Source organism: Sinohyriopsis cumingii, chromosome 19 (assembly GCF_028554795.1).
Source record: "Sinohyriopsis cumingii isolate HCF-2022 chromosome 19, ASM2855479v2, whole genome shotgun sequence".
Lineage (NCBI taxonomy): Eukaryota > Metazoa > Mollusca > Bivalvia > Unionida > Unionidae > Sinohyriopsis > Sinohyriopsis cumingii.
Genome location: NC_142979.1, coordinates 37,942,367 through 37,998,012, shown reverse-complemented (window position 1 = coordinate 37,998,012; position 55,646 = coordinate 37,942,367). Strand labels below are relative to the sequence as shown.

The 55,646-nt window shown below is 35.7% G+C and overlaps 4 protein-coding genes across 4 annotated transcripts; all 4 read left to right on the top strand.

The window, feature by feature from the left end:
* The first annotated feature begins 316 nt into the window (after positions 1 to 316).
* On the top strand, positions 317 to 3,101 carry LOC149775503 (uncharacterized). The gene is made up of 2 exons (XM_089943485.1): positions 317 to 751; positions 2,683 to 3,101. Exons 1-2 carry the CDS (start codon positions 595 to 597, stop codon positions 3,099 to 3,101), a joined length of 576 nt encoding a protein of 191 aa, XP_089799611.1. The 5' UTR covers positions 317 to 594.
* Positions 3,102 to 6,377: 3,276 nt separating this feature from the next.
* Positions 6,378 to 9,966, top strand: LOC149775502 (uncharacterized). Its single transcript, XM_089943873.1, has 2 exons — positions 6,378 to 7,408; positions 8,180 to 9,966. Exons 1-2 carry the CDS (start codon positions 6,531 to 6,533, stop codon positions 9,087 to 9,089), a joined length of 1,788 nt encoding a protein of 595 aa, XP_089799999.1. The 5' UTR covers positions 6,378 to 6,530; the 3' UTR covers positions 9,090 to 9,966.
* Positions 9,967 to 10,928: 962 nt separating this feature from the next.
* LOC149775501 (uncharacterized) lies at positions 10,929 to 16,740 on the top strand. Its single transcript, XM_089943484.1, has 3 exons — positions 10,929 to 12,395; positions 14,327 to 14,598; positions 16,591 to 16,740. Exons 1-3 carry the CDS (start codon positions 12,239 to 12,241, stop codon positions 16,738 to 16,740), a joined length of 579 nt encoding a protein of 192 aa, XP_089799610.1. The 5' UTR covers positions 10,929 to 12,238.
* An 874-nt stretch (positions 16,741 to 17,614) lies between these two features.
* On the top strand, positions 17,615 to 21,624 carry LOC149775500 (uncharacterized). Its single transcript, XM_089943777.1, has 2 exons — positions 17,615 to 19,066; positions 19,838 to 21,624. Exons 1-2 carry the CDS (start codon positions 18,189 to 18,191, stop codon positions 20,745 to 20,747), a joined length of 1,788 nt encoding a protein of 595 aa, XP_089799903.1. The 5' UTR covers positions 17,615 to 18,188; the 3' UTR covers positions 20,748 to 21,624.
* Positions 21,625 to 55,646: the final 34,022 nt, after the last annotated feature.

Below are 55,646 nucleotides of genomic sequence, written 5' to 3'. Positions count from 1 at the left end.
GTTAATATTGCTTTAACATCGATGCAATAATACCACCCAATATAGTGTAAATGGTGGTCTTACAGATGTGTAGCACTCGGTTATACAGTAAATGTTTTATGGACATTGTGCACACAGTTGGAAATTATGCTGAGTAATTAAAGGGTAATTCAAGAGTAATTGAGACTGATGTTCCATTCCAAATCAATGTGCATCATAAAAACACATAGGTTGGAATTTCTTTGCATCAGAAATGGATAAAATTCAAATTCCAGCATCAATACCTGAGAGTATGTATCTACTAAGAATCCTGTACAGGTATATGCTCTATGTTCCATCTAAAAATTGCAACATTTTTGTATTTAATTTGAAAATTGGTAGAAAATTTAGGAAACACTATAGATTTACATGTCCTTTCATTGAGTCATTTATATCATTCACTAGGCAGTTAGCAACTTAAAAAACAACCCAAACATACAGTTTATTATAACAATTATTTACCTAACGATGATTTGCTATATGAAGATATATTCAAGTCACATGTACATTTAACAATAGATACACATTATCTTTTTCAGGTTGATGTGGCAACAGATTTTATAGACTTTAACAACCATGGAAACCAAGGAAACAGAGCAATTTTTTTGCTGTGTATTTAACTTGCCAAAGAAATGCTATCCAAGATTCGATAAATTCCAGAAGCAGTTGCTTAGAATCAGCACAAGGTTTCAAGTGACACTAGAGAAGTTTAATAAACTGACCAAAACTGAAGGTTTATGTCATTTGTATCAACATATTAGCTGTAAAACATTAGGCAGTTATTGACTAAACTTTTCCTTTCATAATTTGATTTCATTAGTAAGTTTTTGAAGACAATTGGCATTACACTTATGTTCTCAAGAAAACATTTATTAGGAACTTTTTTCTGACCAATAATTTATCAGGTCAATCTAAGAAATTGTATCCTGCTAGAGGTTAATTGAAACAGCTTGTTGGCTATGAGGGAAGAATTGGCAACCCACTGGTTATAAATTAAATGTCCTCAGTTGTCCCACTCCTTGAAAATTACTGTTCTTATTTTAGGTAAACATATGAGTAAAATAATCTAATATTATAACTACTAATTGTGAATGATCTGTCAACAAGAGAAACTGCTATTTGCACCTTAACCATTCTTGAAAGGAAAATGTTTTGCCATTCAGGATTCAAATATGGCTGCCATGAGTAATTTTTTTATTATTTATAGTAATGATTGCAATAAATAATGAAGAAAATTAATCTGACATATTTTCAAATAACCATCAACAGCATTTAGCCAAATTTAGCAGTGTGCATGTTGATATCAATGTCTTTCAAGTTTTTACAAATGTACTTTATTTAAATGTGGCTGTTTTTTCAAAACCAAAAACCATAAGATAAATTTTCCTCAAAAACCCCACAGCAGAAATGAACCGAAATGTGAAAGAACATCTTAAAATTAGACCGTAGTTGTAAAATTGATTTGATTTCTGTAAAATATAAATTCAATAAACATTTAAATAAGCTTTCAAAAATTGAGTTGTCAGAATCAAATAAACTTTAGCCCAGGAACAGTGAAAACATTTAATTCTATACAAATTATATCAGTTTACCATCAGTTATTGTTGCATTCCTATAAATATGATTTCTTTTCTTGAAAAACTAAACGAAATTTAAAAGCAAATATTTAACCAAATAGCAGTGTTTATAAAAGGCAAATGTAAATACAAATCCTTGATGTTTGGGTACTTTATTCAGTAGAAATACAGATATTGTTCTTTAAACACGACATCTGCAATTTAATTCTCTAGAGGGAAAAAACTCCATCATCCTTGCAATCAACCTGCCTGGAGTTGGGTTTTCTTTATGTTGCTTGTTTGGATTTCATTGATAGTTTTGAAAAACAGAGCATTCTGGTTGAAATTAAAATTTGTAGTTTTGGTTGGGTTTAATCACACTTTTAACACATTATTGGCCATGCCATACCTAGAAAGTAGGATCTAAGTGCTTTTCCCAAGGTCACACTAATCCAACTGATGTAGGCTGGCCTGTGATGGTAAGATTACAAGATTAAAACTCTACCAAGTAAGCTACTGCAGTTTTGCCTAATAAAATAAGTGTTAAAGTAATATACATTATGTTAGTTAATGTTTAAAATGTTATTGATGAGTGAGAACCAAAACTGAACATGCCTGATAGGAATCATTAAAACAAGAGACTTTACTAAATCAAAATTAATAATGCAAGCAGTATCAAGGATGGTATTGCAACATTAACATCAGAAATCAACAGGTGCTTTTTGATGCTTTGTCTCAAACTGAATGCCTTCCCACTTGCTTCTACTGAATTAAAGTATATTGTTGTTATGGTGTATTTTTTCAAATGTATTTATGCACATTAAACTTTATTTCTTGCTAAGATAAATGTGTTAAATATGTGTGATGTGATGAATTTATCTCCCTTGATGATGTGGATGCATGCATAGCATATATATATATATATGAGTGTGTGTGTGTGTGTTATTTTCTAATTGTATATTACCAATCTCTTCTCAGGTAGGATGACTATTAATGCATATTACACTTTTGGGATATATATGTGACATAAGATTGGGTTACTGTTACTTTTCTCTTATTCAGTGCTGTTTCCTTTTATATAGGGATCATTTGTTATTTTTTCCTACAGGGACAGAAACTCTTCTGCAGATAAAACAAGCTGTTAAGAATTTGGCAGATGCACCAACTGTAAAGGTTGCCATTTTTGGAAATTTTCATGATGAACTGTCATCTTGTAACTTGGTTACTGCCAGAGACAGCAGACATCTTCCCAATGAATGTTTTCCTTCAAAGCTTAGAAGAAGTGAATGGATCAACAAGTATATGAAATGTGATGATGCTGAAGGAAAGCCATTGACTCATGTCTACATAATATGTGTGGACAAGAATGACAATTTGCAGGCAAGTGTTTTTTATCTCATGATATACCATCACATAGACATTATAAATTTCATGCTGAAGGTTCAATATTATGAGTTTATAATTATTATTTATGAAGAATCTTTGTATCATTCTATTTTTACAATCACCGTCAAGGAAAATTCATGATATTGTAGACAAGATGGGCTTCAGGGTGTGCCCTCCCATGTGTCCTACAAGGCTACTAATGGAGGCAGTAGTCACAACAGCACATTGGTTAGCATGCAGGAATTGCAATGGAGGATGCAGGTTAAAATCCTACAATCATAAATGTCTGGGTCAGTTGTCATGGTGCATCCTTGTACAAGTCACTTTACACCAATTGCCCAGGTATGAGATAACTTTACCCCAATCTGCCCTGGTACCATATAACTTTATACCAATTGCCCTGCCATGAGATAACTTGATTATGCTGCAAAAGAAACCTAACCAAGAAAACATAATTGCTGTGATAAGTAGATATTAAAAACTCTCTGCTATACCCTTATACAAACATTTGATCCATTTGAGACAAACTGCATCTTCTTTAGTATAATTAGTTTGGAAACAAAGAAAATTCAGACAAATATTTGATTTCACTTTTTTCATGGAGTACCAATTTTGGTGGACTTAATCATTGCTCTAGATCACATATTTGTAGACCTAACAAACCATGGTTCTTCTATGGAAACACAATGAAACATTATCCTACTGTGGAATACTTGGACTTACTCCCCCATACACAACTTTTTGTATTTGACAGAAATGTCATCATTCACAAAACTTTAAATAGGGGTACCCAGGAAGCAATACAAACTTGTTTCTTGGATCCATATCAATTCCAAAGAGGCATTTTCCAGTCAGTATTAAACAGAAAGAGGAAGTTAATATTAATCTTAAACAGGCTTAATGTGAAAATAGAGTACAATATGCGTTTGCAAATTTTAATTGGAAAAGTTACATTATCCTCCAAAGATGCACATTTGACACATACAGAGGAAACATTTAACACTGAACAAAGAGATTTGAAAATAGATTTGCTATAACATAACAGAGCCACAAAATGCTCAGCAATTAATATTCCTCACTGTTAAACATTTTTGACCTTTTTCTGAATAATTTCCCATTTTAGCTCAACTAGCAAGAACAATCTGTGTTTATGCTAGGGTCCTTTATTCATTGCCCCACTGTCATCCAGTATGGCCATCATGACTAAAAATAGAAAGCCTGTAAACAAATTCTTCTCAAAAACTGCTCAAGAGAATTTAATCAGATGTGATGAAATCATCCAAGCATGAAGCTTAGATTTTTATAAATGATGCAATCCAGAAAACAAATATATATACCTTTAAGTGGCTTCTTTTCATGCACTGCACTTATAGAATTTGACCAAATTTGATAAAAAGCATTATGATGTAGAGGGGTATCAGAGTTATGCAAATGATACCAATCCATCATCAACTATAGTGACTGCTGCTAATAATTGAAAACCTTCAGTAGCCTTCTTCTCAAAAACTGATCATCAATGGAATTTGATCAAATTTCATAGAAAGCATCCAGGCCTGCAATAATGTGTGTATGTGTGTGTGACTTCCATTACTTAAGATAGAAAAGCATTAAAAAATTTCAGATGCTGGACAGCAGAATTTATTCAACATTTAGAGGGTTCTATAAAAGGTGCAAATCTACCAGGAAATATCGATGCCAATACAAAGATTATAAAAATGTCAAACAAGTTCTCAGAAACTGTTCTGCAGAATTTGACCAGAATTGACAGTAGTAGGACAAAATAATGCTATATATTTGTAATCCAGTAATAAAACAACAGTGGAGGAGGGCATTACTATTGTTATGTTTTTATTTGTTTCTCTTTAAGTTTTGATATGTCAGCATCACAGTTTATATGCTGAAGTTACCAGTTCAGCTGTAAAAGATGGGCATGGTCAGTACTGATTTTGTTTTTGTTCCATATACGGTAAACTGTTACAGGGTTAGGGCTGTGATAAAATTGTGCAGGTTGGATTACCAGAATCAAATATACCTTTTGGCCCCAGGACAGTGATGCCCGGAAAATTGTACACAGATAATGCTGATTTGCCATCATACATGGCCATTAGTGTTAGCAATGGTAAATCCTTTAAATGATTTCTTCTCAGAAACACTCATCAGAATCTAACCAAATTTCACCGTTATGGCCTTGAGGGCTTTTAAGTTTGTATCAGTGGTGCCAATCTATGATGAAGTATGACTACTGTTACTTAAAATAGAAAAACTAACTTCTTTTAACAAATGCTTTAGTGAATTTGGCCAGATTTGACGAATATGTCCAACCTTTCATATTTCTGCAATTTTGCTGCTATTCCACCATTAAATATGGCCACCTTTATTAAAAGTAGATGAACATTTAGGCAGCTGTATCTAAATTAAACTGCTAAAAAATGTGACAAATTTTGAGATAATGGGCCATGGTGTAGGGTCCTGACCATATGGAACAAATGATGCTGAATGGCCATAATTATAGATGAGAGTATGAAATACAGAGAACCTTGAAACAGTTTTTTCATACCATATGCAATCAGCTGTACTGGAAGAAATCTCAACAGACAGCATCATATTTAGCAAGATTTCTTAGTTAACCTTTCTTGCATTTGGTCATTAGACAAATGGCATACAGACCAGTGATATCATGCTTATTAGACCTCTTTTTCTTATTATAACCAGTCTGGCAATTATAATTTCAGATGCAAGTTAGTTTTCATTTTTAAAGTTAATTCAGAACATAGTGCAGTTTAAATGGCATGCCCACCCATGTTGCCTAGACATGTGTCATATGTCAGGAATCAGAATCCCTTATGTGATGGAGACTTTTCTGAAAACCTTTTTATTCAATGTACAGTATAGTCTAGGATTTAAAGAACCATTTTATTATAGTCTTCTTCCCTGTCCCGTGTTCTTGTTGTCAAAATAACAAATCTGAGACAGTACCTAGGCACATCATCAGCATAATGGTAATTTCATCAGAAGTGAGTCTGTCCAGTCCTGATAAATGAAGTGGTGTTAATGATGGTGGAAAGAAACTTAATCCTTATTGGGAATGTGTAGAAACTACAGTAGGAGAGTATGTGATGTGTATAAGAGCATGCAGCAGTTATGTTACACTTTCATACTGAAAACACCCAAATCAGATATTATGTTGGGACTACATCTAAGACAGCAAAAGTTAACAATCTAACACAGGTGAATAAAATGTTGCAAGATCTCAGATTTTATCTTTGTTCTCAGAAACAAAATGTCAGATGTCAGAGCTTTCAGATTTTGATCCTGAGTATTGGTTCTTGCTCATAAAGTTTCAAGCATACATGAGTAGGACTAGAAACCTGATGTCCTAGAATTATGCGGCCTTACAAATTTAGATCTCTGCTTAATGACTATTTTTTCTTAACATAGGAATTGTCCCAGAAAATCCAGCAAGATATAAAGTCACTTGGGTTTTCATCCTTCAATGACTTTCTGTTACTGGTTGGGTTGGATCCTTCACTTCAAAGAGAGGATTCTTCCATTAAGAACTTTGAGAAGGCCATGAGAGATGCTTTCCATGACACTGTTGAAGAAGACTGTCAAGGAGAAAGAGTCTGTTTCAAGTCATCTACAGTACAAGATTTGATATCATCCAAAGGAGAGCTGCCTAAAATGATCCAGTGCCATCTAGAATGGAAGGTGATTCAGCCTTTGCTGGATATGAGAGAACTAATTGAATCAAATACCCACAAATACAAGAAGAATTTTGAGGAAAGCTTTCAGGGTCCAGTAGCTATTGAGGAATCCCTAAAAGATAGATTCTCTCAGACTTTCTTAAAGAAGTCTTTCTCAAGCATTCAGGGATATATTTTGGATGTGCTTCTTGGTAAATTATTCTTTCAGGAAGGAAAACTAGACCACAGCAATATGGCAGAAACACTACTGGAAAATTTTGCACGAGCTCTGCAATGCCTTATGGTTGATGTCCTGGCAAAAATCTATGGAATCAAAGAATATCATATTCTTGAAATATTAGAAGGGATGATATTTAAAGAATGCAGTAACACCATATGCAATTGCATAAAGGAAATATTGCTTCCTAAACTTTCTGAAGGCTTTCAAAATTATGAATGCAGAGATTTGCAAAATGAACCAGATAGAAAAACATTTTGTGGCCTTTTCTCTGCAACTCACTGCAAGTCATTTTTATATAAACTGAAGAAAATTGCAGACACTGGAATGATGATGAAAATTGCATACCGAGTTCATGAAGAGTTAGAAAAGAGAGTGATGCCAACTGATAGAAATCTGGCCATACAGCACAAGCTTAAGTATGAGATAGAGAGCATCCTGAAGCAGACAGTTGCCTCAAACTACATAACTTACCAGCTGTCTCCAAGCGATAGTCTTATTGCAGGACTGAAGGATGATCTGATAAGGTGACTAATATTAGCTTTTGCACTTGAGGAATTTTTCACAACATATCAAATAAGTCCATTTATTATTCCCATGTTCATTTTCTTTTTGAAAGATTCAGGGATATTAATTGCCACACTTGTCAACAGAGCATACAAAATATTGTGCTGGCACCATCTGTTGATGCATCCATTAGGGCACAAATTCATGAAACTTGGTACATTGGTTGCTCATGTGATGGAATTCGGTGAGAGGTGTACAGTTTTTAGTACCAGGTGGGTGGGAGGTATGGAGTCAGAGATCAGAATACACCCATAGGGAAATGTATATCAAGTCAGTGTACATACGTAAATATTAATTATGTACCGAAATAATGCTTCGTGCTAGCCTACTTAGAAGGCATCTCATGAGCATTCGAAAGATCTTTCTAATTAGAGCATGGAACAGGAGACAAGTTAGATTGTTTTGAGAGATTTATCCTGATTAGATGAGCTTTTTTGCAGTACAAAAATATCTGTCACCTTTTCAGCAAATTTGTGAAACTTCAGTTTCTACATGTAAGAATCCAATCAGCACAATATTTGTTCAAGGTTCCATGTTTTGGAGGCACATATAATGTTTTTACTGATTTAGTAAGGCACTGTAATGATTTGCCAATAAGTTTAAAAGATGAAATTATTTATGAATTATGTTTGATATGTATTTACATTTGATCCATTTAAATAAATCCCGATTACATTTTTGTTTGGAACAATTACATTGGAAACAGTTACATTGTTATGTTTCTTTATCAGGATTGAGGGCTTTGTAGGAGTGGCCATGGTTTGTGGAGAGCTTCAGGTCCATTGCACAACATATTCCTCTGAAAAGAAGAAGAAAGAAGTTCTGAAACAGATCGATAATGTTATTGCAAAACACAAATATGGGCAAAGCTACAAGATTGGCATCATCACAAAGAAACCTGAACTATTCTATTCCATTGGTTCGACCTTGCATTGCCCCGTGCTCAATAAACGCGGTACCCTTGGCGGGTTTGTGACTGATACAGATGGGCACTTGTATTGTCTTACATGTGCTCATGTTGTTCCAGATGATGCTGATGTCTATGTTGAGATCGGTGGACAACAAATTGGACCAATAATTATAGGAAGATCTGTAAACATGCAGGTTCCAGCAAAGTTGTCATGTCCGACAGTGGATTGTGCTGATATCATGGCTGTAAAGGTTAATGAGGACCAAAGACCCAGTTGCAATCCTTATTTCAAAACATCAGATGGAGAATCTGGGTCAAATGTTATGATTCAACCTTTTGATTACTCATTGAGAGAATGCCATGAAGTTTACAAATGGGGAGCAAAATCAAATCTTACACATGGACTTTTGCATACAGGAGACTATAGCAGAGAACTTTTTGATACTTTAAGTTTGAATGATAAGAAGTACCTATATGTTTTTGTTGAGCCTCCACCAGTTGATGATGACAGTTATGGGACCTTTGCATTACCAGGTGACAGCGGGGCCATCATTTGCTCAGAAACAGAAGACAATACTATAGAAACTGTTGCTATGATCCAAGGTGGAGATATGAATATTAGGACTGGTTCATTAATTGTGAATTACTCTCTTGGATTTTATCTGTGGTGTGGTCTTGATAAGTTGCTCACGAGGTTAGGTTTAGAATTAACTCCAGTGGAGTTCCACTAGCTGAATGAACGGATGCAAAATGATGAAGTTATATATACACGAATCCCGTAACAGTTATATCAGATTGTTTTGATGACAAAATATAATGATTTCCAGGAGATAAATACAAATTTTTTTTTAGTGTCTATATAGTTCCAAATAAAAATTATCCTTTGACTCCCTTAAGAGTTACTTAAAGTTCTTTTAGTGAAAAAATATAATGATTTCCAGGAGACAAATACAAATTTCAGTTTTGGTGTGTATATAGTTCCAAACAAAACTTCTCTTTTTCACTCATGTGATGTGACTGGTTTGGATTCATGTGTTGTTCTTCTTGGCACTTATGGACAATCAGCACCAGAAGAGATTGAGTGAGTTAGCATTATTGTTTTGTGAATTTTTCTTATTCATCTATTATCTTGAAGTAAGATGTTTTTTCACCTGGCATGTTAGTGAAGTTTTATTTTTGTATATACTGTTTTGTATCTTGTGAAATTTATTTTGAAATCATGAAATGCTATTTAACTTTACCCCGTGAATTTGTGTCTTCCTTTGTCAGCAGGAAATGTTTCTTATGTTAAATATAATCAGGTTATACCCATGTTGTAATAATCAGGTAAATAAGAAACTTCATTTTTATGTAATTTTGTATATAAAGTACACTATATTGTATGCTAGACTAGAAAAATATCAATCTGCATTACACAAAGAATTTGTTTTCAGACACAAATTTAGGGCAAGTGACTTTAAAAACAATGATATTCCCAACTCCAGTACCACTAGCCCTGATGCACATTCTCTGTGTCCAAAATGTGCCTATTTTTGTACTGTTATTTTCACACAATGTTGAAATTCCTGTGTTTTAAATATGAACAAAATAAACAAAATTCATATACAATAGACCTGTGTGTTTATTTACCTATCAAAATATTTCACCTAAAGCAGTGTTTTCCTCCAGGTTATGATATCAACCATTGTTCAATTGCCCCAGTGCTCAAATAATTTCTCAGACCAAGCTCAGGGCAAGTATCTTCAGCAAAATCATAATCACTTGCCCTACCATAATATTCACTTACCTTAGAAGGCCATATTTGTTTAATATTATTTTGATAACACCTGCCCTGTCCAGAAAAATTAATTGTTTGTCAATGATATTTGTGATATTGGTTACTGATCAGTGGTGAAGCAAGTGGTGTAGATTGTCTCTACTTTGTTATTTCCTGCTAATTAAATCCCAAGTGAACATTATCTATCCCTCTCTATCTATCCAAATGGGTCCTAATCAAAAATCAATCATGTCCCCAAACAAACAAGTTTAAACCATTGCTGTCTAGTGGTTTATCACAGGCCTAGCCCATACATCAAAGTTAATTGTTATGTGGCATGCTGACTGTGACAGAATGTGCTGCAAGAACATCTACAAATATTACAAGCTCAGAAGTGAGATCTTTATTGCACCAAGACTAAAGCTAACTCCCATGACACAGATGAGAGATCAAACTGAAGATGCAGAGCATGTGAAAGCTGCACTATATGTAATTGGCTATCCAGATTTGATATTTTCAAAATTCAAGAGAACAAAAAAAAACACCAAATAAAACCAGTAGTGGCCTAAATAAAACCAAATCAGTATGCCATACATGGTACATCAGAAGTCTAAGCTAGAGTATTCAGACAATACGGGATAATTTTTATCAGAAACCATGCAATTCTCTGAGAGAACAACTTTTTGGTAAGGACAAAACATTATTTGAAAAAAATGTGGTGTGGTGTTGAGAATGACTGCTGGTACAGTATATTGGTGAATCTGCAGTGTTAGAAACAAGGATTAAGCAAAACATAAGTAGAGAATCAGCTGTAATATATGAACATTGTAGCAATATGGGACATTCCATCATTCCCAATCAGACCAATGTCATCATGTCTAAGGACAACACGTGGAAAAGGAAGGTGAAAGAGGCAGTTCAAATATGACAGCAGAGCCCAACATTAAACAGGGATGAGCAGTTTGAATTACTACCCATATACACCTGTCTCTTCATATCATGTGAACATTATAAGTCATGTGATCACAGTAGCTGCTGATGAAGGCAATGTGATATTACCAAAAGCTTTGAACTCTAAGATATCTAAGATATTTTTGCTCTGAGTAAGGGAAAATTCTAATAATTAGTTCACAATTACATCTAATATAGCAAAATTATTAGATCACATTATTCAATCTTGAGTAGTTTTGAAAGCATGAAACAGATCGCTGAGTGTAAAATTCAGTACTTCTTACTGACTGATACATTAATTAAAATGCTAGAATTGTTAAATATTTTGCTGATTGAAGCAAATTAATTGTCAGTACAAAACATTAGAGATTGTCCACTAACCATAGACAGCTGGCTTCGGAATCTACCATATTGCTGAGTTGTATCTAATTGATTATAATTGGATGAACATACAACAGCTGATATTTGATCAGAAAATTAATCTGTACTGTAAATGTCAAAGATATTCTCAACACAGGCTAACTTTTATTTCAATATGTACACATCATTATGACATCAATAACCTTTTTATTGGACCTGGTTAATATTGATTTAACATCGATGCAATAATACCACCCAATATAGTGTAAATGGTGGTCTTACAGATGTGTAGCACTCGGTTATACAGTAAATGTTTTATGGACATTGTGCACACAGTTGGAAATTATGCTGAGTAATTAAAGGGTAATTCAAGAGTAATTAAGACTGATGTTCCATTCCAAATCAATGTGCATCATAAAAACACATAGGTTGGAATTTCTTTGCATCAGAAATGGATAAAATTCAAATTCCAGCATCAATACCTGAGAGTATGTATCTACTAAGAATCCTGTACAGGTATATGCTCTATGTTCCATCTAAAAATTGCAACATTTTTGTATTTAATTTGAAAATTGGTAGAAAATTTAGGAAACACTATAGATTTACATGTCCTTTCATTGAGTCATTTATATCATTCACTAGGCAGTTAGCAACTTAAAAAACAACCCAAACATACAGTTTATTATAACAATTATTTACCTAACGATGATTTGCTATATGAAGATATATTCAAGTCACATGTACATTTAACAATAGATACACATTATCTTTTTCAGGTTGATGTGGCAACAGATTTTATAGACTTTAACAACCATGGAAACCAAGGAAACAGAGCAATTTTTTTGCTGTGTATTTAACTTGCCAAAGAAATGCTATCCAAGATTCGATAAATTCCAGAAGCAGTTGCTTAGAATCAGCACAAGGTTTCAAGTGACACTAGAGAAGTTTAATAAACTGACCAAAACTGAAGGTTTATGTCATTTGTATCAACATATTAGCTGTAAAACATTAGGCAGTTATTGACTAAACTTTTCCTTTCATAATTTGATTTCATTAGTAAGTTTTTGAAGACAATTGGCATTACACTTATGTTCTCAAGAAAACATTTATTAGGAACTTTTTTCTGACCAATAATTTATCAGGTCAATCTAAGAAATTGTATCCTGCTAGAGGTTAATTGAAACAGCTTGTTGGCTATGAGGGAAGAATTGGCAACCCACTGGTTATAAATTAAATGTCCTCAGTTGTCCCACTCCTTGAAAATTACTGTTCTTATTTTAGGTAAACATATGAGTAAAATAATCTAATATTATAACTACTAATTGTGAATGATCTGTCAACAAGAGAAACTGCTATTTGCACCTTAACCATTCTTGAAAGGAAAATGTTTTGCCATTCAGGATTCAAATATGGCTGCCATGAGTAATTTTTTTATTATTTATAGTAATGATTGCAATAAATAATGAAGAAAATTAATCTGACATATTTTCAAATAACCATCAACAGCATTTAGCCAAATTTAGCAGTGTGCATGTTGACATCAATGTCTTTCAAGTTTTTACAAATGTACTTTATTTAAATGTGGCTGTTTTTTCAAAACCAAAAACCATAAGATAAATTTTCCTCAAAAACCCCACAGCAGAAATGAACCGAAATGTGAAAGAACATCTTAAAATTAGACCATAGTTGTAAAATTGATTTGATTTCTGTAAAATATAAATTCAATAAACATTTAAATAAGCTTTCAAAAATTGAGTTGTCAGAATCAAATAAACTTTAGCCCAGGAACAGTGAAAACATTTAATTCTATACAAATTATATCAGTTTACCATCAGTTATTGTTGCATTCCTATAAATATGATTTCTTTTCTTGAAAAACTAAACGAAATTTAAAAGCAAATATTTAACCAAATAGCAGTGTTTATAAAAGGCAAATGTAAATACAAATCCTTGATGTTTGGGTACTTTATTCAGTAGAAATACAGATATTGTTCTTTAAACACGACATCTGCAATTTAATTCTCTAGAGGGAAAAAACTCCATCATCCTTGCAATCAACCTGCCTAGAGTTGGGTTTTCTTTATGTTGCTTGTTTGGATTTCATTGATAGTTTTGAAAAACAGAGCATTCTGGTTGAAATTAAAATTTGTAGTTTTGGTTGGGTTTAATCACACTTTTAACACATTATTGGCCATGCCATACCTAGAAAGTAGGATCTAAGTGCTTTTCCCAAGGTCACACTAATCCAACTGATGTAGGCTGGCCTGTGATGGTGAGATTACAAGATTAAAACTCTACCAAGTAAGCTACTGCAGTTTTGCCTAATAAAATAAGTGTTAAAGTAATATACATTATGTTAGTTAATGTTTAAAATGTTATTGATGAGTGAGAACCAAAACTGAACATGCCTGATAGGAATCATTAAAACAAGAGACTTTACTAAATCAAAATTAATAATGCAAGCAGTATCAAGGATGGTATTGCAACATTAACATCAGAAATCAACAGGTGCTTTTTGATGCTTTGTCTCAAACTGAATGCCTTCCCACTTGCTTCTACTGAATTAAAGTATATTGTTGTTATGGTGTATTTTTTCAAATGTATTTATGCACATTAAACTTTATTTCTTGCTAAGATAAATGTGTTAAATATGTGTGATGTGATGAATTTATCTCCCTTGATGATGTGGATGCATGCATAGCATATATATATATATATGAGTGTGTGTGTGTGTGTTATTTTCTAATTGTATATTACCAATCTCTTCTCAGGTAGGATGACTATTAATGCATATTACACTTTTGGGATATATATGTGACATAAGATTGGGTTACTGTTACTTTTCTCTTATTCAGTGCTGTTTCCTTTTATATAGGGATCATTTGTTATTTTTTCCTACAGGGACAGAAACTCTTCTGCAGATAAAACAAGCTGTTAAGAATTTGGCAGATGCACCAACTGTAAAGGTTGCCATTTTTGGAAATTTTCATGATGAACTGTCATCTTGTAACTTGGTTACTGCCAGAGACAGCAGACATCTTCCCAATGAATGTTTTCCTTCAAAGCTTAGAAGAAGTGAATGGATCAACAAGTATATGAAATGTGATGATGCTGAAGGAAAGCCATTGACTCATGTCTACATAATATGTGTGGACAAGAATGACAATTTGCAGGCAAGTGTTTTTTATCTCATGATATACCATCACATAGACATTATAAATTTCATGCTGAAGGTTCAATATTATGAGTTTATAATTATTATTTATGAAGAATCTTTGTATCATTCTATTTTTACAATCACCGTCAAGGAAAATTCATGATATTGTAGACAAGATGGGCTTCAGGGTGTGCCCTCCCATGTGTCCTACAAGGCTACTAATGGAGGCAGTAGTCACAACAGCACATTGGTTAGCATGCAGGAATTGCAATGGAGGATGCAGGTTAAAATCCTACAATCATAAATGTCTGGGTCAGTTGTCATGGTGCATCCTTGTACAAGTCACTTTACACCAATTGCCCAGGTATGACATAACTTTACCCCAATCTGCCCTGGTACCATATAACTTTATACCAATTGCCCTGCCATGAGATAACTTGATTATGCTGCAAAAGAAACCTAACCAAGAAAACATAATTGCTGTGATAAGTAGATATTAAAAACTCTCTGATATACCCTTATACAAACATTTGATCCATTTGAGACAAACTGCATCTTCTTTAGTATAATTAGTTTGGAAACAAAGAAAATTCAGACAAATATTTGATTTCACTTTTTTCATGGAGTACCAATTTTGGTGGACTTAATCATTGCTCTAGATCACATATTTGTAGACCTAACAAACCATGGTTCTTCTATGGAAACACAATGAAACATTATCCTACTGTGGAATACTTGGACTTACTCCCCCATACACAACTTTTTGTATTTGACAGAAATGTCATCATTCACAAAACTTTAAATAGGGGTACCCAGGAAGCAATACAAACTTGTTTCTTGGATCCATATCAATTCCAAAGAGGCATTTTCCAGTCAGTATTAAACAGAAAGAGGAAGTTAATATTAATCTTAAACAGGCTTAATGTGAAAATAGAGTACAATATGCGTTTGCAAATTTTAATTGGAAAAGTTACATTATCCTCCAAAGATGCACATTTGACACATACAGAGGAAACATTTAACACTGAACAAAGAGATTTGAAAATAGATTTGCTATAACATAACAGAGCCACAAAATGCTCAGCAATTAATATTCCTCACTGTTAAACATTTTTGACCTTTTTCTGAATAATTTCCCATTTTAGCTCAACTAGCAAGAACAATCTGTGTTTATGCTAGGGTCCTTTATTCATTGCCCCACTGTCATCCAGTATGGCCATCATGACTAAAAATAGAAAGCCTGTAAACAAATTCTTCTCAAAAACTGCTCAAGAGAATTTAATCAGATGTGATGAAATCATCCAAGCATGAAGCTTAGATTTTTATAAATGATGCAATCCAGAAAACAAATATATATACCTTTAAGTGGCTTCTTTTCATGCACTGCACTTATAGAATTTGACCAAATTTGATAAAAAGCATTATGATGTAGAGGGGTATCAGAGTTATGCAAATGATACCAATCCATCATCAACTATAGTGACTGCTGCTAATAATTGAAAACCTTCAGTAGCCTTCTTCTCAAAAACTGATCATCAATGGAATTTGATCAAATTTCATAGAAAGCATCCAGGCCTGCAATAATGTGTGTATGTGTGTGTGACTTCCATTACTTAAGATAGAAAAGCATTAAAAAATTTCAGATGCTGGACAGCAGAATTTATTCAACATTTAGAGGGTTCTATAAAAGGTGCAAATCTACCAGGAAATATCGATGCCAATACAAAGATTATAAAAATGTCAAACAAGTTCTCAGAAACTGTTCTGCAGAATTTGACCAGAATTGACAGTAGTAGGACAAAATAATGCTATATATTTGTAATCCAGTAATAAAACAACAGTGGAGGAGGGCATTACTATTGTTATGTTTTTATTTGTTTCTCTTTAAGTTTTGATATGTCAGCATCACAGTTTATATGCTGAAGTTACCAGTTCAGCTGTAAAAGATGGGCATGGTCAGTACTGATTTTGTTTTTGTTCCATATACGGTAAACTGTTACAGGGTTAGGGCTGTGATAAAATTGTGCAGGTTGGATTACCAGAATCAAATATACCTTTTGGCCCCAGGACAGTGATGCCCGGAAAATTGTACACAGATAATGCTGATTTGCCATCATACATGGCCATTAGTGTTAGCAATGGTAAATCCTTTAAATGATTTCTTCTCAGAAACACTCATCAGAATCTAACCAAATTTCACCGTTATGGCCTTGAGGGCTTTTAAGTTTGTATCAGTGGTGCCAATCTATGATGAAGTATGACTACTGTTACTTAAAATAGAAAAACTAACTTCTTTTAACAAATGCTTTAGTGAATTTGGCCAGATTTGACGAATATGTCCAACCTTTCATATTTCTGCAATTTTGCTGCTATTCCACCATTAAATATGGCCACCTTTATTAAAAGTAGATGAACATTTAGGCAGCTGTATCTAAATTAAACTGCTAAAAAATGTGACAAATTTTGAGATAATGGGCCATGGTGTAGGGTCCTGACCATATGGAACAAATGATGCTGAATGGCCATAATTATAGATGAGAGTATGAAATACAGAGAACCTTGAAACAGTTTTTTCATACCATATGCAATCAGCTGTACTGGAAGAAATCTCAACAGACAGCATCATATTTAGCAAGATTTCTTAGTTAACCTTTCTTGCATTTGGTCATTAGACAAATGGCATACAGACCAGTGATATCATGCTTATTAGACCTCTTTTTCTTATTATAACCAGTCTGGCAATTATAATTTCAGATGCAAGTTAGTTTTCATTTTTAAAGTTAATTCAGAACATAGTGCAGTTTAAATGGCATGCCCACCCATGTTGCCTAGACATGTGTCATATGTCAGGAATCAGAATCCCTTATGTGATGGAGACTTTTCTGAAAACCTTTTTATTCAATGTACAGTATAGTCTAGGATTTAAAGAACCATTTTATTATAGTCTTCTTCCCTGTCCCGTGTTCTTGTTGTCAAAATAACAAATCTGAGACAGTACCTAGGCACATCATCAGCATAATGGTAATTTCATCAGAAGTGAGTCTGTCCAGTCCTGATAAATGAAGTGGTGTTAATGATGGTGGAAAGAAACTTAAATGCACGCACCAAATCCTTATTGGGAATGTGTAGAAACTACAGTAGGAGAGTATGTGATGTGTATAAGAGCATGCAGCAGTTATGTTACACTTTCATACTGAAAACACCCAAATCAGATATTATGTTGGGACTACATCTAAGACAGCAAAAGTTAACAATCTAACACAGGTGAATAAAATGTTGCAAGATCTCAGATTTTATCTTTGTTCTCAGAAACAAAATGTCAGATGTCAGAGCTTTCAGATTTTGATCCTGAGTATTGGTTCTTGCTCATAAAGTTTCAAGCATACATGAGTAGGACTAGAAACCTGATGTCCTAGAATTATGCGGCCTTACAAATTTAGATCTCTGCTTAATGACTATTTTTTCTTAACATAGGAATTGTCCCAGAAAATCCAGCAAGATATAAAGTCACTTGGGTTTTCATCCTTCAATGACTTTCTGTTACTGGTTGGGTTGGATCCTTCACTTCAAAGAGAGGATTCTTCCATTAAGAACTTTGAGAAGGCCATGAGAGATGCTTTCCATGACACTGTTGAAGAAGACTGTCAAGGAGAAAGAGTCTGTTTCAAGTCATCTACAGTACAAGATTTGATATCATCCAAAGGAGAGCTGCCTAAAATGATCCAGTGCCATCTAGAATGGAAGGTGATTCAGCCTTTGCTGGATATGAGAGAACTAATTGAATCAAATACCCACAAATACAAGAAGAATTTTGAGGAAAGCTTTCAGGGTCCAGTAGCTATTGAGGAATCCCTAAAAGATAGATTCTCTCAGACTTTCTTAAAGAAGTCTTTCTCAAGCATTCAGGGATATATTTTGGATGTGCTTCTTGGTAAATTATTCTTTCAGGAAGGAAAACTAGACCACAGCAATATGGCAGAAACACTACTGGAAAATTTTGCACGAGCTCTGCAATGCCTTATGGTTGATGTCCTGGCAAAAATCTATGGAATCAAAGAATATCATATTCTTGAAATATTAGAAGGGATGATATTTAAAGAATGCAGTAACACCATATGCAATTGCATAAAGGAAATATTGCTTCCTAAACTTTCTGAAGGCTTTCAAAATTATGAATGCAGAGATTTGCAAAATGAACCAGATAGAAAAACATTTTGTGGCCTTTTCTCTGCAACTCACTGCAAGTCATTTTTATATAAACTGAAGAAAATTGCAGACACTGGAATGATGATGAAAATTGCATACCGAGTTCATGAAGAGTTAGAAAAGAGAGTGATGCCAACTGATAGAAATCTGGCCATACAGCACAAGCTTAAGTATGAGATAGAGAGCATCCTGAAGCAGACAGTTGCCTCAAACTACATAACTTACCAGCTGTCTCCAAGCGATAGTCTTATTGCAGGACTGAAGGATGATCTGATAAGGTGACTAATATTAGCTTTTGCACTTGAGGAATTTTTCACAACATATCAAATAAGTCCATTTATTATTCCCATGTTCATTTTCTTTTTGAAAGATTCAGGGATATTAATTGCCACACTTGTCAACAGAGCATACAAAATATTGTGCTGGCACCATCTGTTGATGCATCCATTAGGGCACAAATTCATGAAACTTGGTACATTGGTTGCTCATGTGATGGAATTCGGTGAGAGGTGTACAGTTTTTAGTACCAGGTGGGTGGGAGGTATGGAGTCAGAGATCAGAATACACCCATAGGGAAATGTATATCAAGTCAGTGTACATACGTAAATATTAATTATGTACCGAAATAATGCTTCGTGCTAGCCTACTTAGAAGGCATCTCATGAGCATTCGAAAGATCTTTCTAATTAGAGCATGGAACAGGAGACAAGTTAGATTGTTTTGAGAGATTTATCCTGATTAGATGAGCTTTTTTGCAGTACAAAAATATCTGTCACCTTTTCAGCAAATTTGTGAAACTTCAGTTTCTACATGTAAGAATCCAATCAGCACAATATTTGTTCAAGGTTCCATGTTTTGGAGGCACATATAATGTTTTTACTGATTTAGTAAGGCACTGTAATGATTTGCCAATAAGTTTAAAAGATGAAATTATTTATGAATTATGTTTGATATGTATTTACATTTGATCCATTTAAATAAATCCCGATTACATTTTTGTTTGGAACAATTACATTGGAAACAGTTACATTGTTATGTTTCTTTATCAGGATTGAGGGCTTTGTAGGAGTGGCCATGGTTTGTGGAGAGCTTCAGGTCCATTGCACAACATATTCCTCTGAAAAGAAGAAGAAAGAAGTTCTGAAACAGATCGATAATGTTATTGCAAAACACAAATATGGGCAAAGCTACAAGATTGGCATCATCACAAAGAAACCTGAACTATTCTATTCCATTGGTTCGACCTTGCATTGCCCCGTGCTCAATAAACGCGGTACCCTTGGCGGGTTTGTGACTGATACAGATGGGCACTTGTATTGTCTTACATGTGCTCATGTTGTTCCAGATGATGCTGATGTCTATGTTGAGATCGGTGGACAACAAATTGGACCAATAATTATAGGAAGATCTGTAAACATGCAGGTTCCAGCAAAGTTGTCATGTCCGACAGTGGATTGTGCTGATATCATGGCTGTAAAGGTTAATGAGGACCAAAGACCCAGTTGCAATCCTTATTTCAAAACATCAGATGGAGAATCTGGGTCAAATGTTATGATTCAACCTTTTGATTACTCATTGAGAGAATGCCATGAAGTTTACAAATGGGGAGCAAAATCAAATCTTACACATGGACTTTTGCATACAGGAGACTATAGCAGAGAACTTTTTGATACTTTAAGTTTGAATGATAAGAAGTACCTATATGTTTTTGTTGAGCCTCCACCAGTTGATGATGACAGTTATGGGACCTTTGCATTACCAGGTGACAGCGGGGCCATCATTTGCTCAGAAACAGAAGACAATACTATAGAAACTGTTGCTATGATCCAAGGTGGAGATATGAATATTAGGACTGGTTCATTAATTGTGAATTACTCTCTTGGATTTTATCTGTGGTGTGGTCTTGATAAGTTGCTCACGAGGTTAGGTTTAGAATTAACTCCAGTGGAGTTCCACTAGCTGAATGAACGGATGCAAAATGATGAAGTTATATATACACGAATCCCGTAACAGTTATATCAGATTGTTTTGATGACAAAATATAATGATTTCCAGGAGATAAATACAAATTTTTTTTTAGTGTCTATATAGTTCCAAATAAAAATTATCCTTTGACTCCCTTAAGAGTTACTTAAAGTTCTTTTAGTGAAAAAATATAATGATTTCCAGGAGACAAATACAAATTTCAGTTTTGGTGTGTATATAGTTCCAAACAAAACTTCTCTTTTTCACTCATGTGATGTGACTGGTTTGGATTCATGTGTTGTTCTTCTTGGCACTTATGGACAATCAGCACCAGAAGAGATTGAGTGAGTTAGCATTATTGTTTTGTGAATTTTTCTTATTCATCTATTATCTTGAAGTAAGATGTTTTTTCACCTGGCATGTTAGTGAAGTTTTATTTTTGTATATACTGTTTTGTATCTTGTGAAATTTATTTTGAAATCATGAAATGCTATTTAACTTTACCCCGTGAATTTGTGTCTTCCTTTGTCAGCAGGAAATGTTTCTTATGTTAAATATAATCAGGTTATACCCATGTTGTAATAATCAGGTAAATAAGAAACTTCATTTTTATGTAATTTTGTATATAAAGTACACTATATTGTATGCTAGACTAGAAAAATATCAATCTGCATTACACAAAGAATTTGTTTTCAGACACAAATTTAGGGCAAGTGACTTTAAAAACAATGATATTCCCAACTCCAGTACCACTAGCCCTGATGCACATTCTCTGTGTCCAAAATGTGCCTATTTTTGTACTGTTATTTTCACACAATGTTGAAATTCCTGTGTTTTAAATATGAACAAAATAAACAAAATTCATATACAATAGACCTGTGTGTTTATTTACCTATCAAAATATTTCACCTAAAGCAGTGTTTTCCTCCAGGTTATGATATCAACCATTGTTCAATTGCCCCAGTGCTCAAATAATTTCTCAGACCAAGCTCAGGGCAAGTATCTTCAGCAAAATCATAATCACTTGCCCTACCATAATATTCACTTACCTTAGAAGGCCATATTTGTTTAATATTATTTTGATAACACCTGCCCTGTCCAGAAAAATTAATTGTTTGTCAATGATATTTGTGATATTGGTTACTGATCAGTGGTGAAGCAAGTGGTGTAGATTGTCTCTACTTTGTTATTTCCTGCTAATTAAATCCCAAGTGAACATTATCTATCCCTCTCTATCTATCCAAATGGGTCCTAATCAAAAATCAATCATGTCCCCAAACAAACAAGTTTAAACCATTGCTGTCTAGTGGTTTATCGCAGGCCTAGCCCATACATCAAAGTTAATTGTTATGTGGCATGCTGACTGTGACAGAATGTGCTGCAAGAACATCTACAAATATTACAAGCTCAGAAGTGAGATCTTTATTGCACCAAGACTAAAGCTAACTCCCATGACACAGATGAGAGATCAAACTGAAGATGCAGAGCATGTGAAAGCTGCACTATATGTAATTGGCTATCCAGATTTGATATTTTCAAAATTCAAGAGAACAAAAAAAAACACCAAATAAAACCAGTAGTGGCCTAAATAAAACCAAATCAGTATGCCATACATGGTACATCAGAAGTCTAAGCTAGAGTATTCAGACAATACGGGATAATTTTTATCAGAAACCATGCAATTCTCTGAGAGAACAACTTTTTGGTAAGGACAAAACATTATTTGAAAAAAATGTGGTGTGGTGTTGAGAATGACTGCTGGTACAGTATATTGGTGAATCTGCAGTGTTAGAAACAAGGATTAAGCAAAACATAAGTAGAGAATCAGCTGTAATATATGAACATTGTAGCAATATGGGACATTCCATCATTCCCAATCAGACCAATGTCATCATGTCTAAGGACAACACGTGGAAAAGGAAGGTGAAAGAGGCAGTTCAAATATGACAGCAGAGCCCAACATTAAACAGGGATGAGCAGTTTGAATTACTACCCATATACACCTGTCTCTTCATATCATGTGAACATTATAAGTCATGTGATCACAGTAGCTGCTGATGAAGGCAATGTGATATTACCAAAAGCTTTGAACTCTAAGATATCTAAGATATTTTTGCTCTGAGTAAGGGAAAATTCTAATAATTAGTTCACAATTACATCTAATATAGCAAAATTATTAGATCACATTATTCAATCTTGAGTAGTTTTGAAAGCATGAAACAGATCGCTGAGTGTAAAATTCAGTACTTCTTACTGACTGATACATTAATTAAAATGCTAGAATTGTTAAATATTTTGCTGATTGAAGCAAATTAATTGTCAGTACAAAACATTAGAGATTGTCCACTAACCATAGACAGCTGGCTTCGGAATCTACCATATTGCTGAGTTGTATCTAATTGATTATAATTGGATGAACATACAACAGCTGATATTTGATCAGAAAATTAATCTGTACTGTAAATGTCAAAGATATTCTCAACACAGGCTAACTTTTATTTCAATATGTACACATCATTATGACATCAATAACCTTTTTATTGGACCTGGTTAATATTGCTTTAACATCGATGCAATAATACCACCCAATATAGTGTAAATGGTGGTCTTACAGATGTGTAGCACTCGGTTATACAGTAAATGTTTTATGGACATTGTGCACACAGTTGGAAATTATGCTGAGTAATTAAAGGGTAATTCAAGAGTAATTGAGACTGATGTTCCATTCCAAATCAATGTGCATCATAAAAACACATAGGTTGGAATTTCTTTGCATCAGAAATGGATAAAATTCAAATTCCAGCATCAATACCTGAGAGTATGTATCTACTAAGAATCCTGTACAGGTATATGCTCTATGTTCCATCTAAAAATTGCAACATTTTTGTATTTAATTTGAAAATTGGTAGAAAATTTAGGAAACACTATAGATTTACATGTCCTTTCATTGAGTCATTTATATCATTCACTAGGCAGTTAGCAACTTAAAAAACAACCCAAACATACAGTTTATTATAACAATTATTTACCTAACGATGATTTGCTATATGAAGATATATTCAAGTCACATGTACATTTAACAATAGATACACATTATCTTTTTCAGGTTGATGTGGCAACAGATTTTATAGACTTTAACAACCATGGAAACCAAGGAAACAGAGCAATTTTTTTGCTGTGTATTTAACTTGCCAAAGAAATGCTATCCAAGATTCGATAAATTCCAGAAGCAGTTGCTTAGAATCAGCACAAGGTTTCAAGTGACACTAGAGAAGTTTAATAAACTGACCAAAACTGAAGGTTTATGTCATTTGTATCAACATATTAGCTGTAAAACATTAGGCAGTTATTGACTAAACTTTTCCTTTTCATAATTTGATTTCATTAGTAAGTTTTTGAAGACAATTGGCATTACACTTATATTCTCAAGAAAACATTTATTAGGAACTTTTTTCTGACCAATAATTTATCAGGTCAACCTAAGAAATTGTGTCCTACTAGAGGTTAATTGAAACAGCTTGTTGGCTATGAGGGACGAATTGGCAACCCACTGGTTATAGATTAAATGTCTTCAGTTGTCCCACGACTTGAAAATTGATGTTCTTATTTTAGGTAAATATATGAGTAAAATAATCAAATATTATAACTGCTAATTGTGAATGATCTGTCAAGAAGAGAAACTGCTATTTGCACCTTAACCGTTCTTGAAAGGAAAATGTTTTGCCATTCAGGATTCAAATATGGCTGCCATGAGTAATTTTTTTATTATTTATCGTAATGATTGCAATAAATAATGAAGAAACTTAATGTGACATATTTTCAAATAACCAACAACAGCATTTGTCCAAATTTAGCAGTGTGCATGTTGACATCAATGTCTTTCAAGTTTTTACAAATGTACTTTTTTTAAATGTGGCTGTGTTTTCAAAACCAAAAACCATAAGATAAATTTTCCTCAAAAACCCCACAGCAGAATTGAACTGAAATGTGAAATAACATCTTAAAATTAGACCGTAGTTGTAAAATTGATTTGGTTTCTGTAAAATATAAATTCAATAAACATTTAAATAAGCTTTCAAAAATTGAGTTGTCAGAATATAATTAACTTTAGCCCAGGAAGAGTGAAAACATTTAATTCTATACAAATGATATCAGTTTACCATCAGTTATTGTTGCATTCCTATAAATATGATTTCTTTTCTTGAAAACTAAATGAAATTTAAAAGCAAATATTTAACCAAATAGCAGTGTTTCTAAAAGGCAGATGTAAATACAAATCCTTGACGTTTGGGTACTTTACACAGCAGAAATACACATATTGTTCTTTATACACGATATCTGCAATTTACTTCTTGAGAGGGAATAACTTCCATCATCCTTGCAATCAACCTGCCTAGAGTTGGGTTTTCTTTATGTTGCGTGTTTGGATTTCATTGATAGTTTTGAAAAATGGAGCATTCTGGTTGATAGCAAAATTTGTTGTTTTGGTTGGGTTCAATCACACTTTTAACACATTATTGGCCATACCATACGTAGAAAATAGGATTCAAGTGCTTTTCCCAAGGTCACACTAATCCAACTGATGTAGTCTGGCCTGTGATGGTAGGATTACAAGATTAAAACTCTACCAAGTAAGCTACTGTAGTTTTGCCTAATAAAATAAGTGTTAATGTAATATACATTATGTTAGTTAATGTTTAAAATATTATTGATGAGTGAGAACCAAAACTGAACATGCCTGATAGGAATCATTAGAACAAGAGACTTTACTAAATTGAAATTAATAATGCAAGCAGTATCAAGGATGGTATTGCAACATTAACATCAGAAATCAACAGGTGCTTTTTATGCTTTGTCTCAAACTGAAAATACCTTCCCACTTGCTTCTACTGAATTAAAGTATATTGTTGTTATGGTGTATGTTTTCAAATGTCTTCATGCACATTAAACTTTATTTCTTGCTAAGATAAATGTGTTAGATATGTGTGATGTGATGAATTTATCTCCCTTGATGATGTGGATGCATGCATGCATAGCATATATATATATATATATATATATATATATATATATATATATATATATATATATACGAGTGTGTGTGTGTGTGTGTTATTTTCTATTTATATATTGCCAATCTCTTCTCAGGTAGGATGACTATTAATATACATATATTTGGATATCTCATTTTATGACACATTAATGCATATTACACTTTTGGGATATATATGTGGCATACGATTGGATTACAATAATTTTCTCTCATTCAGTGCTTTTTCCTTTATATAGGGATCATTTGTTATTTTTTTCCTACAGGGACAGAAACTCTTCTGCAGATAAAACAAGCTGTTAAGAATTTGGCAGATGCACCAACTGTACAGGTTGCCATCTTTGGAAATTTTCATGATGAACTGTCATCTTGTAACTTGGTTACTGCCAGAGACAGCAGACATGTCCCCAGTGAATGTTTTCCTTCAAAGCTTAGAAGAAGTGAATGGATCAACAAGTATATGAAATGTGATGATGCTGAAGGAAAGCCATTGACTCATGTCTACATAATATGTGTGGACAAGAATGACAATTTGCAGGCAAGTGTTTTTTATCTCATGATATACCATCACATAGACATTATAAATTTCATGCTGAAGGTTCAATATTATGAGTTTATAATTATTATTTATGAAGAATCTTTGTATCATTCTACTTTTACAATCACCATCAAGGAAAATTCATGATATAGTAGACAAGATGGGCTTCAGGGTGTGCCCTCCCATGTGTCTACAAGGCTACTAATGGAGGCAGTAGCCACAATGGCTCATTGGTTAGCATGCAGGAATTGCAATAGAAAGGGTGCGTGTTCAAATCCTACAATCAGAAATGTCTAGGTCAGTTGTCATGGTGCATCCTTGTACAAGTCATTTGATACCAATTGCCCAGGTTTCAGATAACTTTACCCCAATCTGCCCTGGTACCATATAACTTTATACCAATTGTCCTGCTATGAGATAACTTGATTATTTTGCAAAAGAGACCTAACCAAGAAAACATAATTGCTGTAATAAGTAGATATTAAAAACTCTCTGCTATACCCTTATACAAAAGTTTGATTCATTTGAGACAAACTGCATCTTCTTTAGTATATTTGGTTTGGAAACAAAGGAAATTCAGACAAATATTTGATTTCACTTTTTTCATGGAGTACCAATTTTGGTGGACTTAATCATTGTTCTAGATCATATATTTGTAGACCTAACAAACCATGATTCTTCTATGGAAACACTTGAAGCACTTTCCCCATCCACATATTTGAAGACCCAATAAAACATTATCCTGCTGTGGAATACTTGGTCTAATTCCCCCATCCACAACTTTAAGCATTTCACAGAAATATCATCATTCACAAAACTTTAAATAGGGATATCCAGGAAACAATACAAATTTGTTTCCTGGATCCATATCAATTCCAAAAAGGCATTTTCCAGTCAGTGTTAAACAGAAAGAGGAAATTAATATTAATCTTGAACAGGATTCATTTGAAAGAATTGCTTGTAAAAAAATGGGGCATGGTAAGTTCTGATTATGTTCCATTTATGGTAAACTGTTACAGGGTTAGGGCTGTGATAAAACTGCAGGTTGGATTACCAGAATCAAATATACGTTTTTGGCCCCAGGACAATGGGGGCTTGCAAAGTGTATACAGATAGTGCATATTTGCCATCATATATGGCCGTTAGTGTTAGCAATGGTAAATCCTTTAAATGATTTCTTCTCAGAAACCACTCTTCAGAATCTAACCAAATTGTACCCTTCTGGCCTAGAGGACTTTGAAGTTTGTATTAGTGGTGCCAATCCACTATGAAGTATGACTACTGTTACTTAAAATAGAAAAACTAACTTCTTTTAAAAAATACCTTAGTGAATTTGACCAGATTTGACGGAAATCGTCCAAACTTTCATTTCTGCAATTTTGCTGCTTTTCTACCATCAAATATGGCCACCTTTATTTAAAGTAGATAAACATTATCTAAATTAAATTGCTAAAAAATGTGATGAATTTTGACATAATGGGCCATAGTGTAGGGTCTTGACCATACGGAACAAATGATGCTGAATGGCCATAATTATAGATGAAAGAATAAAAGAGATAGTACTTTGAAACAGTTGGTTTCATATCATATGCAGTCATCTGTACAGGAAGAAATCTCAACAGACAGCATCCTATTTAGCAAGATTTCTTAGTTAACTTTTCTTGCATTTGGCCATTGGACAAATGACATACCAGCCAGTAATATCATATTTGGCCATTGGACAAATGACATACCAGCCAGTGATATCATGCTCATTGGACCTCTTGTTCTTATTATAACCAATCTGGCAAATATAATTTTAGATGCAAGTTAGTTTTCATTTTTAAAGTTAATTCAGAACAATATGAGACAGTACCTAGGCGATTATATCATCATAATGGGAATTTCATCAAAGGTGAATCTGTCCATCCATTATAAATGAAGTGGTATTAATGATGGTTGAAAGAAACTTAAATGCAAGCACCACATCCTTATTGGAAATGTGTAGAAACTACAGTAGGAGAGTATGTGATGCGTATACAGCTGTTATGTTACACTTCCATACTGAAAACACCCACATTAAGTATTATCTTGGGACTACATCTAAGACAGCAAAATTTAACAATCTAACACAGGTGAAGAAAATGTTGCAAGATCTCAGATTTTAACTTTGTTTTCAAAAAGAAAATATCAGACTGTCAAAGCTTTCAGATTTTGATCCTCTGTGTTGGTTCTTGCTCATAAAGTTTCAAGCATACATGGGTAGGATTAGAAACCTGACATCCTAGAGTTATGGGGCCTTACAAATTAAATCTCTGCTTAATGCCTATTTTTTTTCCTACCACAGGAATTGTCCCAGAAAATCCAGCAAGATATAGAGTCACTTGGCTTTTCATCCTTCAATGACTTTCTGTTACTAGTTGGGTTGGATCCTTCACTTCAAAGAGAGGATTCTTCCATTAAGAGCTTTGAGAAGACCATGAGAGCTGCTTCCCATGCCATAGTTGAAGAAGATGTTCATGGACAAAGAGTCTGTTTCAAGTCATCTACAGTACAAGATTTGATATCATCCACAGGAGAGCTGCCTAAAATGATCCAGTGCCATCTAGAATGGAAGGTGATTCAGCCTTTGCTGGATATGAGAGAACTAATTGAATCAGATACCCACAAATACAAGAAGAATTTTGAGGAAAGCTTTCAGGGTCCTATTGCTTTTGAGGAACCTCTGATGGATAGATTCTTTCAGACTTTCTTAAACATGTCTTTCTCAAGCATTCAGGGACATATTTTGGATGTGCTTCTTGGTAAATTATTCTTTCAGGAAGGAAAGCTAGACCACAACAATATGGCAGAAATACTGTTAGAAAATCTTGCACAAGTTCTGCAATGCCTTATGGTTGATGTCCTGGCAAACATCTCCTTGAAATGTTAGAAGGAATGATATTTAAAGAATGCAGTAACACCATAGGTAATTGCATAAAGGAAATATTGTTTTCAAAAATTTCTGAAGGCTTTCAAATTTATGAATGCAGAGATTTGCAATATGGAACATATAGAAACATTTTGTGGCCTTTACTCTGCAACTCACTGCCAGTCATTTTTATTTAAACTGAAGAATGTTGCAGACACTGGAATGATGATGAAAATAGCATACCGAATTCATGAAGACTTAGAAAAGAGAGTGATGCCTGCTGATAGAAATCTGGCCATACAGCAAAAGCTTAAGTTTGAGATAGAGAGCATCCTGAAGCAGACAGTCGCCTCAAACTAGATAACTTGCTGGCTGCCTCCAAGCGATACTCTTATTGCAAAACTGAAGGATGATCTGATAAAGTGACTAATATCAACTTTTATGTTTGGGAAATTTTTCTCAGCATATCATATAAGACAATTTATTATTCTCGTGTTCATTTTATATTTGAAAGCATCAGGGATATTAATCCCTACATTTCTCAACAAAGTATACAAGGTTATGTGCTTGCCCCAGTTGTCTTTCCATTCATCTCTGGACCCATGTGTCTCTGACGCTTCTCCTAAGCCACCGGGCAGAAATTCACCAAACGTGGTACATTAGTTGCTCCTGTGATGGAATTATGTGACGGGGTTACAGTTTTTGAGTGATAGGTGTGTGGGGAGTAGGGTAATAGGGAAATATGAAGACATCAATTCAGTTCACATTCGTAATTACTAATTTTAACATATCGTATTTGCCGGCCTATAAGATGATACTTTTTGTCCAGAAAATCTTAGCTTCGTCTTTTACTTCGAAAAAAATTAAATATGGTTTTGGTCATCCAAATCGCTTTATCGTATGTCACATAACGTTTCGTTCAGAAACTAAGTCTCAAAAAGTACGAGAATTAATGTGTAAAAACATTTCTCATTATGGGGAAGAGCTCGTGTATGAAATAATATAAGACTCCACATTGAGGATTTGGAACAATTTCATGATAGACAGTTTTAAAATTAACTTATATAAGAGGTAATTGCGCCAAAGGAGCATGCATTAGTAATATACATTGATTGTAATATACGTTGTTTAAATTTGATACGGGTGTATTAGAATTGAAAAGTTATAAGATGAATAACCATGACAGAGACATATATTGCCTAAAACACCTCATGATCCAAACAAAATTATGCCCCATTATGAGAGAGAGAGAGAGAGAGAGAGAGAGAGAGAAGTATTTACGATTTATGGTAATCTCTCTCTCTTTCTCTCTCTCTCTCTCTCTCTCTCTCTCTCTCTCTCATATATATCGGGCCATTTTTTATTTTGACCATGAGTACGAGAAGAAATATGCAAGGGAAAAAATATGCATCTCTTTCTGTATTTCTCTCCCCCCCCCCAAAAAAAAAGAAAAATAATAAATAAATAAATAAATAAATAAATAAATAAATAAATAAATAAATAAATAAAAGAAAATGTGGAAAAAGCATTTTAGCATCAAAGAAGCAATTTCCCTGTTGCTGGTAATCTGAAATAGCATACATTGATACTTTTAGTATTCATGAAACCGGAAGTTATTATAGTTTAATTCCATACAGCATCGCAGATTTTATCTTATCTGTAAGTCAATAAATGTTCAGGTCAGCGTCATTATATGTAGCTAAAAGTACATAATACAATGTGCGAAACAAATTAGGTACTTTTAGTTAAATTTATTGATCCAGACCGGAAAGGTTACTGAGTTACAGATAGGATAAAATTCGCGTTCATGTAATCAACAAGGAGAAAAAAATGTAGCCGAGGTATTGATCTGGCCTCATCTTATACTCAAAATCGAGTTATATATGGATGAATGACGCAAAATTTGCTCATTCGACTTATACTCCGCATCGACTTATAGGCCGACAAATACGGTAAATAATATTTGTTGCTGGCCTAATTAGGTGGCATCTCATGAGTGTTGAAAAGATCTTTCTAATTGTAACATGGAACAGGAGACAAGTTAAATTGTTTTGGGAGATTTTTCCTGATTAGATGGGCTCGTTTGCAGTACAAACATATTTGTCACCTTTTCGGCAAATTTGTGAAACTTCATTTTCAAATTTTAAGAATCCAATCAGCACAATTTTTGTTCAAGGTTCCAGGTTTGTGGAGGCAGACATAATGACTTCATGATTCGGTAAGGCATTGTGATGATTTCCCATTACGTTTAGAAGAGGGCATTATTTATGAATTTAGTTTGATATGTATTTACATTTTTTCGATTTAAATAGCTTCCTATTGCAAGTTTTGTTTGTACATTTGAAAATATTTACCTTATGTTTCTTTATCAGGATTGAGGGCTTTGTAGCAGTGGCCATGGCTTGTGGAGGGATTTAGGTTCACTGCCAATTTTTTTCCTCTGAAAAGAAGAAGACAGAATTTCTTAAAGAGATCAATAATGTTATTGCAAGGCACACATATGGTCAAAGCTACAAGATTGGCATCATCACAAAGAAACCTAAACTATTTTATTCTGTTGGTTCAACCTTACATTGCCGCGTTCGCAACAGACATGGTACCCTTGGCGATTTTGTGATCGATAGAGATGAACACTTACTGCCTTACATGTGCTCATATTGTTCCTAATAATGCTGATGTCAATGTTGAGATTAGAGGACAACAAGTTGGACCAATAACTATAGGAATTTCTGTGAACATGCAGGTTCCAGCAAAGTTGTCGTGTACTACAGTGGATTGTGCTGATATCATGGCTGTTAAGGTTAATGAGGACCAAAGACCCAGTTGCAATCCTTATTTCAAAACAGCAGATGGAGAATCTGGGTCAAATGTTATGATTCAACCTTTTGATTACTCACTGAGAGAATGCCATGAAGTTTACAAATGGGGAGCAAAATCAAATCTTACACATGGACTTTTGCAGAAAGGGGACTATAGCAGAGATGGACTTCTGCATACAGGGGACTATAGCAGATAACGTTTTGATACTTTAATTTTGAATGATCAGAAATACACTTATCTTTTGGTTGTCAGCCATAAGAGGTTAATGTTGAAACCGGTCGGCCTGGTGTCGGGATAATGTAACTGGGTGGGACATGGTGCTACATGTCTGCGTCATGATGATCCAGTGCTAGGCATCACTGTAAACCGCCACACTGCAGACATCGTAACGATATCATTGGAAAATAGTTAAAGCTACGTTAAAAATCCAAATAACACAAACACACACTCTTTAACGTTTGTACCATTTTCACGTATATGCTTTTCTTGAATGTGTCTATTTCGATGAACCCTCTGCTAAAGAATTATTATACAATTTACAAGATACTAAATAAAATTCTAAATTATTTTATCAATATCGTTGTACTCATAATCAACCATAATTCAAGGGATCAGATCTTTACTAACCGTAGCATGAAAATTCAGTCACAGCTGACAATAATACTGCCAACTAAGAATCTTATTGCAGCTAAGAAATGCAGGTTGTTGTTGTTGTTGTGGGGTTTAACGCCATTTTTCAGCACGATAGGCTATACATGGCGGCCAGTATTAATGGTGGAGGAAGAACCCGGAAAACCCCGGAAAGAACCACCGACCCACGAGAAGCTACTGGCAAGCTTTCTCACATGCCCACATTGGCTGAATCTTAGACTCGAACCGCCGCAGACAGAGGTGAGATGGCAGTGATCCGTAACGAAGAGCGCTTTAGACCACTCGGCCACTCGGGGCCCCTAAGAAATGCAGGTAAATGTTACCGTGGTACTAAAATGTTGAAATACGTCATACACTGTTTAGTAGTAGATCGACACTTGACTATTTAAAAACACCTATTTCATGTTATTCAATTGCAATACAATCCATGAACGGGTAATTTTGCAACACTTCTTTGATCTTTTGTGGCTGCTCTTTTAGCGGGGCAAAATGAATCAATAATTTGTACAGCGATGTTTGAGTAATCAATTCGTTTGGTAGCAATGTTTGCACACACGGACTTTGTGCATACAATTTATGCACCTGTTTGTTTGAATATTTAGCTCTCTATAGCATCAAAGACGCAGGGCTTTAATTTCCTGAACCTTATAAATGGTTTGTAAAAACTTCTTCTGTCCAATGTTGCTGATTCAGCCATTTAATAGACAACCTAATCTTCCTTTCTTACCGGTTCTCTTTGATGAATTGTTCGGTGGAAATAAAATTTCTGAAATACCGGATATATATTTGCATTTTGTATGCGAAAAAATTATCGAGTCATGTGTTTTAACGTTCAAGATATTCTTTTATTTTCTTTCTAACTGACAAGGAAATCTAAACTCCTCTCATTCAATGTTATACTTGTCTAGGCTGTCGTTTACTTGAACCAAGATCAAATATGGCATAAACTAGGTGCTTTGGGTCAAAGTGTTTGGTTGCTTCCTGCGTTTGAGGTTGTAGGAATATTTGTATCAGGTTAACACCGAGCAAATCATTCCAGTTATTCCGAGTACTCGAATAACTGACTCTTCAGTCGTCGAAATTTAACTATTCTTTCCGTGTTCTTACAAATTATTCAAAATTGTACTGCTCCATTTGCAAAAGGCGTTTTGTAACTAAATGTGCGGAGTATTTTTTCAAAGCCAGCCATGTGAGAACGATAAACCGTCATACTTTTATTTGACACTTTATTTTCTTAAGTTATTACACGCAAACTCTCTGCCTAGATATTGTTCCATAGACTTACATAATATGGCATGTTCCAGCCGGTTTGACCTGTTCCCTTTGTAAAGTGAGTTGTATTGCAATAACGAGTTTCACGTGCTGCTTAAGAAGTTTTTTTATTAGTGCTTAAAACACCATGATATAGGCACTGTGTATGTAATTTATGCTTTTGTTAGGAATGAAATTGCTAAATAATTGTCATAACATAGAATATACATATTAGCTGTATACTACGAAATCATTTCCTACTTTTACTGCAAAACAATTTTAATTCCATCCAAGCTTTACGTGATTTAGTTAATCAGAAGCATCTGTTAGTCTTGGAGAGGTCGTCAGTATGTTTTAGTCTTGGAGAGGTTGTCAGTATGTTTTAGTCTTGGAGAGGTTGTCAGTATGTTTTAGTCTCGGAGAGGTCGTGGAATCACGTGATGTGCCCATTTTCCCTAACGGTTAACCTTTATTAGAAAGAAGTTGTTTTCTGCAAAATTGTCTAGCTTTGTTGCTAAAGAGTGCCTCATTAGCCCTTACCTATCTCTGTTTTGGGACCGAGGTAGAAAAATTGGGTACGTTATCCCTTCATGTGTGCGGTTTTATATGAGGCATGTTGGCTGTTTTAATAAAGAACTAAATCTGTAAAGAAGTCATAACTCTGAATACTGCAGACGAGGCTTTTCTATATATTCGAACAGACTGTGTGTGTATGTATATATATATATATATATATATATATATATATATATATATATATATAAGCCGAATATGAGAGAAACTGCTACGATATGTTGATGTGTCAACAAAAGACAAACATTTGCGAGTCTTGTTTCTTTCGAGGGTCCTCCCTGAGAGCCTCTTATAGGCTGTGCTTATCTAATAAGATCATGAGCAGCAGAGCCATCTAGATTCACGTGGCCTCTTATCATCACCCAGCATGCACTCAGCTTCCGAATTATATTTTACTTGATCTGTCTCGAAGGACAGTTCAATGCTTACATGTTAACGAGATACGTGCGAAAATCTACGAAAAAAGAAGAAAATGAGCGTAATAGACTTTTCCTTGTGCCATACGGCAATGTCTCTGGACCGATATATGGTGGTACAATTTGAAGACAAACCGACCAAAAGAATGGGGAAGGAGAGAAAAGGAAGATAAAACCAACTATGGTTGGCAATAGTGCTAATTAAGTCATAATGATGACATAACACAACTGTACAAACATTTAAATATTCAAATTATCTCTTGATGGTTCGTCAGATCGCTTTTTTTGAATTCCCCATTCGTTACAATATACTTTCTGGTAAATAGAAGGCTGCGCTTTCAATGTTCAGTAATTTAACCATCCTGTATTTGTAGTGCTCTATTTTATTCATTTTAACTTCTTTCATATTTAACTCATTAGTGTATCTAATATTATTTTAATAAATAGCAATGAAACTAGAAGCAAAAAAAAAAAAAAAAAAGAAGAAGCAACTTAACAATTTGCATAGAAAATTGTGAATAGCCGAAAAAGTCACAGAAAAACATTTTGAAGCAGGCACACTGAGCAGGGATATGAAGAGTTCATTAACTCCGTCAATAAAATGTTGGTTGTAGTCAATTTTAACTCCTTTGGAAGTGCTGGTATGGATATTTATTTAAGAGTTTAATGTTAGGTTTTTTTCCCCGAGTTTATCGTGATAAAAACTATGTGTTGCCGGCAACTGACAGTTTATACCACGACAAATTAAGAATAAACAACGTTAAACTCTTATAATTAGAATTCTTTGTAATTTGCATTTCTTTTATTGTTATTTTATTTGTTTATTTTAAAGATATTTTCTTTCAGTTTTAGAGTCTTGTTTAAGCGTATGAATTCATGTTGATTACGTCTGCTACGTAGCTATTTATAGAACAGGGAATTCTCCTTCTGCAACGTAATAACAAAATAATTATTTCAATGGTAGGCGATCTAAAGTTTTTAACATTCTACAGCATGGTCTTAATCTTTTATTTAAATTGGAATATATGATCTGAGAAGGTCAATATTCAGAGCAAATGAACATTGTGTCCATTAACAGTTTAGGCTACTACATGGGCTACTTATATATATTTCCTGTTGTAAATCGTGTAGTATAGCAATGTTTATCTGATAAGTGCAACACAGTGAGTGGCCGAGTGGTCTAAAGCGCTCATTGTTACGGATCATGGCTATCTCACCTCTGCGAGGGCTCGAGTCTCGGGTTCGGCCAATGTGGGTATGTGAGAAAGCTTGTCAATAGTTTATCGTGGGTCAGTGGTTCTTTCCGGGGTTTTCCCGCGTTCTTCCTCCATCATTTATACTGGCCGCCATGTAAAGCATATCTTGTGCTGAAAATGGCGTTAACCCTACAACAACAACATAGTGAAATAAAGAATTGCGTTTGACTTCTTTCATATCATTTCATGGTAAAGTGATGTATAGGTATCATAAACAATTTTACCTGCTGTTCAAAAGTAGGTTTCACACCATCTTTGTATAAACACCCACTAGAAACTTCATCATCATCAATCCCTTAGCCCAAGAGGTCGTTGGGGCACCACAGTTGACTTTACAAGTCTCACCATCTTTCCCCGTTCTCTACTGACCTTTGGGAATCTCCAAATCCCCTGCCTGTCCACTCCGTAGTGTTGTCTTCCCACCTATTTTTCTATCTGCCTCTTCTTCTACACCCTCTCACTGAGCCTTGCAAGATTGTTTTTGCCAGTCCAGATTATCTTGAGACATGACAGTACCACTTCAGCTTACGCCTTTTTACAGTGGTCAAGAGGTCTTCATAGGATCCGAAGGGTCGTTGGATCCTGTTGTGGACTTCTTCGTTGGTTGCATGGTCAATGTATGAGATGCCCAAGATCTTGCGGTAGCATCTCATTTCGAAGGTTTGAACCCTTATTTGTATATCTGACGTGAGCGTCCATGTTTCACAATCATGCAGAAAGATGGATATGACAATTGAGAGTATCAGCCTTATTTTGAAACCAAAAGCAATGTTGGTATATTTCCATATTGGTCTCAACCTTGTTATTGCCGCTGTTGTCTAGGCAATCCTCAAAAGTAGTTTTGGTTTGGAGCCCTCATCTGTGATAAATGATTCCAAGTATTTGAAGCTTGTGACACGTTCCAGCTTCTGTCTATTGACCTTTATTTCTGCACTGACGCCGTTGGTGTTGTTTGTCATCAGTTTGGTTTTTTTCAGCGCTAATCTCCATTCCGTATGATGTGGCAGTTGTGTCGAGGTGCTCAACCAAGTCAGCCAGTTCTAGAAACTTATCCCATAGAAACGTATCCCATAATAAATGGATGTGCTTAAATTGATTATGGCCTTTTGTCGTCAAACGGCTTTACATATGTACTTCAACCATACCTTATAAGAAGGAATAGTGTGTTCTTAATTTAATGTTAACAGAAGTGGAAAATAACATAACAGACATCATTACTAGACAAACATTATTCTTTTTTTATATGATTTCTAATTTGAATGCTATCTCGAAATCAAATGTGTAATCTTGAAAGGAGTGGATTTGCCTTAGTGTGTCAGAAATACAATCGAAATTCAAACAACCTTTGTATTAATCTTTTTTTTGTGCTTCGGTAATCCTTGATTCTATCACAAGGATATTGATTGGTTTGTAGTAGTTTCTTGAATTTTGTTTCTTTCGAAATGGTTAAATTTATCATTGATTTTTCATGTTTTTAAAATGTTTATAAGAATTCTTCTCCCTGCGGGTTTTTGTGATTCTCTTCATTTCCACATTGCAATTTCGGTTTGATAATTTGTTGTTCAACTTGCACCATTTATGTTGGATCTATCACACTCTTTCAAAATACTATCATTCCTTTGATTACACTCAAATTCAAACACGATTAATTTAATATGCTTATTTATATGTTTATTATAGCATTTAAACATAATTAACGTATTTTATGCACGTCTGAGTCTACTTCCCAGTTTTTCTCTAGGTGAATATGTTGTGTTTGAACTAATTTATGCCCCGTCCCAAAAACAATGCAGAATGGCTTCTGTAAAAATTGTTTTTTATTTTTTAATGGCTTTGAAAATAAAACATTTTGGGTAGTTTTCCAGGAATCATGGCCCTTTCTATCTATAGATTCTAGACGTTGCCTGATTTTATTCTCTCTACATGTTCGCAGTTTCATAATTTATTTTAAACACCTTTGTGGCGAATCATGTGTTACATTTGTCAAAGGCGCATAATGGTATTGATGCATAGCAAGAAAGCTGTTCATTTTATATATTTATCGGTAGCGGGTCCAGTCGGTATTTTGGAGTAGTCTTGTAGTACTGGAAACAGATAGTTTTTCGTTCATAATCAGTTACAACTTCTATAATTTCAGATACTTTTCACAGTCTTAATATAAGTCACAAACCACGCTTCTGTGCAAACGGATACCACAGACAAGTCTCTCTCTCTCTCTCTGTCTCTCTCTCTGTCTCTCTCTTATTCACGAGGTTTTCTAAATTTGTGTTAGTTTACTGTACTGTATAAATCCTATACCAATGCTTTGTACACTATACGCTCCACATCTCAAGCTTGACTATATCTTACTCTTGTTACATTTTACACTCAATGACTCTTATTACATTCAACACTCATTTAATCTTATTACAATCTACGCTCATATTTGTTCTAGCAGACGCTGGTAATCATAAATCTTTAAATGTAATTATAAAAAACTATAGTCCTTGAATTTGACTATTCTATCACTGTCGTCAGCAATTGCCCTTTCTTTAATCTGCATTCTTCTTAAGTAATGAACCACTTAGGTGTTACATGTATGCGTTCACATTTACATCAAACGATACGAAAACAACTATCCGGAGCAAACTTTGATATTAGGTCCTGGCCCGACCGTTATCGCTTGCAGTGGATGCTTAGGTTTAATGGTATGGTGTGTCAATCTGGCTATTTAATAATCGCAAAGCTAATAAAATGTTCCGTTTTCTTGTAACCGCCATAAACACTGACGTCCATTATAATTGACATAAATAAACACTCGTATTTTTTCTGCTGATAAGAAGAGTGGTAAATATTATCAAGTGTTGGTTTATTTCTCATTAGAATTCTTATGAATAGAGGAAGGAAAGAAAATACATTGTCCAAATTATTTCAGTACTGCGTAATAAAACCCTATTCCCAAAATCTTGATTGTATGTATGTATGTATGTATGTATGTATGCATGTGTGCGTGCGTGTGTGTGTGTGTGTGTGTGTGTGTGTGTGTAAGTATGTATGTATGTATGTATGTACGTACGTACGTACGCATGCATGCATGTATGTATTACATCACACATGTGGTTAAAGGAAAATGCAATTACAAAATTACAAACTATCCAGTACTTATTTATTTACCATAATTGTTAGTGCTTTGTTTTACTTCTACAGGTTTTTTTAAATGAACTTGTTTCCTAGTCAGCAAACTAGCAGGTGGTTGCTGATAACTTTAATGACACAACTCCGGTAATATATCTAATACCATTTGATCTTGTGTAAACCTCTTATAGCTCTGTAATTTATTAACAATATCAGTTGTTTGATATGTACCTCTTTAAAACTGTTTCTGCTAGGATAACAACGAATAATAGAGATTTAGACGATTTCGCTGATAGTACACCGACAACGATACAAAGGTTGTTTTAGTAATTGAATATCGTCAATTTTTCTTGGTCTTTTCGTAAATAAAGTTTTCTTTATTATCTGCTGTGTGTTCCATCTGATATTACAATGTTGTATAAAAATGGAGCTACTGTTATTTTTATCTGATATGAAAACTATTTCATTTTTAGGTTGCGAATGTTCCATTTAAATAATGTGACATTGCAGAATGTGGCAGAAAAGCTCTTGACCAAATATTTGAAAATCATGTTTACGAGAAACCAGCAGTCAGTCGGAACTGCTCTAGTGCTGTGTGTTTAAGATAAAGATGATTATAAACAAGAAACTATGGACTCAATAATTTAAGATTAGATGAATGATGATTCAGCAAAATGTTATCACAGTTTATACACTGTAACACTTAACCTAGCCCTATGACTGAACTTTGCCTATAATTATAGACTGATTTTTCCACTTTCCTATGAAACCTTTAGTCCACTCAGGTATATGTTCAACTACAAATGATTTTTGCTTTATTTTCATAACTTTCCAACTGATTTTAAAATACAGCTTTGATTGTTTCTTTGCAGATGTAATTTGTATATTTTCAATCTGTTTTTAATTATTTCACTATCATATATCATATGTTGAATTTGTAAAACTCACAACTTCCAGAGTTTTGATTTTAGTGCAGTGGAAAATCTTTACCGATAGGGAACTATTCCGATCTAAAAGTTGGCGTTGTAATCATCTATAAAAGGCTTGTTCTACTTCCCGTTCATCAAACGGCTCATTAATATCCTCATTTATATTCCCTTCAAAACGTATAGTAAGTTATTAGTTCATTATCTATCTATCTATCTATCTATCTATCTATCTACCTATATATATATATATATATATATATATATATATATATATATATATATATATATATATATATCTGTGTGTGTTTGTGCGTGTGTGTGTGTGTGTGTGATTGCAGATATATACCAAACAAAACGAAAAGTACTAGCCCTGGATTTTCCATGAGAATGCTTGATAATATTAACACAGTTTTTATCAATATGAATAAATATCATTATCGTACAGGGTAGATAATTCTAATTCTTAATCACTATAGATTCTAACCCGGTTCCACAGGTAAACGGTACCCATCACCTTGCATGTAAGGACTGACCCCTATACCATCTGTACTATGGACACTTCACCAAAAATGATAAGGCATCTGTGCTCAGAGAATCAAAGATTATATAACCAGTCTGATAACGGTATGTATGTATGTATGTATGTATGTATGTATGTATGTAATCACATATATATACACTATGAAAGAGATAATAATCATTTGTCATCTCGTTTAAGCCTTGTGTAACCATCAATTCGTTTCCATCCAACCCTGTTATAGCGATGGGTGATATTATTGTTTTGATATCCACTTATCTCCATATTTGAACTACCTTACCATCTGTTTTTTTGCGCTACAGAGTTGTTTGTTTTGAATTTAAGGGTTGGTTTTCTCTAAATTTTGTTTTATTACATAATCATTGCTGATATGACGTTCCATACATATGTTAATCTGTGATTCAACATCACACACACACACACACACACAGTTTCATTCACCCAGCCAGGAACTACTTATACGGGATGAAATATTCAATAATAGTCCACTCATAAAATATCGGAAATTATATATTGCTATTCATTTTAAGCTAGTCGACACTAATTTTTAATTTTAGAAATGCAGTCATATTCGGATAAAAATGGTCGCTTTCGCCGCTGGAGATAATGGTGAAGTAGGAACGAGGAGGTTATGGGCATTCCACAGTTCATACCGCTGAGAAATTAGAAGTTAGGTGAGATTGACATCAATGTTTTTGATAGAATGTTTGAGAATGAGTTCTCAGGTGAAGCTGATGTGCAAAGTGACACAAAACATGACAATGAAGGAGGGACCAAGTAATCTGCCCTGAAATCTTATATTGAAAGTTTTAAAAGATGTGGGCAGAGTAATAAACATTCATGCAGTCATGCAAAAAGATTGAAACCATGGTTAGAAACGCCCCCACGTTCGGAGAAAGCTTTACCCTTGTTATATTCGACATTGACAGTGGTACCTATATGCATTAGTGATACGGCATAGGAACATAATGTCTCGGTGTGATGGCATCATTCTTTCCGCCCAATCAGAACAAAACACAGGTAAGTTTGTCTATATGCCACATTTATATGAAGGTTCTTGTTTATGTTGCTCTTTTACAAGTCGAGAAAGTTAAATAAAAGGTAAGACTTCCTGTATCATTGATTGTATATTCAGCATCTACAATATAATAACATCATGTTGTTTTGAATAATTTACCAACGAACAATCAAAATCATCAAATATCATCTTCATCCATTTTCTTTTCTTTTGCTGCTTTTTTTTTGGGGGGGGGTGATTTCAAAAGTGAAGATTTTATCTCTGATAAATGAACAAGAACAACTGGAGATAAAAGAATCAGAACTGATCGAAGATAGATATAACAAATAAACTAGTTGTACCGAAATTGAAGAATGCAAACAGGAATGATAATGCAATTTGCCATTTGAATAAATTAATCCGCCGAAATGAAAAACTAAACACAACAATGAGATTGATTCTGCTTAGTTTTTATGTAAACAAGATTACATAGCCCTCTACTTGATTTAGGTCGCAATAACCATTTTCTGAAAATACTCTGTCACTTAATGGAATCTTCCATTCTAAAAGCTTCTAAGGTCAGAATCAAGACTGAATAAGAATGATCTGAATGTTTGATCCACAATCATAGAGCAAGATTTAGCTAAATGTCCCTGGTCGGGTACACAGTGAACTCGATTTTGGACAAGGTCAAGTACAAAGTACAGAACCATTCTGCTCCAGCTGTTGCAACAGAATACCTTTGAAATAGCTATTGAGGTTAAGAAATGGTCTGCTGTTATCTAGAATGGGCATGGACAACACCGTAATTCTGAACCCTTTCCTGTTTCCTTTCAGCCAGTTCACAATTCACATCCTCATACCATATGGATAGCTGTCAAATAAAATTAATAATCAGTAAATAATTTTGTAAAAGCAAACATGTAACGCTATGTAAATAGCTTTGTTTATATCTACACCTGGTTGTTGTATTATCAGTTTACCCCCTTATGATATCTCGCCTTTTGCACTTGTGTTGTGCGTTGGCACAAAATGTTGTCCAACATAACGTTACAGCAGTCTATTGAGAAAAGGAAGCTAAAGACTAATGTCAAAGTGGCTGCACCTTCAATCCAATTGAAACGAGCAAATTTAAACTATCCATTTAATTGCAATGATAAGAATTTGAGGTTTAATAGCAAAATATTCAGATGAACTATAAAGCAATATTTTGTCTTCACTAGCAACGGGAATAAAACAAACACCGAATTTATAACCGTGAAATGCTCATGAAAACAAATCTAGAAGGAATGACTGCAATATGTGAAAACTTTGGAAGTATTGACGTTTACGTGTTTGAAATACAGTTCTTGTGTTAAATGTGGTAATTATTAGATATAATATTTTCTAAACAACAATGCTCAGTTGTTAGATTTAATAGACCGAGAAGTATAGAGGCATCTATTGAATCTCGTGTAGTCTGTGGCTTTCTCAAGCCTAACAGTTAATGTAATCTATAAGATCAAATTAATAACAACAAAATAAATAATTAGTGGATAGAGAAAAGCCTTAACTGACCTGTATAATGCAACTGTGTTAGAATCTTTGCATGAAAAAACCGTTTTCTGCTGTGACTGTGTTTCGTACAGTCGTAGTGGTTGTTCCAAGTTGCAGAGAAGTAGAATTAACCAGTTAAATAAAAGCATGTAAAATACGTTTTCATACAAGGTAATTACTATGACACATTTTCATACAAGGCAATTAATATGATACGAGCTCGTTTAACCGTTACATATCGAGAGAGAAACAGAGGAGAAAAATTTAATGTCGGAGACTGGACAAAATTCAACACTGGTTCAAACGAGAAAGAGTGATTTAAACCTGAGCAATACGTTAATAACCTTATGGCAAAATTTAGCGATACGGTTAAATTTACTACTGCAGATATTAGTGTGTTTGTACAAAAACATATTGATAATAAAGTATGCAACATGCTGGAGGATGCCAATTTTAAATGTTTTTTAAACATAGTGGAAACACTTAGACAAGAAATTCGCCGCTATTCGCCGGAGATACAACCAATGGCTAAGACAATATTTGAACTAAAAACACGCCTGGGGGAGGACAGAAACAAATAAATTTAGATGCAAATGAATTGTTCACACAGAGATACGGAGCCCAGTCTAGTACTGTACCCATACTCCACGTTGTAAGAGAACGAGTAGATTAAAAGGAATAGGCCCTATTAGTCACAACTATTTTCAACCCGTTCAACAAACGATAAACAGTGATATATATTATGGAGACTGACCTTAGAAAATCACAAATCTATTTTAGGCTGTAACGCTTTACTATCCCAAATGGTCTAGATAGGGATATATTTTAAAAGTCAAATCAAGCAAAACAATCAAGAGAATACAAATCTAAAGAATAATTTTAAAACGAAAATTACTGGCTTGAAACATCATAAGAGTTTACACTAATACTCTGTCAGATTTGCAACAGAGAAATCATTTCCCTCAGATACACAAAAATATTTAGCACAACAAAAACAAAATGCGATCATGTTACAGATTTGAGTGATCAGATAACAACGATAAAAGATGATGTATTTGCTAAGTTATACAATTTTCATGGATGGGCAAAGCAGTACGAGCTATTACGCAGATATATGACTGATTGGTAATCTAGTAAAAGCACAAGGGTAATATTCATAAAATAGTCAAAACGATTAAATGAATGAAGAAAGATTTTACCAATACGGATGAAAACTTAAATAGGTCAAAGACATGCATTAAATGGTACAGTTCATACTGTTATAATCAAGGTAAAGAAAACTTACATATGTACAAGAAGATGGTCATGCCTAGCTTTGCATTGGGTACAAGAAAATATTAATATGCTATATACCATTGCATATATATATATCCAATTCCGTTCAAGATTTCTCAAACGATTCAATTATAATCGGCCATTGATCAAACCATGAGCTTATCTATCTGAATCAATTTTGATAGTGCCAGGAGATAATTTCATCCGAAGTATTAAATACAGATTCCATAACATGCTAGTAAAATTTATTACGTTCATATAACAACCTTGCTTATGCCCAACCCGTTCAGGCAAACTATTGTACGAGTTTATATATATATATATATATATATATATATATATATATATATATATATATATATATATATATATTTTCACGTCTACCAAAATATCCATATATCTTGCACTTTTAATATGTTGATTAAAAATTTAATAACATTATTTATCTCACCTCTATTTAATGCATACAGATGCTTTTTCAACCTTTGGTAAATGTTCTATTCTCACCTTGTTTGCCAGGTTGAACAGGTTTCTTCACAGTCTGACGTTTAGTTTAATTGAAATTTTTCTAATTATTTCTCTATCTAATTATACATACAAATATAGTTGAATGTTATTGAAACATTCATGCAAATACTTCTTCTTGACGCTGTAGTGTGTGTGTGTGTGTGTGTGTGTGTGTGTGTGTGTGTGTGTGATTTGGATTTTTAAAGTAGCTTTAACAATTTTTCAGTCATATCGCTACGACGTCTACAGTGTGGCAGTATAGAGTGATGTCTAGCACTGGTGCATCATGCCGCAGATATTAAGCACCAAGTCCCACCCACTAACATTATCCTGACACCAGGCCTACCAGTTCTAACACTAACCTACTAATGCTGAGCGCCAAGTGAGGCAGCTGTTAGTACAATTTTTATAAGTCTTTGATATGACTCAGCCGGAGTTCGAACACGCGACCTCCCTCATCCAAGGCGGACGCTCTAACCCCTAGGCCACAAGAGTGGTCCCCGTAATATTTGTACTCATTCAATTACTGATTGAATTTCAGAATTTTCTTAGCGATAATTTTCTTTTTCGTAGTCATGTGGTGGGGTACGGTGTACATTTTGAAGCTTAGTTTTTATTTGAAATACATTGACTGTACTTTTTGGCTTGATTTGGTTATTGACATATCAAGTATCAAATTTTGATTATTTTAAGGAAGAAAACTTTCTAATTGTACTTAATAACATCTTTTAAAGATTAAAAAAGAAAGTATATTATATGTAGCATTAGTGTAACTTTGAATTTGTTGACATTTGACCTTGGACACACAGTTTTACGACGGCTTAAAACTCGGTTCTGTGTATTTTGTCTTGCCTACTCATTTTTCTTCCCGTGCAGGTAAAGGTGCAGCTCTCCATTTTCCTGATGTTTTTCGGTACATCTGACTAAGAAACTTGCACCCAGCTATGACGAGTCCAGCCCGAGGGTGGGGTTTACTCGATGTCTCACCATTTATCTTAGGCATTACTTGCAACTGTTTCCTAGATTCGTGAGAATATAGAGTGCTGCCATACAACAGGCTGTTAGATATCATATCAGCTATCTCTACATAGATTCACAGTTACTTACATACTGTTCGTGTCATTAGTAGTGAATAGGGATACCCTAGCCTCAAGGGGGCTTTAATGTTAAAATAGGAGGGTTGCACCCTAGCCTCAATGGAAATTTAACATGGGAGCACAGAGTTTGTACCCTAGCCTCAAGGGAAATTTAACATGGGAATATGGGATACCCTGGCCTCAATGGAAATTTAACATGGGACAAAATGAGTTTGTACCCTAACCTCAAGGGAATTTAACATGGTGGGACTGCATAGCGTCAAGGGAAATTGAACATGGTGGACTGTATAGTGTCATTGAACATGGGAGAGGGATAGAACACAGACTATATACATTATAAAAAAAATAGAAATTTAGGCATGAAAGTTAATGACTTTTCGAGGCATAGGAGTGGCCCTGAAAAGGGCCTTTGGTTTTATGTTAACATACCATACTGTTAACATAGAGGGCACTGCATAGGTCTCCTTCTTTTCCTTAAACTCTGTCTCACTTCTGGACCGTAAATTAAAACCCTCTTTAAACAACCTTGTCTTTCTACGTAGATTCTTCTTTTCCACACACATGTATCCGTCATCTTGACAATAGTCCACGAGGATCGGACGTACATGGGTACATGGGTAAGTCCGTTCTAAACATCATTGAAGAGACGAGAGTAGAGGATTCCACGTCGGTCCACATCTTGGTGACGAGAACAGGTGAAGGAATGCAGCGAACTGCGATTATTTATAGGGAAAGGGAGGATCGAAACGGATTGAGTTCATTGACCAATCCAAACAAGCGTTACAAAATTCAGTCACCATTCGTCCAATCAGAAGAGAGCAGTCCGTTACGTCACATTCCCTATATAGATTCACTAGCGTTTGTGCGCAGTCAATCAATGCGACAGTTAGCATAAACATGGCGCAAACTCAGAAGACAATGAATTTGGGGTGCACCGACCGTGGAGACTACCCAAGTGAACCCAGAAGAGGTGAATTGGGATTTTGTGTATTTTCTTTCGCAAGAATTTGTTCCGGAACCAGTACCTTCGCCACCTTCTCCTTCTTTACCACAGTGGAGAATTTTAAACAGAGACAGAAAGAAGAATTGGAGAAATTTATGTAACAGCAAAAGGAAGCGGAACAAGCTTTTCTCCTACAACAGCAAGAAGAAGAGGTAAGAAAGAAACAACAAGAAGAAGCAGCAAAGAAACAAGAGGGTGAAAGTCAAACGGTTACGATACTGTTAGACATTTTAGAGGAGTTAAGAAGTCTTAAACAAATGTATCAGACTTCTTTATTACGACCGAAGAGAAAAAGACCTTCCCGAGCTAAACAACCCAACCCTGTGACAACACCTACCATGCCACCCTTAGTGATTTCTACCAAATCATCGACAGTATGAAGTCCAGAAGTAGGCCTTGTCCGTGGCAAAGGCTTAAGGCAGTTAAAGTTGATTGCTTCCTAAGTTTTGTTGTTTAAAACCAACAAATACCCAAAGGCCCTTTTGAGGGCCACCCATGTCTCTCGAAAAGAGATAGTATTTCAATTGCCAGCATCAATTAAAACTCAAAAAGCCCTTTTTTTTACCCATATAGTGAATGGTTGAGTGCGTGAGTGTAGATTCTTATTCTGAAAATCAAAACCAAGAGACACTTTTTATAGACTGTCTATTCTGGTATAAATTTTTACAATCCAATTCACAACACAACATAGCACTTTAAAAGGTTCATAGGCTTCTTCTTTGTCTTTGTTCACTCTCTTTTTTTGTTTAAATGTCATTTTTCTTGACAATGATAACAGGTATCGTGACTTTTGTCTCTTCTAGCCTCTGTTTTGTTTTTTTGACGGTCTGGACACTCTGAAGACCAATGTTCTTTATTCTTACAGATATAGCAAGTATCTTGACTTTTATATCGAAGGGGGGGGGGGGGGAGTAGTCCGTCGGCTGGTCAGAAGAAAATTTTCTGATGACCCCTCGCGAAGCTCTGATGAAAAGTTCGATCTGTGTAGTCTCGTCCATTGTTCTGCTCGGTTTGAGAGTGAAATGAATAGTGGAAGGACAAGACACACACCCTTTATATACGCTGGTCTATCATGGATATAAAGTAACCCATGGTGTTTAAACTTTAGTCATTTGACTTTCTGCAGTCAAGATGAAATGATCCAATTCATTCGTGAAGAAAGGAGAAGAAAGTAAGAGGCAGAAATGTGATTTATCGCCTCGTACCATTGCTGAACTCTTGGCACAAATTCATGCCAGTGATTTTGAAGAGGACATGAGTGAACCAGAATCCAAACCCAGAGAGTCTTCCCCAGTTAACCCTGAACAGTACTATCACATTCTAGAGACGGAAAAGCGCTCCTCTAGACAATTTAGAACCACGGCTTACACTTACAGGGTGAAGTTTAAAGATTTCAAGGCCGACGTACCATTGGAGAAAGCAGAAGGGTTCATCACCGAGATGTGGGATTCTTTGCAGAATACGATCGCTTGAGACTTTCCATAGAACACGACGGTTTGAAATCCCCTGTTTGGATCGAGTTTAGCAGTCCCGCAGAATTGATCCCTTCCAAAGTCATGGACAAGATTCAACACGTGCAACAATCCAATGACCAGTTTGACATTACCAATGGAAAAGCGACACTGTCCATGATCCACGTCTCTCCTCCTCAAGGGACTGGTCGCAAAAAGGTGTTATTGGTAAACGGCCTTCGCAGCACCAAAACAAGCCTCGTTCAAATTCACAGTTCTCAAGACCAGATGTGTTTAGCCAGGGCTATCGTGGTGGGACGAACCTATGCCAACAAAAACGAAACGGCAGAATGGAAATGAGCCTGGAAAACTATTCGACAATCGGACCGAGCCAAACAACGAAATGAAGCAGAACTCCTGTTACAACAAGCCGGTCTGTCCAAAGACACACTCTGTGGCATTCCTGAAATGCAAAAATTGCAAGATGTCCTAGCTCCACGCTACACCTAGAAAGTGCACCCTCAAGAAGTGCGTGGATCTCTGTTCCTTAGAGGTCAAGATTTTAAAGATGGAAAATACATTCATCTCTATCATCACGATAAAATTTTCGATACCATTACCAGTATCACCGCATTCCTGGGATATGGTTATTACTGTGAGAAATGTGACTATGGCTATAACAATCGAGAGCATTACAAACATTGCGGATCGAAATGCTCAGGATGTTTGGCCTCAACCCTGTCTGTACAAAGGACAAGAAAGAGTGCATTGTCCTACTTGTCTGCGCACGTTTGTCAGCCCTGCCTGTTGCCAACAACATCTGAAGACACACGGTTCACAGCAGAAATGTACTTGTCAACTGCTGAGATTGTGCCCTACGTGAGGACAAGGCATATATACCAATAGTGCCAAGGCACACGTATGTCGAGGAAAGAAATAATGTCACATTTGTCACCAAATCGTGGACTTGGAACACCTTATGCTACATGCAAAAATATCAACCTCAACAAGAGAAAGATGATGGTCACAAGAAGAAGAAAGGCAATTTCATCTTTTTCTATTTCGAATGCATGCAAGAGACCGGCATTCACATTCCTAATTTCTGCGTGGCTGATCGAGCGTGTGAGAAGTGCATTCAAAAACCTATCTTCAGTCATTGCCCTCACTGCAGCAAGATTCCTGGAGGACGTGAAAAAATCTTTCGGGGACCGAACACGTTAGCCGATTTTGCCCGATGGGTCTTAGACCCCATCGACAAGACATGGAGCCAAGAGGACATCGAGCGTTACGGAGATTGTCATCGTCATGCCACGGTGATGGCTCACAATTTATCGGGATACGATGGACAGTTTCTTCTCAGATACTATACAGAACACGGCACCGAGCGTCCTAAAGTCACTTTGAACGGAACCAAAATCATTTTCATGCAAGTGGGACAAGTACAGTTTAAAGATTCGATGAGCTATTTGGCCATGCCTTTTGGGTCGAATGCCTAAAACGTTTGGAATGACAGAAATGGCTAAAGGGTACTTTCCACACTTTTCCAATACCGAAGCCAATCAACACGCCGTTCTACCCCATTTGCCTGAGGCTCACTATTACGACCCCGACAGCATGCGTACCGAACAACGAGAAGCTTTCTATGCTTGGTACCAGGCTCACGCCTCAGACCCTTTTGACTTTCAGGAAGAAATGCTAAAGTATTGTCGTTCCGACGTGAACGTTTTACAGAGTTGCTGTGGAAAATGTCGAGAACTGTTCATGGAACACGGAGGGGTGGATCCTTTGAAAGAAGCTTGCACCATTGCCAAAGCATGTTCCTTAGTCTACCGACAACGATTCATGCCTGAAAACACCGTGGCTGTCATCAGTCCTCAAACGGCCAACTATGTCAAACGTCAATACTCGGTCAAAGCCCTACGCTGATTACATTACTTGTGCGACAAGGAAGACAAATGGATTCAGCATGCCCGCACGGAGGGGGTGAAAAGACCATCGGAACGTATTCGGTCGATGGCTGAGACTTAGAAAACCCCAAGATCGTGTACGAGTTTAACGGTTGCTTATTTCACGGATGGTACGTCTGTTACTCTGATCGTGGCATTAAAAATCAGTTTTTACATCGAACCAAGGAAGACTTATACCAGGACACTTGTCAGCGACGCTTGAAGTTAGAACAGCAGGGATACCAAGTGGTGGAAATGTGGGAACACGAGTACGATCACCGTTTGAAAATTGATCCCAAGTTTAAATGCATCGTGAAAAGTTACCAGTTCATGGACCCCCTGAACCCGAGGGATAGTTTGTACGGAGGAAGAACCAATGCGACCTGTTTGCTGTACCAAGTCGACGAAGAGAAAGGAGAAGAAATCAAATGCTTGGACGTGCGTTCGCTGTATCCCTACGTGTGCAAATTTTGTCGCTTTCCTGCAGGGCACCCGCGATTGCTAACGGAACACATCGACCTGAAAAACATTCGATAATACGAAGGTCTGAGTGCAAAGTTTTACCTCCCACGGAATTGCACCACCACGTGTTACCTCACCATTGTCAAGGAAAACTGATGTTTCCCTTGTGTCGTACTTGTGCCGAAACGTGCAACCAAGATCAGCCTTGTCAGCACACCCAGGAAGAACGCACCTTGACAGGGACGTGAGTTAGCGTGGAATTGTTCAAAGCTCTGGACATGGGATACCAACTATTAGAAGTGTAAGAAATTTGTCACTTTCCCAAGACACAACAATACCACAAGGGTGACCCCAGTCGGAAAGGCATTTTCGTCGACTACGTGGATGCCTTTTTGAAACTGAAACAAGAAGCCAGTGGCTATCCTTCCTGGTGTCACACTCCCGAAGACCAAAAGACATTCAAAGAGAAATACTGGGCACAAGAAGGCATCACTTTAGATCACATCGAGAAAAACGAAGGCAGGCGATCGTTTGCCAAAGTGATGTTAAATTGCTTGTTGGGTAAAATGGCACAACGACCGTGTTTACCCAAGACAGAATATTTGACAGAACCTTCCCGCTACTTTCAGATGATTCACGACAAAACCAAATACATGAAACACGTGGACGTCGTTCGCCAGGATTTGATCTTAGTTAATTACAAAGAAGCCGACGAATTTGGAAATGTCATCATTTCGGCTTACGTGACAGCTCATGCTCGCTTAAAATTGTACGAAGCTTTAGAACTGTTAGGGGAACGTGTCCTGTACTGTAACTCGGACAGTTGTATCTACATCGAGCGCACGGGTCAACATCACCCAGACATCGAAGGAGACCGTTTAGATGCCTGGACAGACAAGCACCCAGACGAGAAAATTTTAAGTTTCGCGAGTGGCGGTCCTAAACATTACGGCTACGAATACCGGGACAAACAAGGAGAAGTGCACACGGAGTGTAAAGTGAAAGGATTGACTCTGAATTATCGTACCAGTCGAGTGGTGAACTTTGGCATATTGAAAGAAGCCCTGCAGTTTGGAGAAGATGAAAACTTTAAAGTGACCACCTATCAACTAAACAAGATTGTACGTTTACCCACTCACCACAGTGTCAGTCGAGCCTTGGAAAAAAGTCTATCAAATCGTGTACCAGAAGCGAGTGCGACTTCCCAATCACTTCACTTTGCCGTATGGACACGTTGGTATTGGTATGTATTTAATAAGGGACAATGTCCAAGATCGATAGTTCATTGTAACTACCAAGACCAAGCGAACAAGATGAATCCTTCGAAAGAGACATCGTTCCAGTTTGGGGATTGTAAAAAAGTTTTACCTTCTCATAGTGTGACTAATATTGGATGGATAAGACCCATGTATTGCGACGGAAAATGTCTGGAAGGAAACTGCAAGTGTGCATGCAGTTACCATTGTAATTGCGTAACGGAGTTTGCAGACGAGTGCGATTGTGAGCCTTGCGATGTGAGCGATGCTGTACGTTGTGACCTTAGCGATGCCGTAAAGCATCATGGGAACTTTGTTCTCACTACCCCTATCATGGAAAGTGATGCTGTGTATGTCAAACCTGATGGATGCGACAGCGATGAAATCGTCCTCTTGGACACTTTACTGGGTTTCATTTTAAATGTAGATGTCAACCTTCACGTCCACCACCCTACGAATGTCATCCAGCCCTGAGCAAACTCCTGTCCATGTCACCCTGCCCTCATCGAAACGAACCTGTGAAAGACGAATATTCGTTCCCTGTGCGTTTGTCTGAATACTGCAACTTTGAAAATCGTTTTCAATCGTTCAAAGGAAAATGGCCTAAGTATCTGTAAGGACCAACCCCCGAATAATTAGGCAGAGCCGGATTTGTCTACTTGGGCGAAGGGGATAAAGTCATGTGCTTCAGTTGCGGTGTGTCACTTCACCACTGGGAAGCACAAGATTCGGCCTACCTATAACATGCTCGATGGTCGCCCAGTTGTCACTATTTACATTTAGTAGGACAATATCAGTAATCCCTGAATGGATACTTTACAAGAGAACATTCGTTGTTTGCCTGTGGAGTTGAGAGAACGCATTTACCGAGAACTGGTCAAAATACAAGTCAAACGTAAAGAACAGTTGCATCCGTTACGTCACCGTTGTTTGAGGCACTGGTACCTGAATGCTATAAAAGGACTGATTCATTTGAAAGTGTTTCATTGGACAGACCTTCATCAACTATCCCGTCGTTCAAAGAATTGTTTTGTTACTGATGATTCAATTTGCTACCGGGTAGACTTACTGCAACAAATTTCAGAGGAAGAAGAGTTAAAGGAATACCAACATCTTTTACAGAATGTCACCTTAGTGGAAGAGGAAACTTCTAAACGAACTGTAAAGTGCAAATTAGTGACTAAACCATTTAGATTTGCTACTGGAGTAAAACCATCTCTGACCAGGCAGTACACTTATTGTCTACGACAAAAAAAAATGTTTTTTAGCATGACCTATTCATGGATACTTTACAAGAGAACATTCGTGGCTTGCCTGTGGAGTTGAGAGAACGCATTTACCGAGAATTGGTCAAAATTCAAGTCAAACGTAAAGAACAATTGCATCCGTTACATCACCGGTGTTTGAACTACTGGTACCTGATTGCTATAAGAGAACTGATTCGTAAGAAATTGTTTCAGTGGTCAGATATTGTTCAACACTTTGAGGTCGCAAATGATCGACATGTTCATAATTTTGGTTACTTCGAGATTCAACTAGTGCAACGAATTGAGGAAGAAGAGTTAAAGGATTACCTACATATTTTACGTGGAATCTACTTTGTGAAAAAGGATACTTCTAAACGAACTCTGAAGTGTAGGTTACAGTATGCAGCATTTAAATTTCCTACTGGAGAACGAAGATCTCTGACTAGAAAGTACATTTATTGCATCCGAAAAAAAAGAGAATATTAAAAACAGGCTGCCATGCCACGGATTTTATCATATGTGATTGAACAGATTCCGTGGAAGGAACTCAATGACAATATTCAAACCGTGGATCATTACCATCAATTATTACAAGAACTGTTTCCGTTCAAATTGGGTCGACAATTGGTGTGTGTCTTAGTAACTTGTTTTCTAGGATTTCGTTTACCAGCCGATTCCTTGTGGGCTCTTTACGAACAGTACTTACCACCCAAATGGCCTTAAATGTTCAGGAGAGACTCATTTTGCTCAAAGTCTTGCGATTTCATCTGGATACTTCTCGTCCTTTACGGGAAAAAAAGATTCGTCAACTTTTAGCTACCGAAGACGTGTCTAACGATGTGTGTGTAGCTTGTGACTTACACCCCCATTGGACAGATATACGTGCCTGGAAAAAATGGGGTTTTGAGGCTTGGACCCAAGAAGTGGCCCAGTATGCTCGAGAGTTGTGATCCTTCCTTTCAACGTCCAAAGACAAAAGTCACTTTTCAACCTGTGTTAGTGACAGTACCAGAAGAAGAAGAACTCGTCACTCAGGACAGGACTGTCATGGACATTCCTGAAAGACCCTTTCGGGAGGACACTTGTGTGACCTTACCCCATGTTGAACTTGTCAGAACATTACCCAAAACATGTTGTACAGAAACTTGTTTCTATTCCACTTTGATGGTTTTTAAGTGCATTTTATCGTTGTACTTAAGCCTTTGGTTTTTATGTATTTTAGTCTTTCGTGTTCATTTTTAAAACTTCAATAAACGTGTCCTGACAAACGTATAAAAACTCTTGTCTTGTCTGTTTTCGTGTCACAAGTGACATTCCTGACACTATGGCTACCTCTGCTGTCTCTGCTCCCTCTTCCTCCACTTTCAAAGTCATCGACGAACACTTAGATCGTGCCATTTGGGAGGCTTTGTATCTTCGCCATCCCTTTAACATGCTCATTGCTGGACCTAGCGGTTCAGGCAAAACCGAATTTATCAAACGTTTGATCGAACATAAACATCATTTGATCGATCGTCCACCTCAACGTATCGTGTGGTGTTAGAAAGAGTGGCAATTGGCGTACAGCCTCTTGCGAGAAAGTCAAGGCGATTCCATCGTGTTTGTGGAAGGCATTCTTAACGAAGACGACGGAATTGTGTCTGACTCCCGTCAAACCCATTTGGTCATTATCGACGACATGTTAGGAGAAGACGAAGAAGAAATTAAACTTTGGTTTGCACGCAAAGGGCATCATCGTAATGCCAGTGTCATTTAGATCACTCAAAATTTGTTTCAACAAAGTAAAGCCCATCGTACCATCAGTCTCAATGCTCATTACGTGGTCTTGTTTAAGAGCCCTCGAGATAAATCGCAAGTGCAAGTCTTAGTCAAACAGTTAGGAACACCTTGGCTGACTCAGGCGTACGACGATGCCACTCAACCTCTACAAGCCTATTTACTCGTCGATTTGAAACCTACTACCCCTGATTATTTGCGATTTCGTACCCAATTGTTTCACCACTGGTGTCAGACGGAGGGTCTGTCCTGTACACGTCTCCGTCCTCGACTTGACCCCAAAATGTCTATAAAAACCTTAGACACTTTTCGTC

What these genes read in the sequence shown, in the direction of transcription:
- LOC149775500 (XM_089943777.1), top strand. Translation starts at nt 18,189, where the DNA reads ATGAGAGATGCTTTCCATGACACTGTTGAAGAAGACTGTCAAGGAGAA. An exon ending in CTGAAGGATGATCTGATAAG is followed by an intron (nt 19,067 to 19,837) that starts GTGACTAATATT and finishes TTTCTTTATCAG; the next exon opens with GATTGAGGGCTTTGTAGGAG.
- LOC149775501 (XM_089943484.1), top strand. Translation starts at nt 12,239, where the DNA reads ATGGAAACCAAGGAAACAGAGCAATTTTTTTGCTGTGTATTTAACTTG. An exon ending in TAAACTGACCAAAACTGAAG is followed by an intron (nt 12,396 to 14,326) that starts GTTTATGTCATT and finishes TTTTTCCTACAG; the next exon opens with GGACAGAAACTCTTCTGCAG. An exon ending in ACAAGAATGACAATTTGCAG is followed by an intron (nt 14,599 to 16,590) that starts GCAAGTGTTTTT and finishes TTACAGGGTTAG; the next exon opens with GGCTGTGATAAAATTGTGCA.
- LOC149775503 (XM_089943485.1), top strand. Translation starts at nt 595, where the DNA reads ATGGAAACCAAGGAAACAGAGCAATTTTTTTGCTGTGTATTTAACTTG. An exon ending in TAAACTGACCAAAACTGAAG is followed by an intron (nt 752 to 2,682) that starts GTTTATGTCATT and finishes TTTTTCCTACAG; the next exon opens with GGACAGAAACTCTTCTGCAG.
- LOC149775502 (XM_089943873.1), top strand. Translation starts at nt 6,531, where the DNA reads ATGAGAGATGCTTTCCATGACACTGTTGAAGAAGACTGTCAAGGAGAA. An exon ending in CTGAAGGATGATCTGATAAG is followed by an intron (nt 7,409 to 8,179) that starts GTGACTAATATT and finishes TTTCTTTATCAG; the next exon opens with GATTGAGGGCTTTGTAGGAG.